Raw genomic sequence first — 62,591 nt, 5'->3', positions numbered from 1 at the left:
CCGTAGTTACTATTCAGAATCTATAATTAAAAGTCATAAATATTATATAGTAGAAAAAGAAGGAGATCATGTAATCATCCCCTTATTTAATTATCCAAATTCAGTGACTAGTGCAATACTAAATAGATGGTCTAATACTTTTTTGGGGCGGTGAAATGTTAAGTAAGGTGGTCGCATATACTTATTAAATGCATCACATAATGTGGTTTCAAGCCATGTTAGTTGGTGTGTAATCCAAATTTTACGTTCTTAGATTACATGAGATGACTTTCGCCAACAAAAACAATTATATTGGATGCTCCCGTAACAAGTATGGCTTCCCAAAGAGAATCATTTTCAAAATTTACTTCCTTTGTTGTTGATATTTTTTAATAATTCGTAATTCTTATATTTTTATTCTAAAATGACGATAGATGTAAAAATGTTGTATTTTAAATTCCGTTCGTTTGGATTCAGTTGCATATACATTTGGTCGGGACATCAGTATTCTATTAATTTTAAAAGACGGTTCTTAGTTTTTTTAATTAAAAGTTAAGAAACGATTCTTACATTACGTTAAAACTCCATTCTAAGAACCCTGCAATAAATATGTCCTAAGAACTTTCTCTTAACCGAAAATTATTTTTAAAAATGTCAAATCATGAGTTAAAAACCCCGGCTAAAAAACCGGTGTTAATCATGCTCTAACACAATTCCTAAGGTATTGAAAATCAAAAGAAAACATCTGGGGTGGTGGTGCAGTTGGCTAGCGCGTAGGTCTGATAGCTATTGAGTGATCCTGAGGTCGAGAGTTTGAGCCTCTCTCACCCCATTTTATGTCACAAATTAACATGTTTTGAAATATGTTAGTTTCTTTTAGAGATGTCCATGAGATTCTTATAAAATGGGCCCAGATTATATAGTCTTTAAAACCATATTTGGGCATTTGGTAAGCCTGTTAGGTTCGAATATTACTTTCCCCTAAATCATCTCTTGGAAACTCCATGATATGGTTTATGCTTTATAAGCTCACTAGTCATTATTTCTCGATATATTCAATTCTCTCACATGTTTCCTAAGTTCCATTTGTATAAGTCCCTACATATACACATTTATATGAATGCCATCACACCAACATCGTTTTAAAATTCAATCGCCGGTTTTTCTATACACAATCTGTGTATCCTTTTCTATTCAATTCTATCGTTTTAATATCTTTAATTTTAGTCACTCAAAATCTCATCTTGGAGTGCTGAACAATAATTAATGACTGGCTTGTGTAGATAGAAAAGGGTTTGATTTATTGAGTGATCCACATGGAAGGGCATGTGTGCACATGAGAAACTTAAGAACGAGTGAGACCGTGACAATGCCTTATGATATTTTTAACGTGAGAGAAGGAGAGGTATATAGAACCCCACCAATGTTATTGGAAGTCAAGTCACATCCAATCTCTTGTTAATTAAACCTTTTTACTATTGATTTCATAATTTTCATTGGAGAATTTCGCTAAAGCACATTTTTCTTTGATTAAATATTTAAATATTTGATGTACTCCATCGTGTCACCCTATAATCTATCAAGTTTTTTTTGTTTTTTGTTTTTTGTTTCTGTTTTTTTTGTTTGTTTTTTGCTTAAATTTAAAGTTTGTTTGTTTTCAGAGTTCAATGAGTTTAAATTAGCATTACATGACTGATAGCAGATCAATAGTTATAACAATTATTTTTTCTCACAACGATTCGTTCGATTATTTCGAAAAGCTCATTTTGTTTGAGATATATGGTCCATATTTTTTTGGTTTTTTATATGGTTCTCCGTCTCTTTCAGTTATGACAATTTTAATTTTATTTTTCCCCTTGACGGTTAAAAACATAAAACGTAAAGAAAATTATATGTAGTAGTGGATTTTGTAAATAAATTTGAATGCAATTTAATTTAATTTTCTTCGGTATAATATAAATTTCCGAAAGGAAAATGCTAAGCAATTTCAAGAGTAGGGGATAACCGGACAAGGTCAGATAGCCATCAACTTCTCGAAAACGGAAGGTGGAATTTGAGTTATATAACTTGGATTTGAGTCATAATCTTCGTACGTCATAGACAAGAACTGATTGCTAAATTCTCTTTCTGCAACTGCTAGATTCTAAGCTATCATTGTTTACTTAATTTGTTTGCTCTAAATTTCATTTTATTAACATATTTTATTTTTCTCTTACGAAAGAAAATTATGTATTTATGAGAAGTGGTGAATTTTGTGGCACTAAGGCCAAGTTAGTAGATGAAGTTAGGTGTAAGTTTCTGTCAATAAGTTTTGTAAATTGAAAGCCCTTTTCCAAAAAATAAAAGTTTTGTAAATGTCAAAAAATAATCAAACATCCATGAATTTAAGAAATGCCGATTGCCTTCATGCAATTGGGAAATATTTGTTGGCGTCCAATGAATATATGCTAATTATTAAAATAAATTTAACTACGGCTTCACGAATAATTAATCTAAAAAAGAACTTCACTCTCTTTTAGTTAACTTCTTCATATTTCACTTTACCTGTGTTGCCTAGTGTTGGACTATACGCGTCATGGAACTAGAAGTGAGTTGTCACTATGGTTTATAGATAGATAATTAACGTGTGTTTGTGTATAGAAACCGACTTTTGCTGATGTGAAAATTTAAAAGAAAAAACAACTTTTTAGTCTAACTATTTTGACACGGCTTCACTATCTTTTTACGAGAGTATCTTCACGCAATGATAAAACCTGGGACGTGCATGTAATAATCAATAGTGTGGACAATGCATGTAACGCTGGAAAGTGGTGCAAGCGAAGACAAAATGACCCATGTTATTGCTGTAGTGCCAACTAAACTTTCAGATCTGTCTCCACTAATAAGATTAGTGCTCTCCTGTTGACAAACTTGATCTACAACTTGTTGAAAATTAGGGGTTAATCACCATCTTGAATGATAATTATCTGAAAGTTTCCCCTTTCTTCCACTTTTTATGATTATTATCAAGCAATAATGGTCCGGGATCAGAGCCAATCCAAGGAAGTAGAGACATAGTACCCATCGGATACATTTCTAACTAATCACAATTTGCCACAGCCCTATTAGTTCTACTCATTAGAGTGTATTTTGTCATTTATTAAACCATGTAAACTTCCCCCTATGATCTTAATATCATGCATGCCCAAGACTGACAACATTTAGTAAATAAAGAGAAAGAAGCCACAGAGCTTATAACTCTCCCTTGCTTCTTATCTTGACGCTTGATATCATTAAAGTCTCCTATCATCATCTGTGGCTTATTCTGCAAAAAATCTGTGGAACCTCTTGTACTTGCGCACTAGCTGCTTGTCCTTGCTCATGTTTCCCTCTATGTTCTTCAACTGGTTCACTCCTATTAGTTTCCATGATAGTTGCTGATGTTGTACCAGATGCTTCACCCACTTCTCGAATTTTATTATATTCCTCGATAGCAGCATCTTGTTCTGTGGCAGAAAGATATGTATTCGTCACTATGTCCATAAGCTCATACTTTCTTTTGTTGCGTCTGTGTGTAGCTTAGCTTGTACACATTTCAAAGCCATGCTTAAGACTCCCACATAGCGAGCAAAACTTCTGGAGACTTTTGTACCTGAATTCTAGCTCAACCGGCTTCATTATATCAACGGTTCTTGTGAGCGTAATTATATCAACACATTGACCCATACTTTAGCTTCTCTATTATTAGTTGGCTCCACAATAGATACCTCATCCACATGTCCTAGCTTTGATCCAATACTCCTTATCAACTCTTGACATCTATATATATCAGGGAGCTTGAAGATCCTTATCTTGAAAGGGATTTTAAGGAAGGTTGGGTGACTTCTATTACTCAATCGATCCAAGGCTACAATCCATCCTCTATTATTGTAAGGCTGATTCTCCAAAACATGAGCAGATGGTGTTCGTTATCAAAGTAGAAGTTGACTATTCCATCATTGTTAATCTGACCTTCCACTTTGCCAACTAATTGTCAAATTCTTGGCAGAGTTACCTTTATTCCAGCTGGGTTTTGATAGTAGGGATCGATTCCCTTGGCTACCAGACATGGACGGTGGTCTCTTTCATATTCTTCATGTGCATCTTGATGAATTGCCCATCGATCCCTATCAGCCCCCAACTTGAGATTCTGCAGTGCTTTCCAAGTGGTCTTTAGTTTGTTTGTTGGATCCGCCTGTTAGTACTCCAATGAGTGTTTGTCTATTGCTTCATCTTCCATTTGCATGTCGAGAATTATAGATTTTTGTTGTAAAATCAATCTTCGTTTAGATTTCTCCAAAAAAAAAAGGTTTAAAATTTGCCTAGCAAAGTCTAATCGCGTATCTATATATTATCTTAGAGTATTAATATCTATGATAACTTCAGTTTTTCAAAAATATGTTTAATACAACTTAAATGTATGACTATTTGAAATGAAAATATAGAAGAGACAAGTGTTTATGTTTATTTGACTCAGTGTATATAGTTAAAGGGTGAGTTTTGGGGATAGGTTTCAAATTTCAAAAAATAAAGTAATTTTTTTTAAAAAAAAAGAGACTATTTTGGTCATTTTATTTTCTTAGGACTATTGTTGTGACAAAAATTTAAAATGACTATTTAAAAGAATTTTCATATTTATATAGTTCATAAATACTTTATTGCTAAAAAGATTGTATGACGCATTGTATATATTATATAAATAACATATTTAATTACCATGTTATGTGCAATATATTTAGGTGTTTGGATGCTGATAAAATTTGGTTCTAGACTGATTTTTTACTCATAAAATAAATAAAAATTAAAAATCTTTTAGCAAATCAAATTATAATAATTTTTCAAAAAAAACTTCTATATGATTGACACCTAATAAAAAATCACTTAAATGACTTCTAATTTAATTTAAAATTTCAAAATATATTTTATAAATAAATTTGTAAGCTTGTATAAATAACTTAAACCTCTAATAATAGTTTAAAGCATATGATAAGCCAATATAAATAATTTTATAAATGTATTTATATTTTTATAAACGATTTATAAAGCATGTATAAATTTTATTAGACATGAATCTATCTATTCAATTCACCGATTTGAGATGTCGTTCTTGAATCGAAGAACATGACATTCTGATACCAATTTGTGAAGATCATAGCCGTCTATCTTCTTCTTCTTCTTCATTTGACCGCGAACGAATTTAAAAGACGAATTAAGGAGCATGCACATGAGATGTTCACCCAATATTCACTGTATTCCTTTGAACTAGAAAGAGCTCCTTACTTTATCGGAACTAGAATTGAACCAGCAATTCGCTATATCAATGGTCGCTCACAAGCTCGAGCCACCGTCTTTACAACCCGACTTCATTCTTTGTCTTGTTGACTCTGATGACTGATCTAACAATCCTAATCAGCTTAACAAAACAATTTATTGTAACACTAATCGACCCTTATAAATTGAGTCAGTTAACCTACCACATGTGTACAAACTACACATGTGTTAACTGATAGAGAGAATTTGTCTAATTGATTCGATCCAAACTTAAACTTGACTAAATCAAGTTCTAATTTATACTAATCAGTTAACTTAAACTGAATGTAAAGTCTTGTCTATAACTTTTGATTCTTATTTTCTATCCAAATATTAATTTTCGTAAAAGAGAAAAGAATAATTATATTGTGGTGGTCTAGTGTTTTTCAGTAGAGGAGGAATTGTCATGTTGGTCGAGAGCAAAAAGTTTTTTTTTCTAATGTGAAATTATTAACCCTATATATGGCCATGCGGACATAGATCTATTACTTATGAAAGATGGTTTAGATATATCATAATAGATCCGGATTTAAATTTTTTCGTTTCAAAAAAAAAGTAAAAGGAAAAAATGTGATCCGACACGTATATGATGAGCCACCGACATGTAACCGCGTTTCCTATAGGACCCACCTTTCGCCGTTTTATCTATTGTTTTTTTCACACTTTAAAACGCTATTTTTATAGAGTTATTTTCACTCTAAGACAGTTTATGTCTTTTTATTACAGGATGAGGCAGTTACGATGGGTGGGGTAGTTTATGTGTGAAAAGACTCAAAATGCCCTTGACTAAATCCTAACTGGCGCAGCTTCTTTCTTTCGTTTAGTTTGGTTTTGTAACTGGTTTTCTTGGTTTTCAAATTTCGAAAAGTTTGTGGACCTGTAGACATAATTAATTCGATTTAATTTAGGAGACAGTTCAGCGACCTTTTAATTTTGCATTTTCACCGTTATTTTTTGAATTTGCGGAAACCAAGATTTTTAGAGGGAAATATCTCGGGAGATTAAGGTGGAGAGGTTTTCTGTTCTTCCTTCGGCGATTAAAAACAACGCCGTGGAGCGCATTTAACGATGGCTAGAACCCGAAGTAGTTGTGGCAAGGAGCGAGAACAAGGTTAGGTTTTTTGCCGATTTTAATTCTAGGAGGCGCGGCGGAGCCAAATTATGGATTGCTTAAATTTATTGTGTTTTGGTTGCAGATTAGGCGGACTCCAGTGTGGAGGATGTGAAGGTTTTGTTGCATGTGCGTCTCTTTGCAACCGACCGCTTTCCAAGCGAAAGGACCAACATATATTCAAAGGCTTTGTAGACAGCGTAGCCATGAAGCGCGTATACCCTGGGGGCGTTGAACATCAAAGTATGCAAGGACAATAGTTCTAGTGTACACATGTACACAGCGTGTGTACATCGTTTGTTCTAGTGTACACATGGACCCCACATGTGTGTACAGAAGCCATGAACCGTGATACATCAAGTACCATGTAGACAGCGTAACCATGAACCATGTATACGTTGGCGTCGTGGAAAAGCAAAGTATGCATGGACAATAGTTCTAGTGTACACATGTACACAACATGTGTGTACATTCCTCTTTATAGTGTATACATGTACACACCGTGTGTGTACAAAAGCGAAAAAGACATGGGATACGTATTGTATGTGAACTCGTGTATAGTCGTGTAAGATCATTGTATATATGTACATAATGTGCAGACACACGTGGAATGTGCATATGATGTACATATGTTGAATGCAGAATTTTACATCGTGAACGTGTGTACATCAAGTACACATGTAGACAGCGTAGCCATGAACCGTGTATAATCTGGCGTTGTTGAACAGCAAAGTATGCATAGACAATAGTTCTAGTGTACACATGTACACAGCGTGTGTGTACATCGTTTGTTCTAGCGTACACATGGACACACCGTGTGATACGTATTGTATGTGAACTAAGACATGGACAATAAAGAATGTATGGGTATGGTCCTTTATTGTACACACGTTCACGATGTAAGTCTGAACCGTGATTACTTGTGGCGCATGGACATTGTTGTATGCATGGACATTGCGTTTGACTAGACACATGTACGAGACGTCCTTGTACATTGAACGCTTTTTGTTTTTTAAGATATGTACATTCATCGGTGGCTTTTATTGTCCATAAAAACAAAACATGTATATTCAGTTGTGGTTGTACACATGTACACTAGCTAAAAAGGAAATGAGAAACGTATTGTATGCAAATCGTGACATCTATTAAAACATGGACATCAAACTTAATTGTACAAATGTACAATCAACGTAATGTACATTGTAAAAGCAGTTGGACTAAGAGACTAATGTATACACGTATGGATGTCCTTAATGTACATTACGCTGTGAGTACCCTGAACACATGTACACGAGATGTATGTTCATTGTACATGTTGGTAAACACGGGCGTAAACTGAATGCATGAACATCGAACCCGAGGAATAAAATGTCTTACTGAAGTTTTGATTTTTTTTCTTAGAATGAGGAAAATAAAGAAAGTAGAAAAGTAACTCTGAGATAATTAAAACCCAATTAATCTGAGTTGTCGGTTAGTGGGACAGATGATGTAATCGGATGGTTAGGAATTGGTAGATATGAGTCATGTCAAAAAATAGCAGAAACGATCTACACCGTCCAAAAGAAATTAAGATGAGTGGTGGAGAGCTGTTCCCGCTAAAACACTAGGTTTAGTTAGAAAATGGGTTAGCGCTCTAGGTTATATGATAACCAATTAGTTAGGACAAAAAGGAAGCTATTACAAAAAACTGCCTCAGTAGCAATAAGTGCTCTATCCTGTTATTAAAAACTTGAAACTGCTCCGTGACGTAAATATTTCATTTTTATATAGCAGATCCATCAAATTCTGTTCAGACAAGAAAGCAAAAAAACTACTAATAGTTACTCTCGCAGATTTAAATCAGAAACCAAAAGTTTTTAACATGTATTATGTAGGCATTGTAGTGTATGTTAAGTATGTACCTGCATTTGTTGCATATACAATACGTACATTGTAGTGTATGTTAGTATGTACCTGCATTTGTTGCATGTATAATACGTACACACTACACACCACGATGGCAAGGATGCAAGCCGACTGATAGTACAATTTATTAGTTTAGTTACACAAAATACACAAGTCTAGTTTTCACTTGAATCGCAAATAAATTGCACTTGATTTTCATCATATATATATATATATATATATATGATTTATTCGTCTTTTATTGTGTTATGACATGCATATTGAAAAGAAAAAAAATTCTTAGATGTACATCTCGCTTTACCCCAAAATATAATATAATTAATTAGTTTTGCTAATACTTCAAAATATTTATGATAACTGTGAATTGGATAATATATAGAAATTGGTCACATAATATAGTTAAAACATCATCACAAGAAGAAGGAGTTGTTAAGTTTGTCTAAAAATTTGGAAAAAGGATATTCGTTAAATTTTAGTAACTTTGGTTGTAAGAGCAAACTATATATGTTTTTTTTTTTTTTTTTTTGAATAATCAGGAGGTGATCCGGCGGCCGTGGCCAACCGACTAATCCCCCTGAGCCCGGAACCAGCCTGCGTCTGTACCCTCAAGGGGCCTAAGTCATTCCGTGGCCAGCGCGTATCGAACCCGGGTCCGTATTAGAGCCTTTGGCTTCCTCAAGACCACTAGGCCAACTTGTGCTGGTTAACTATATATGTTTTCCTCTTTTATTTATCACTTTTTAATATATAGTTTCTGTTTGTTTAGTCAATAGAAGTATACCTTTCCCCAAACACAATAAATTACAAAGATGGAAGGTTACATGTTGTTTCTTTGCACATTGGAATGTTTGTGGAGCAACGTGATCCCATTGTATTCACGGATTTTACATTCCTCCAATAAAATCCATAAACTTATGTGGCTTTATACTCGTAACTCGTGCGTTTTCATTTACCTGATAGTTATCTGAACCATGCGTAGTATCTTTCTCCACGGCGAGTACAAACATACACAAAAATGTAAACAAAGCTTTTGTTCGTATCCAAGAAGTTACAAAATGTAAATTAAACATTTCTCATTATGGCCTCTTCCACTTTATTTACATTTACGGTACATGCAGATTTGTAAATCCTTTTGATAAATATGCATGAGCAATCAAACAACTCCGACGTAATAGTGGCTAGGGCCGGGCATTTTATCCGTGAAATTTGATTTTATTAGTTATTCATTTCAATTTGATCCGAAAATTCCGAATATCCGTAAACTCTCGAAACAAATCAAATAGTAAAAATAAATATTCGCTAAAATTGAAACAAATCACAAATATTAAAATTTTAGGAAGCGGAGCAATATATAAATGCATGTATATTTTTATTATATTTAAAGTTTTAAATATATAAAATTATATAATTATTATTCTAAAAATGATGTTATAGATTCTATTCACATTCTTACTTATATAAAAGTATTACATAAAAAAAAAATTATGACAATTATAATTTTTATTAAGTTTTGTATTATTATGTAGATTCACAACTTTTTAATTTTTATCTTATATAAGTTTTGTATCGAATTTATTAGATTATTTGTATTAATTAAAACAAATGAGATATCCGTAATTATCCGTAAATATCCGTAAATATCTATTTATTTTCCGAATATTCGTATTTTTCCGAAGTAAAACAAATCGAAAATTTAAATATCCGTAATATACAAAGCAAATCAAAAATATCTAAAAAAAACTCGGATATCCGATCCATATCCATGCCTACTAGTGGTCTTTTGCTGCTCGGATTTGATCTGGTTGAAAAAGACTATTGAACAAATCCAAAAAGTTCTGGTTAAGAGCTGAAAACATCTTTTAATTTTTTTTTTTTATAATGAAGTAAATACGAAACCATTAAAGAAGAAATATACAGTTAGTAGGATTTAAAAAAAAAATACACGAACTTTGCCGCAATTACCTCCAAAGTTAACCTTATCGTGGTTGGCATATACAAGTCGGCAACTGGTTTCTTACCAATGCGTTTGATAATAAATGATACCTTTTTTATCAAAATAAATCAATACTATTAAAACACAAGAGGCTTTTTTGAGACCACCTTGAAGTTTTAAAATATTTACCATCATATGCCACTGATATATTTTTAATCTATGCTTTTTATTTAAATTATATTTAAATCTATTTAATCCTAACTAAATCTATTTAATCCAACAATAGAATCTCATTTGAACTAGCCCTTAATTTCAGGATGAATTTTTTTTTCTGTTGTATAATTGTTTTGTTCTATTTTTTAAAATTAAAAATATTTCAATATATTGTTATATACGAAATTAAATTATTATTAAAAATGTGAAATATTTTCAATTTCTTAAAATATTTATGTGTTGCAAGTATCATTTAAAATGACCACATAAATGTTAATTCTTAATTTTAAACAAAAAAAACTAAAAAGATGGCATTTTCTAAATAAATTTGTAAAATTTAAACAAACTATTTATTCATTTAAAAGACAAGTATTTTCAGTTAATAAAAGGTTGTGTCCAACTAATTATTTACATGTTTTACTCTTTCAAAAAAGAAAACTGACTTCTTAATTTATGTAGCATATAATACTATGATTTTAAAGTTAAAAACATAACTACTTTTTAATGTAAGAAAACGTATCTCCCTATTTCTTTGGGTAGTTTTGAAATTAACAGTAATCATTATTAAAACTGTTTTTAGCTTTTGATAGTTTCTATACGAGAATAATTATAATGATATATGTAATTTATATTAAACAATTTAAAGCTGATTTTTATCTTATGTGACTATGTTCAAATTCGTCCATGTATGATTTAAATCTTTTTATATTGATATAAAAACATTTAAATATAAGGTTTGTAATCATATTTAACATATATTTTTAGCAACATCTTTAGCAAAAAAAACAAAAAAAATTGAACACCATTTTTTCAAAAAATCATTATCACACTACAACAACATAATTTACATCTCAGCCTAAAAATCTGGGATTTATTCAACCAAACATTAACTTATTTAAATTTTAAATATTTTATATAGACATTAGTTTTATCTATTAACAACGCACATGATGTTTAAATATGGTTTAATGGGTGGTCTAAGTGGACTTTTAATAGAAATAAATTTTCTTATAAATTTATTTAGTTTAACGGGTTTTCAATAGATTATTCGATTAAAAACTATTTATTAAATGTTCTACGGGTGGGCGTTCGGGCCTCCATTGGGTTCGGTTGGTTCTATTCAGATTTTGAATTTTCGGATTCAAAGATTTCAGCCCCATTGAGTATTTCTAAATTTTGGTTTGGATTCGGTTCAGATCTTTGAGAGTTTGGTTTGGGTACAGATAACCCATTTAAATAATTTTTAAATTTTTTAAATTCCTGATATATTTAAATTTTCACAAAATCTATAAACAAAAATAGATATTACATATAAATTTGAATAGCATAGGTCAAAATACCTAAAATTTATATATAAATTGGTTTGATTTGAATATTTGGATTGAGAATCAATAGATATTTTAAGTATTTTTAGTGTCTTGAGTATACTTTAGCTATTTTAGACATATACGACTATTCGTATATATTTTCAAATATTTTGAACAACCAAAAAGTATCTTATATATTTTGAATGTTTTATTATACATTAAATCTAAAAATAATTAATATATATATATATATATATATATAAATATATATCAGATATATTCGGCAACCCGAAATACTTCGGTTCAGGTTGGGTTCGGTTTCGATTCTTTAAATACCAAAAACTTGAACTCATTCGGATATTTAATTAATTTCAGTTCTGTTTGGTATACTACTTCTTCGGATCGGGTTCTGTTCAGTTCTTCGGATCTAGGTTTTTTTCCCATACCTAAACTATCCAATTGATAAACGTTATATCTATTTTTTTTTATATTTGCATCAAACTATATAATAACGCTAACCACTTTAAACACAAAGATCATTACAGATAACACAATATAAAAAATAAAATTTTCTATATATATATATATATATACCTGTCCTTTTAAAAGATTCTACTAATATAGATTTAGTCCAATTATTTTTAATAAAATAAATTAAAGTCTTTTACTCATCATTTTAGAAAAAATATTTTACACAAATATGATTACAAAAAAAATTAATTAAAAATATAAATATGAAAACTAATTTTGTTAAATAAAATGCAAAGCAAAAGGTATACCCGTCCTCCAGAGAGGACGGGTCAAAATCTAGTGATACCTTATTTCTTCATTTTTTTGCCTTTTTTCTTTTAACTGCATGTTAGTAATCAGGTGGTAGCATGATGTTTCAATGTTGATAAACAAACTGAATTCGAATCCGACTACATTTAAATATCCAATTACCGGTAATTTTACATACCGGAAAACGGTTTACTGTTTTTTATCTTTAAATATCTTCTTCTTTTTCTTTTTTGTCGAATATTAATTTTTGGATAAGAGCCAAACCTATATAAGTTGAAAAATGAAAACCAAACCAAAGACATGCACACTTTGTTCTAAAATCATAATTCTGATCAGAGGGCAAATCCTAAACCGGCCAAATTTGTTTTCTCACAACATTATCTTTTTTTTTAACACTTCTTTTTGAAACACCCTCGTAACATATCATGTGTCTTTTGTTGTTATTTAGTTTAGCTATCAACTCAATTTTATATAATAAAAAACTCATCATTTCATTCATTCTTATATATATATGAAACGTGACATACTACTCCTTCCGTTTCATTTTATTTGTCGTTATGAGTTTATACACCCATATTAATAAAACATATAATTTTATATATTTCCAAAATAAAAACACAATTACCTATATATCTAACCACATTTCAACCAATAAAAAAAATAAATTGGAAAATCTTGTTAATAAATTTTGCATTAAAATCCTAAAACGACACTTATTTTGAAACGAAATTTTGTTCCAGAACGACAATTAAATCGAAACGGAGGGAGTATTATTTATCGGAACTAATAATTTTGACGATGATACTTATATTCAAAGATAATTAACAAAAAAAAAAAGGGAAAATCGCATAAAAAACCTTCAGAGTGGCATTCACTTACACTTTAAACCCTGAAGTTATTTAACTAGCATATCAAACATTCAAGTTGGCTTTTGTATCACTAAAAAACTTCAACGTGGCTTACTTGTTCATCAAGCAAAAATGATGACTTGTTGACCTGTTAAAATGGTGATGTATCAGTTTTTATTTTTTATTAATATTTACTTATATTTAATTATAACCCATCTAAATTATAAATATTTAGTTAATATAAATAACTAACAATAAATACAGAAAATGATTTTTTAAAAAAAGTTGAAATATTTTCTTAAAAATGGAAAAGATTTCTTTTCTAAAAAAATATTTTCAATTTTTTTTTTAAATTCAAAAAGGTTCTGAAATTTTCTAAAGAGTTAAGTGAAAGTCAATTTTTTTTAAAACATTGTTTGAAATTATTTATTAATTCTAATTTCAGAAAATTTATTTTGAAAATAAATATATCAAAATTGGGTTTTAAATAAATATATCAAAACTGTCATTTACATAAATTGATAAATAATTTTAAACAAAATATTTATACTTCCCATTTTGATATATTTATTTAAAACCATCATTGTCATTATTAGTTTGTCAAAAGTCTTACCGTAAACAATGATATCGATTTAAAAGAAAAATTTAGAAAATTTCGAGATTTTGTATGATTTTCAAAAATAACTCAATGTCTTACTAAAAATATCTTTATTTTATTTTGAAAATATTTAGTTTTATTTATTATTTATGTAATTAAAATATATTTTCTAAATAAAATTTTCTGAAATCAATAAATAATTTCAAACAAAATTTTAAATACATATATCAAATTTTGCATTCACTTAACTCTTTAGAAAATTTAGATTTTTTTACTTTAAAAAATAAAAATGTGAGAAGAAATTTATTTTTTTATAAAATAAAATCCTTTTCATTTGAAAGAAAAATATTTCGATTTTTTAATGATCTATGATTTTTCAATTTTTATTTATTGTTAATTGCTTTAGTAACTAAATATAAGTAAATATTAATAATAAAACAAAAAAAACTGACATGTCATCATGTTAACAGGTCAACAGGTCACATTTTCGGCTTGATGAACAAGTAAGCCACGTTGAAGGTTTTTAGTGATACAAAAACCAACTTGAATGTTTAATGTGCTAGTTAAATAACTTCAGGGTTTAAAGTGTAAGTGATTGCCATTTTGGAGGTTTTTTATGCAATTTTCCCAAAAAATAAATAAAAGGGTGACATTTTTTTTGTCTTCCGAAATTCACGATGTTCACGTAAATGTCATTAAGGGCTATGAAACAAATTATCGACATAACGTAAAATTTTTTTCACTAACTGGCGACAAAATAAGTAAATAACCTTTAATAAAAGCTTGTGAGACACCTAGCGCAAAGTAATTAAGTAACATAGGTAAAATTATATTACTATAATTAGTACTCCATTAGGCATCTCTAGGTTTTAATTTGTCAACTACTATTAAACAATTTCCTATTTTTTCAGTCGAATTACTCAAATTAAATTCCAAGAGTCAATAAATATAATTTGTTTTTATGCACCGCCAAGTTTTCATGGGAAGAAAGAGAGAGAAAGAGAAAGGTCAACAATTAAATTAAATTTAAATTAAAGTAAATTAAACACAGCGTGATTTAAATACATGATGTAGTAATTAGACATGTACCCATGTGAAGCTTCTCTTCTTTTTCCCTTAAATACGGTGTTAAGCCAAAAAATAAAATAAAATAAAATAAATACAGAGAAGAGTTTCCTTTTTTTTTTTATTAATTCAACGCGAGAGTAGAGATTATTCCACTAATTTATTCTTTCTCACGTTTATAAATAAACAAAAAAATGATAATCGAGAGAGCCTTGCCAACGGAATTATATTTCTTAAACTGAGATAATTATTTTTTCTTTATTTTCGTTAATAATTCCAGTTCTCAGAAGCTTTGTCCAGATTAGATCCATACACCACGCTGCTGCTGCTTCTGCTTCACTCTCTCCCACACTCTCTAGCTTCATCTCGTAGATATATACAGAGCTCTCTGAAGAAGAATCTGATTAAGATTCAAATCGTTTTGTAAATAACAGTGCGTATCTTCTGCTCCAAGAACACTACTGCAAGGTATCGCGTCTCCTTTTTTCTTCAGATTCTTACCTCTCTTGCTTTGTTTCGATTCAATCGTTGTTGGATTTCGATACACACGAGAGATCATATCGAAGTTTCTGCGATTATTCGAGCTGATTCGATCATCACTGCCCAGAGTCCCTGGATCTACATATGCTTAATTTGAAATTTCACTTCGATTTTTGTTTTTTTTTATGATCCGAATCTTATTAATATTTACACAAAAAAAAAAATTCAGACAGAACATTAGTTTCTAGGGTCATCAGATCGATTAGTCTTGTCCGAATCCCTTCTAATTTTTTTTTAATTTTTAATAACAGTGATCTTTCACCATGTCGTCGATGCCACTACAACGTGGCATCTCAGGAGGAGGAGTACGAGTTTCCGACAGCAGCGACGATCTAAGAGACTCTCAAATGAAAGACAAAACAGACTTGATCCGAGGCCGTTCTATTACAGACACCAGCTTAACCTTGAGGTTTCCTTTCGCTTTCCTCTTCAACAACCAACCTCCTTCCAAAACCGGCGACAACGGTGATCCGAGGGGCAAGCACAGATTGATCCTCCTCTTTCTCAAGATCAGTTTGTTTCTCATCGTCGTTCTCGCCTTAATCGGTTCCTTTTGGTGGACGCTTTCGATCTCGGCGTCGTCACCGAGAGGTGGTCACGTGTATCATAACTACAGGAGGTTGCAAGAGCAGCTTGTTTCTGATTTATTGGATATCGGGGAGATCTCTGTTGGTCCCAGCAGGTGGAAAGAGTTGGAGTATTGTGATGTAGAAGCTGAGAACTATGTTCCTTGCTTTAATGTCTCTGAGAATCTCGCGTTGGGTTACACCAACGGTGATGAGAACGATCGGTTTTGCGGGTCGGGTTCGAAACAGGACTGTTTGGTTTTGCCGCCTGTGGATTATAAGGTTCCTCTTAGGTGGCCGACGGGTAAAGATGTTATCTGGTTTCGTAATGTTAAGATTACTGCTGAAGAAGTGTTGACTTCTGGTAGTATCAACAAGAGGTGATGAATTGTTGAATATAGTTGATTTGATTGGTTGCATTTTCTGAGTTATTATTTTTTTTTTTAACAGGATGATGATGATGGATGATGATCAAATATCTTTTCGTTCTGCATCTCCTATGTTTGATGAGGTTGAAGACTATTCCCATCAGATTGCTCAAATGATTGGGATTAAGAATGATAACTTCATTGAAGCTGGTGTAAGTCAACAAACTCTCACTTCTGGGCATAGTCAGGATGAAACATTAGTCTTGGTCTCCAAAATTTTAAATAATTGTCGAATATTTTAATTAAGACTAACCTAAAAAAATGTTTATGGCTCTCTAACCTCAGCTTTTTATCCTTGATTTTGTATCAGGTGAGGACAATCTTGGATATTGGATGTGGGTATGGTAGTTTTGGAGCACATCTACTCTCAAAACAGCTATTAACCATGTGCATAGCAAATTACGAAGCCTCAGGTAGCCAAGTCCAGCTAACACTTGAGAGGGGTTTACCTGCGATGATTGCTTCTTTTATCTCAAAGCAATTGCCATACCCTTCTCTCTCCTTTGATATGTTGCATTGCTCAACATGTGGCATTGATTGGGACCAGAAAGGTAACAACACACTTTCAAGAATGATTTAATTCTCATTTTTTCCTTTAGGACGCGGGGCGTTGATGTAACTTTTGTATTCCTCTGTTTGTTTGTGTGGCAGACGGCCTTCTCCTTGTAGAAATTGACAGAGTTCTGAAGCCCGGAGGTTTCTTTGTTTGGACATCTCCCCTCACAAATGCTCGTAGCAAGGAGGATCTTAAAAGATGGAACTTTGTTCGTGATTTTACTCAAAGCATCTGTTGGACTCTTTTATCTCAGCAAGACAAGACGGTTGTCTGGAAAAAAACTATCAAAACCAAATGTTACAGTGCCCGGTCAGTAACACACACCCACACACCCCACTATTATGAATTACATATATCAAGTCTTCTTATATGGATGCTTAAACATCTTATTAAACAGGAAGCCTGGGGTTGGTCCTTCTGTGTGTTCCAAAGGGCACGACGTTGAGTCTCCTTATTACAGGCCGCTTCAGATGTGTCTTGGTGGAACACGTAGCCGGAGGTGGGTTCCCATTGAAGGCAGGACAAGATGGCCTAGCCGGTCTAACATGAACAAGACTGAACTTTCACTATATGGTTAGTCTCTCTTAATACTCTCTCTCTGTTATAGATTAAATTATACTCTTTCCGTTTCAAAATAATACATGTTTTAGAATTTTCACATTTTTTAATAAAACATATTAAAACATAATAATAAATAGAGATAAATACATAGTTTTATGTAATTTTATATTTCCTATATTTTTAAACCAATAAAACTTTACAAAATGCAATTAATGTTTTTGAACTTCACAATTTTTCATTATTGGTCGAGAAAAATTGCATTGAAAATATAAAAAAATATATCTGTTTGAAACAAATTTTTTCTCTAAAATATGCATCTTTTTGAAACGGAAAGAGTATGATATTTTGGTTAATGGCACAAAAATTAAGATATACATTTCCCCCAAAAAGTAGCATTGAAAATATAAATTTAAACTAATTCAACCATTTACTAAAAAGTTTTTAAAACACCATTGGTCACACAGTTTTCCATAAAACTAAAAACTAATACAAAATATTAAAAATATCTGAAACATCAAAAAACTCTTCAAATACAATTTGTAACGTAAAGAGTATTTAATTATTTTTGTTGAGAACCCCCTTCCTCATACTTGCAATGGAAGCTCAATTACAGTTCATATTTTATGTAGCTATGTGTGGTTCTTATTTTTTGATTCCTGGGGGTGGTTTGATTTTATAGGTCTTCACCCGGAGGAGGTTGGAGAAGATGCTGCAAACTGGAAAGTAAACGTAAGAGACTACTGGTCTCTCTTGTCTCCTCTGATATTCTCTGATCACCCCAAGAGACCCGGCGACGAAGACCCATCACCTCCTTATAACATGCTCAGAAACGTTTTGGACATGAATGCTCAATTCGGTGGCCTCAACTCCGCCTTGTTGGAAGCCAAGAAATCGGTTTGGGTCATGAATGTTGTCCCTACAGCTGGACCTAACCACCTCCCAATGATCCTTGACCGTGGCTTTGTCGGAGTTTTGCACGACTGGTGAGTGTCCTGTCCTCCACTATTAGATTCTCATTACACTACAGAATAAGTTTCTCAACCATTGTCTTTTGTAATAACTTTCAGGTGTGAAGCTTTCCCGTCTTATCCAAGAACGTACGATCTGGTCCACGCAGACAATCTTTTGACTCTTCAGACAAGTAAGCTCCGGAGCTCATGCTCGTTTATGCAAATATTCACAGAGATCGATAGATTACTTCGTCCAGAGGTACACACACTTCTCTACTCTGAGATAAAAACTACTATTACATTTTCTTGGGAGCTATACAATAAAACATAACTTTTGGTGCAGGGATGGGTGATAATCCGTGACACTGCACAGCTGGTGGAAACAGCTAGAGCTTTGACAACGCAGTTGAAATGGGAAGCTAGAGTCATAGAGGTTGAAAGCAGCAGTGAACAGAGACTTCTTATCTGCCAAAAACCATTCGCCAAGAGACAATCAATCTGAATGAACAAGAACAAGACATAGACACAGGTTTTCTCCACTTTTTTAAAATTTATTTTTGTTCCAAAGTCTTCACAGTTTTGGAACCAATCATTGAACTGTGGTGGCTATACGGGGAAGAAGAAGAAAGGGAGTAAGAAGATGATTATATATATCTCGCCGGGGGGACGTAAGACTGCCGGTGAAGTTTCTTTATCTGGTTTCACGAGTTCCCATTTTACAGAATCTAGATTTTTTTTTTTTTTTTTTACTTTTGAGGTTTCACTATTTTTAAAATACTTAATTATTTATACAGTGAAAAGAATATGATCCACATTTGTGAAGATGATGAATGTTTATGAAATAAGTTAAAAAAGCTGTTGACATTGTATTTTCATTTTCAATCTGTTTGCATTGGCCAATTCATTAGATTTATCGAGAAAATAGTTTACTTCACTGATGTTGGCTTCTGCCTTTAGAGCCACGTCCCTTTAGTTTCTGTTCATCATTCTCAATATGGCTTCAGTGATAGACACTAGGAGAAGCTGATCCCACAACTCTCTTGGAGACCGTTCTTTTGCGCCTGTGGTGATGGACACCAAAAGGAGCTTTTGGGACGCTGTCTTTGAGGACTTATTTGGCTCTCTGTGCCTTAAGGAACCGTGTATGGATCCAATCTATGACGCTTTGCCTTCCTCACCCGTTACTTGATCCTCGCAGAGTGAGTGAATCAGAGAGAGAGAGAGAGAATGGGTAGAAAAAATGAGGTTGATAGTGCACAACTTGTGGACTTGCAACATCAAGAGAGTAGTTATGGATGAATGCTCTTGAAATCATATATTTTTTTGGCAATTTCAAAGGACTAAAAATAGAACAAAACTTATCATTGCATTGTGTTTATGGATGAATGATCTTCTTGTCACTCTACTTTAAGCACTATCTTCATACACTCGTAGACAAAGTAACTTATTGCAGCAGAAGGCAACACCTGGAGACATTCAACAGAGGACTCAAATAACATATCAATCTTTAGAAAATGCAAGTTTGAGTTTGGTAATAATGTTATACATGGAAGAACTATTATGCAAACCTGAAGCAAGCTAGGCAAAAGCCCAGCGTATAAAGCTGGGACCCCTCCTCTTTCAATGATATTAAACCCCATAGCCAAAGCATTCAACTTGTCTCTACCAATCTGCATCTGAAGCTGCCGTCTCACTACTTCAAAAGGATACGTAGCCACTTCAGTACACGCACCCGCTACAGCACCGTACATGAGAGTCCTGATGGGTCCTAACTCAAGCTTGTCCAGAGCATTGAGTTCTTGCCCCTGCTGCTTCATGTCTTTGAGTCTCTTCCTGCCTTCCGGTGTGTGCAGATACGACGACTTAAGAATGTCGTAAACCCCGTAGAAAACCGCACCGGACAGAGCCATGCTTGCTATTGAAGGGACTAGACCCTTGTAGAGAGACAACAAACCTTCGTTCTGGATCATGTACTTGAACGCTCCTCCGATCCCTCCCAAGGCTTCTCCTCCCCTAGCCACTAGTTTGGTTCGTATCTAATGCCAACAGAAGAACCACATTTCAATCATAATGTTTCCCAAACAAACGTCTCATCTTTGATCAAAAAACGGTTAAAGAAGTAAGAACATACAGTGTCAATGGGCTTATAAACTCTTACTCCTATTAGATAACACATCTAGATAACTTCTTAGATATTATGATTCATATTTCCATATCTCGGTAGGATCATGTCTTTAACTTGTTTTTCAAATCCAACAATATCTACATCTACTAATGTCTCTTGAGCATCACTCTATCTGCACTTCTATGTGACCTCACTGATCAGAACTATTGAACTGGCCCGTGAACTTGCCGAGAGTGGAGCAGGATCATTTGAGCTTAGGGGAAGCCATCCAAGCCGTAAGTCTGCTTATGCCAGGATCAGTGACGTGACCGCTTTCTTCATACTCATAGTCATTCATACTTCTTTTTTTTCAAAATATGACATCATCACCATGATCTGCATCCGACAGTAACGTGACATTGTTTGGATTTAACTCAAATGAGTAATATCTTAACCTAGGTAATATTATAGAAAAAATAATTTATTTTCTTCAAAATTACAAAGGAAATTTAGCAAAAAAAAAATTACAAAGGGAAGACTCGCGCATATACCAAAATTGACGAAGTCTTTTTTTTCTTTCGTTTTTGTCTATTTCGTAATTTTGTTATTTATTTATATTATTTATTATTTGGTTAAATTGACGAAGACTCCTAGTTCATTGGATCTTCAATTCTATGCTCGTTCATTTATTACTACGCATTTGAAACTTGACTTTTTTGCTTCGAGAAACTTGAATGTAACTCCTAAATAAAGCCTATTTGTACATCTTCGTTATATTCTACATCCATATTCGTTTTACACATATCGCAAGACTCAAAAGTCAAAAGGCAAGACACACGAAATAAACAGACTCTTAATTAAAATAAATATATTTAAAATTTTGAAATCTATAAATACTAGCACTACCAAGCACAACTCTATACTTGAACCAAACACAACACACTATATTCTACCTTTTGTAATGGCAAGTTGCTTCACATTCTCTGGAGCAATAGAAAAGAAATACAACTCCGGTTTCAAAAAATCCGGGTTACAGTCCGTACCCATCGACGTGAATGACGGAACTAAGGTCCATTTCTGGGTATCCAAGACCCGAGTGGAATCCAAACCCAACCTCCTCCTCATCCACGGGCTTGGACCTTCAGCCATCTGGCAATGGTACAGAGTCGCTCGACGTCTCTCTCCTCACTTCAACCTCTTCATCCCGGACCTAGTGTTCTTCGGCGGATCCTACACGACCCGACCCGAAAGAACTGAAGTTTTTCAGGCTGAGACTCTTATGCGGGCCTTACAGAAACAATCCGTGAAACGTTTCAGCCTCGTCGGTCTTAGCTACGGCGGCTTTGTGGGTTACAGAATGGCTGCGATGTTCGGAGACGCTGTGGAGCGGGTGGTGATTTGTTGCGCCGCCGTGTGTATGGAGGAGAATGATATGGGAGAAGCAAGCGTTTTTAAAGTGTCGGATATCGATGAAGCTTCGAAGATTCTTGTCCCGGACTCAGTGGAAAAGCTCCGGGAACTTATGGGTTACATCTTCTACAAACCGTTCCTTGCGCTTGCGAAACTGGTTCCTACGTACGTGCTGCATGATTTCATCGAACATGTAAGCGAACTTTCTTCTTTTAGTTATTTCCAAAGATATTGCGACACGTGTCTGACTCTCTTAAGGCATTTCAGCTTCATATAATAAAAGATGAGAAAAAGGTTTCTTTTTAAAACAAAAAACAATGAAACTCTTACAAAGTGAGAAAGATAGTTTTGAAAACATGGAAAATAAAAGATTTGAAAATTTTAAGATAATCATTACAAAATTAGATTTAGTCTGTTTATGTTTTTACACACAAATTAAAGAGATAAATATGTTATTTTATCTTGTTTGATTAATAAAATTATATAGTGTTTATTATTTTTTATAATATAATTAATAGTAAAAGGTAAATAACAAAAAATTATTAAATCATCAAATGAAAATTATTTTGTAACACATAACGACATTAATCTGAAAAAGAGAAATTCTACTGCTTTTTTTTGAAAAATATTGCGCTTCAGCTTTAATTTTTGTTCACTAGAATTATAATGCCATTTTCAGATATTTTATATTAGTTAATATCTTTTACATAGTTACTTGTTGTGCCTGAAATGTGAATGAAACAAAACAGGTTTTGACCAGAGAAAATATGGAAGAAAAGAGAGAAATGATCAAAAACATACCAAAAGACAGAATCATCTCAGAGATTCCAAAGCTCACACAGGTTCTTCTCTCTTTTCCCATTAATCACTCACCCATACATAATTAAATCATGTTAATTTTGATTATGAATGCAGGAAACATTGATAATATGGGGGGAGCATGATAACGTTTTTCCAGTGGAGATGGGGAAGAGGCTTCAGCATCATTTAGGGAAGAATGGAAAATTTGTTGTCATCAAAAGAACTGGCCATGTCTTTAATTTTGAGAGACCTGGAAAATATGCAAAACTTCTCAAAAAGTTTCTTCTGAAGACTTAACACTAAGGGGGAAAAAAACCTTGTATTGTATCACATAAATAGTAAAGTGATACTGGTTTGAATTGTTTATTTATAAATGATACAAAATGTGTGTTTCAACATCAGTTATAATAAATGATGTTTTTGTTAATTTATTAGCATCATTTCCATGGAATTGATTCACTTTTATTATTCACTAGAGCGCCGAATGAGTGATTTTTTAAAAATATGACTTTTAATTTATAGATATTAGAAATTCAAAATACATAAAGTAATATATAATACAATATATATGTATAACGCTGCGATTAATATAATATAAATTAATTAAAAATTGAATGTAAAAGTTTATTTAAATAGAGGATGAGACCAACGCTTCATAAACAATACAAATTTATCATTAATTTAAGAAAGACAAAACATATAAAATAGAACTATTATTTTCATAACAGAATTATTATGATAATGATTAAAGGAACATAGATAATAGGAAAAAACATCAAATCTAGTGAAAATTGTTTTCAAAACTCTTCGTTTGCAATCCTATAGAAAAAATAACCATGAATAAGTTTATCAAAAAAATTATAATAATTTACTTTTTTCTACAAATTGAAATGATATACCTCTTTCTGAGAGCATCGATTTCTTGAACATCAGTGATGAAATTCAAACCTTGCATTTTGAGTGATATTTTTGAGCTGTTAAGATTGTGATGGAGGTGATCATGTAGTGTAGGCAATATATATATAGTACGCCGAATTTACTTAATGTGCGGAAATCTTGATATGTAATTACAATGTTAACGAATCATCATTAATGTAGACAGTATCGAATTGATTAATAATTTTGGAAAAAGAATTTTTTCACACCATGAGATGACAATATCGCATAAATGGTAACCTCCCAATCAAATTTAAGAATAATGCATGATTTGTTTTTTAAAATAGAATCAATTTTTAGTCTTAGAAACATTATTTGAATATATTAGACATAAACACTTTCCGTAAAAAACTTGAATCAATCACATTTTTAAAGCAGTAAACTGCTGAAATAAATCTATGGCTACAATTTATAACATTGCATATCTACTTACCTTTTATTCGCCCATTGACATAGCAAAATAATACATTACCATGCTCTAATCATGCAAAGTCAAAAAGCGAATAAGTTTTTTTCGTAATTGATTTAGCTTCTTGGTTTTACAAATATACGTCTCGGGTTATAGTAAAGTAAAAAAAACAAATATGTTTTTTTTAAATTGATTTAGCTTCTTCGTCTTGAAATTAGTGGTCACACGAATATTGATTTAGTTTCTTGGTCTTGAAATTAGTGGTCACACGATTTAGCTTCTTGGTCTTGAAATTAGTGGTCACCTAGATTTATCACACGAATATTCTAACATATAATGTGAAAAAATTAGTCTAATTAGTTAAAACCCACAGTATGGACTCATTAAGTGTCACTATCAATAACACTTTAATCGTTTGTAGTTGGCTAACTATGGATTATTTGACAGTCACATATACTCTAATAATATGGCTCATATCATTTTGTTAAGGTTATTTTCCAAGTTAGAGTATATGTCATAGTTAAATTTTTTTTATAATAGTGAAGGATCACAAACTATGTTATTAGTGTTTTGTTTATGTGTAAATTGTGATTTGAGCTTGAAATATTTCTCTTTATAGACAATCCGAGAACTAAATACGCTGAGACATTTTCCTATAATAACGACTGATGATATAAATATTAGTTTATTATTTGGTCCATATTAGTTTTTTATATATTGTTAAAAAATATTTCTCTTTTGAAATCACAGGAACTTTATTATTTGGTACATATTAGTTTTTTATACATTGTTAAAAATAGATATGGTTTATGAGCATTATTCATTGTTTCAGTATTTGATAATGAGGTACGGAATGTTGAGTATCAGAACTTTATATATATATAATATCAGTAAATTTTCTTATATAATTGCGCTTTAGAAATGAAAAGCGCAAGTACTATAAAACAAACCTACTAATAAATTTATCTGTTTTGAATAAGAAATGAAAAGCGCAATTATATATGAAAAATTGGCCAACCTGAATTCTCACAACATTCTACGAAATGGTTTAATATGGAAACTACGTGACTTTGTTATATATGAAAAAACAAAGTCAACACATAAATGATTGATTGAAAAATTAATCATTTTTTATTATTTTTAATGATCATAACAATGATTCATGTGTTATAACAAAATTTAGACTGATTTGACAATTGTAAAATAATGTAATTATTCTAGTAATGAAAGGGTTTTATCAAAATAAGGGTGTTTGAGTGAATGTGAGGATGCCACCTAGAAAATGGCATTGTGTAAATAACACATCAAGTTAAGGTTGTTTTCTTTTAGTGCTCCTAAAATAATATATAGGGGATTTATATCATTTTTAAAGAACTGATGCAAAATATGAGTTTACATCATTTAAATAACTGATACATATACTAGTTTATGTTAGATAGGATTACTTAAAGAAATGATTTAACACATTTAAATAAAAGAAGCAAATCTTTCATCAATTATAAAACTGCACTAATATAATTCAGTTAAAAAACAAATGATGTAAATTCATTTGTATCATTTATAACTAATGCAAATATTTAAATAAATGATGTATTACACCTCTTTTTTGTAGTGACACTGGCCAATTCATTAGATTTATAGAAAAGGGAGATTTCACTGTGACGTTCTCTCGGTAACCAAAGCTTTTCTTAGCTGATGTTGGCTTTTGCCTTTGGAGCAACATTCATTTCCTTTCTGTTTATCATTCTCAATGTGGCCCTGGTGATAGACACTAGGAGAAACTGATCCCACAACTTTCGTACGTTAACAAAAGTTGCATCCAAAATTTTAAATTAACAATTAAATTAGTGTCTCTGAGCACTTATTTGGGACGCTGTCTTTGAGGACTTATTTGGCTCTCTGTGCCTTAAGGAACCGTGTATGGATCCAATCTATGACGCTTTGCCTTCCTCACCCGTTACTTGATCCTCGCAGAGTGAGTGAATCAGAGAGAGAGAGAGAGAATGGGTAGAAAAAATGAGGTTGATAGTGCACAACTTGTGGACTTGCAACATCAAGAGAGTAGTTATGGATGAATGCTCTTGAAATCATATATTTTTTTGGCAATTTCAAAGGACTAAAAATAGAACAAAACTTATCATTGCATTGTGTTTATGGATGAATGATCTTCTTGTCACTCTACTTTAAGCACTATCTTCATACACTCGTAGACAAAGTAACTTATTGCAGCAGAAGGCAACACCTGGAGACATTCAACAGAGGACTCAAATAACATATCAATCTTTAGAAAATGCAAGTTTGAGTTTGGTAATAATGTTATACATGGAAGAACTATTATGCAAACCTGAAGCAAGCTAGGCAAAAGCCCAGCGTATAAAGCTGGGACCCCTCCTCTTTCAATGATATTAAACCCCATAGCCAAAGCATTCAACTTGTCTCTACCAATCTGCATCTGAAGCTGCCGTCTCACTACTTCAAAAGGATACGTAGCCACTTCAGTACACGCACCCGCTACAGCACCGTACATGAGAGTCCTGATGGGTCCTAACTCAAGCTTGTCCAGAGCATTGAGTTCTTGCCCCTGCTGCTTCATGTCTTTGAGTCTCTTTCTGCCTTCCGGTGTGTGCAGATACGACGACTTAAGAATGTCGTAAACCCCGTAGAAAACCGCACCGGACAGAGCCATGCTTGCTATTGAAGGGACTAGACCCTTGTAGAGAGACAACAAACCTTCGTTCTGGATCATGTACTTGAACGCTCCTCCGATCCCTCCCAAGGCTTCTCCTCCCCTAGCCACTAGTTTGGTTCGTATCTAATGCAACAGAAGAACCACATTTCAATCATAATGTTTCCCAAACAAACGTCTCATCTTTGATCAAAAAACGGTTAAAGAAGTAAGAACATACAGTGTCAATGGGCTTATAAACTCTTACTCCTATTAGATAACACATCTAGATAACTTCTTAGATATTATGATTCATATTTCCATATCTCGGTAGGATCATGTCTTTAACTTGTTTTTCAAATCCAACAATATCTACATCTACTAATGTCTCTTGAGCATCACTCTATCTGCACTTCTATGTGACCTCACTGATCAGAACTATTGAACTGGCCCGTGAACTTGCCGAGAGTGGAGCAGGATCATTTGAGCTTAGGGGAAGCCATCCAAGCCGTAAGTCTGCTTATGCCAGGATCAGTGACGTGACCGCTTTCTTCATACTCATAGTCATTCATACTTCTTTTTTTTCAAAATATGACATCATCACCATGATCTGCATCCGACAGTAACGTGACATTGTTTGGATTTAACTCAAATGAGTAATATCTTAACCTAGGTAATATTATAGAAAAAATAATTTATTTTCTTCAAAATTACAAAGGAAATTTAGCAAAAAAAAAATTACAAAGGGAAGACTCGCGCATATACCAAAATTGACGAAGTCTTTTTTTTCTTTCGTTTTTGTCTATTTCGTAATTTTGTTATTTATTTATATTATTTATTATTTGGTTAAATTGACGAAGACTCCTAGTTCATTGGATCTTCAATTCTATGCTCGTTCATTTATTACTACGCATTTGAAACTTGACTTTTTTGCTTCGAGAAACTTGAATGTAACTCCTAAATAAAGCCTATCTGTACATCTTCGTTATATTCTACATCCATATTCGTTTTACACATATCGCAAGACTCAAAAGTCAAAAGGCAAGACACACGAAATAAACAGACTCTTAATTAAAATAAATATATTTAAAATTTTGAAATCTATAAATACTAGCACTACCAAGCACAACTCTATACTTGAACCAAACACAACACACTATATTCTACCTTTTGTAATGGCAAGTTGCTTCACATTCTCTGGAGCAATAGAAAAGAAATACAACTCCGGTTTCAAAAAATCCGGGTTACAGTCCGTACCCATCGACGTGAATGACGGAACTAAGGTCCATTTCTGGGTATCCAAGACCCGAGTGGAATCCAAACCCAACCTCCTCCTCATCCACGGGCTTGGACCTTCAGCCATCTGGCAATGGTACAGAGTCGCTCGACGTCTCTCTCCTCACTTCAACCTCTTCATCCCGGACCTAGTGTTCTTCGGCGGATCCTACACGACCCGACCCGAAAGAACTGAAGTTTTTCAGGCTGAGACTCTTATGCGGGCCTTACAGAAACAATCCGTGAAACGTTTCAGCCTCGTCGGTCTTAGCTACGGCGGCTTTGTGGGTTACAGAATGGCTGCGATGTTCGGAGACGCTGTGGAGCGGGTGGTGATTTGTTGCGCCGCCGTGTGTATGGAGGAGAATGATATGGGAGAAGCAAGCGTTTTTAAAGTGTCGGATATCGATGAAGCTTCGAAGATTCTTGTCCCGGACTCAGTGGAAAAGCTCCGGGAACTTATGGGTTACATCTTCTACAAACCGTTCCTTGCGCTTGCGAAACTGGTTCCTACGTACGTGCTGCATGATTTCATCGAACATGTAAGCGAACTTTCTTCTTTTAGTTATTTCCAAAGATATTGCGACACGTGTCTGACTCTCTTAAGGCATTTCAGCTTCATATAATAAAAGATGAGAAAAAGGTTTCTTTTTAAAACAAAAAACAATGAAACTCTTACAAAGTGAGAAAGATAGTTTTGAAAACATGGAAAATAAAAGATTTGAAAATTTTAAGATAATCATTACAAAATTAGATTTAGTCTGTTTATGTTTTTACACACAAATTAAAGAGATAAATATGTTATTTTATCTTGTTTGATTAATAAAATTATATAGTGTTTATTATTTTTTATAATATAATTAATAGTAAAAGGTAAATAACAAAAAATTATTAAATCATCAAATGAAAATTATTTTGTAACACATAACGACATTAATCTGAAAAAGAGAAATTCTACTGCTTTTTTTTGAAAAATATTGCGCTTCAGCTTTAATTTTTGTTCACTAGAATTATAATGCCATTTTCAGATATTTTATATTAGTTAATATCTTTTACATAGTTACTTGTTGTGCCTGAAATGTGAATGAAACAAAACAGGTTTTGACCAGAGAAAATATGGAAGAAAAGAGAGAAATGATCAAAAACATACCAAAAGACAGAATCATCTCAGAGATTCCAAAGCTCACACAGGTTCTTCTCTCTTTTCCCATTAATCACTCACCCATACATAATTAAATCATGTTAATTTTGATTATGAATGCAGGAAACATTGATAATATGGGGGGAGCATGATAACGTTTTTCCAGTGGAGATGGGGAAGAGGCTTCAGCATCATTTAGGGAAGAATGGAAAATTTGTTGTCATCAAAAGAACTGGCCATGTCTTTAATTTTGAGAGACCTGGAAAATATGCAAAACTTCTCAAAAAGTTTCTTCTGAAGACTTAACACTAAGGGGGAAAAAAACCTTGTATTGTATCACATAAATAGTAAAGTGATACTGGTTTGAATTGTTTATTTATAAATGATACAAAATGTGTGTTTCAACATCAGTTATAATAAATGATGTTTTTGTTAATTTATTAGCATCATTTCCATGGAATTGATTCACTTTTATTATTCACTAGAGCGCCGAATGAGTGATTTTAAAAAAATATGACTTTTAATTTATAGATATTAGAAATTCAAAATACATAAAGTAATATATAATACAATATATATGTATAACGCTGCGATTAATATAATATAAATTAATTAAAAATTGAATGTAAAAGTTTATTTAAATAGAGGATGAGACCAACGCTTCATAAACAATACAAATTTATCATTAATTTAAGAAAGACAAAACATATAAAATAGAACTATTATTTTCATAACAGAATTATTATGATAATGATTAAAGGAACATAGATAATAGGAAAAAACATCAAATCTAGTGAAAATTGTTTTCAAAACTCTTCGTTTGCAATCCTATAGAAAAAATAACAATGAATAAGTTTATCAAAAAAATTATAATAATTTACTTTTTTCTACAAATTGAAATGATATACCTCTTTCTGAGAGCATCGATTTCTTGAACATCAGTGATGAAATTCAAACCTTGCATTTTGAGTGATATTTTTGAGTTGTTAAGATTGTGATGGAGGTGATCATGTAGTGTAGGCAATATATATATAGTACGCCGAATTTACTTAATGTGCGGAAATCTTGATATGTAATTACAATGTTAATGACATCATCACCATGATCTGCATCCGACAGTAACGTGACATTGTTTGGATTTAACTCAAATGAGTAATATCTTAACCTAGGTAATATTATAGAAAAAATAATTTATTTTCTTCAAAATTACAAAGGAAATTTAGCAAAAAAAAAATTACAAAGGGAAGACTCGCGCATATACCAAAATTGACGAAGTCTTTTTTTTCTTTCGTTTTTGTCTATTTCGTAATTTTGTTATTTATTTATATTATTTATTATTTGGTTAAATTGACGAAGACTCCTAGTTCATTGGATCTTCAATTCTATGCTCGTTCATTTATTACTACGCATTTGAAACTTGACTTTTTTGCTTCGAGAAACTTGAATGTAACTCCTAAATAAAGCCTATCTGTACATCTTCGTTATATTCTACATCCATATTCGTTTTACACATATCGCAAGACTCAAAAGTCAAAAGGCAAGACACACGAAATAAACAGACTCTTAATTAAAATAAATATATTTAAAATTTTGAAATCTATAAATACTAGCACTACCAAGCACAACTCTATACTTGAACCAAACACAACACACTATATTCTACCTTTTGTAATGGCAAGTTGCTTCACATTCTCTGGAGCAATAGAAAAGAAATACAACTCCGGTTTCAAAAAATCCGGGTTACAGTCCGTACCCATCGACGTGAATGACGGAACTAAGGTCCATTTCTGGGTATCCAAGACCCGAGTGGAATCCAAACCCAACCTCCTCCTCATCCACGGGCTTGGACCTTCAGCCATCTGGCAATGGTACAGAGTCGCTCGACGTCTCTCTCCTCACTTCAACCTCTTCATCCCGGACCTAGTGTTCTTCGGCGGATCCTACACGACCCGACCCGAAAGAACTGAAGTTTTTCAGGCTGAGACTCTTATGCGGGCCTTACAGAAACAATCCGTGAAACGTTTCAGCCTCGTCGGTCTTAGCTACGGCGGCTTTGTGGGTTACAGAATGGCTGCGATGTTCGGAGACGCTGTGGAGCGGGTGGTGATTTGTTGCGCCGCCGTGTGTATGGAGGAGAATGATATGGGAGAAGCAAGCGTTTTTAAAGTGTCGGATATCGATGAAGCTTCGAAGATTCTTGTCCCGGACTCAGTGGAAAAGCTCCGGGAACTTATGGGTTACATCTTCTACAAACCGTTCCTTGCGCTTGCGAAACTGGTTCCTACGTACGTGCTGCATGATTTCATCGAACATGTAAGCGAACTTTCTTCTTTTAGTTATTTCCAAAGATATTGCGACACGTGTCTGACTCTCTTAAGGCATTTCAGCTTCATATAATAAAAGATGAGAAAAAGGTTTCTTTTTAAAACAAAAAACAATGAAACTCTTACAAAGTGAGAAAGATAGTTTTGAAAACATGGAAAATAAAAGATTTGAAAATTTTAAGATAATCATTACAAAATTAGATTTAGTCTGTTTATGTTTTTACACACAAATTAAAGAGATAAATATGTTAGTTTATCTTGTTTGATTAATAAAATTATATAGTGTTTATTATTTTTATAATATAATTAATAGTAAAAGGTAAATAACAAAAAATTATTAAATCATCAAATGAAAATTATTTTGTAACACATAACGACATTAATCTGAAAAAGAGAAATTCTACTGCTTTTTTTTGAAAAATATTGCGCTTCAGCTTTAATTTTTGTTCACTAGAATTATAATGCCATTTTCAGATATTTTATATTAGTTAATATCTTTTACATAGTTACTTGTTGTGCCTGAAATGTGAATGAAACAAAACAGGTTTTGACCAGAGAAAATATGGAAGAAAAGAGAGAAATGATCAAAAACATACCAAAAGACAGAATCATCTCAGAGATTCCAAAGCTCACACAGGTTCTTCTCTCTTTTCCCATTAATCACTCACCCATACATAATTAAATCATGTTAATTTTGATTATGAATGCAGGAAACATTGATAATATGGGGGGAGCATGATAACGTTTTTCCAGTGGAGATGGGGAAGAGGCTTCAGCATCATTTAGGGAAGAATGGAAAATTTGTTGTCATCAAAAGAACTGGCCATGTCTTTAATTTTGAGAGACCTGGAAAATATGCAAAACTTCTCAAAAAGTTTCTTCTGAAGACTTAACACTAAGGGGGAAAAAAACCTTGTATTGTATCACATAAATAGTAAAGTGATACTGGTTTGAATTGTTTATTTATAAATGATACAAAATGTGTGTTTCAACATCAGTTATAATAAATGATGTTTTTGTTAATTTATTAGCATCATTTCCATGGAATTGATTCACTTTTATTATTCACTAGAGCGCCGAATGAGTGATTTTAAAAAAATATGACTTTTAATTTATAGATATTAGAAATTCAAAATACATAAAGTAATATATAATACAATATATATGTATAACGCTGCGATTAATATAATATAAATTAATTAAAAATTGAATGTAAAAGTTTATTTAAATAGAGGATGAGACCAACGCTTCATAAACAATACAAATTTATCATTAATTTAAGAAAGACAAAACATATAAAATAGAACTATTATTTTCATAACAGAATTATTATGATAATGATTAAAGGAACATAGATAATAGGAAAAAACATCAAATCTAGTGAAAATTGTTTTCAAAACTCTTCGTTTGCAATCCTATAGAAAAAAATAACAATGAATAAGTTTATCAAAAAAATTATAATAATTTACTTTTTTCTACAAATTGAAATGATATACCTCTTTCTGAGAGCATCGATTTCTTGAACATCAGTGATGAAATTCAAACCTTGCATTTTGAGTGATATTTTTGAGCTGTTAAGATTGTGATGGAGGTGATCATGTAGTGTAGGCAATATATATATAGTACGCCGAATTTACTTAATGTGCGGAAATCTTGATATGTAATTACAATGTTAACGAATCATCATTAATGTAGACAGTATCGAATTGATTAATAATTTTGGAAAAAGAATTTTTTCACACCATGAGATGACAATATCGCATAAATGGTAACCTCCCAATCAAATTTAAGAATAATGCATGATTTGTTTTCTAAAATAGAATCAATTTTTAGTCTTAGAAACATTATTTGAATATATTAGACATAAACACTTTCCGTAAAAAACTTGAATCAATCACATTTTTAAAGCAGTAAACTGCTGAAATAAATCTATGGTTACAATTTATAACATTGCATATCTACTTACCTTTTATTCGCCCATTGACATAGCAAAATAATACATTACCATGCTCTAATCATGCAAAGTCAAAAAGCGAATAAGTTTTTTTCGTAATTGATTTAGCTTCTTGGTTTTACAAATATACGTCTCGGGTTATAGTAAAGTAAAAAAAACAAATATGTTTTTTTTAAATTGATTTAGCTTCTTCGTCTTGAAATTAGTGGTCACACGAATATTGATTTAGTTTCTTGGTCTTGAAATTAGTGGTCACACGATTTAGCTTCTTGGTCTTGAAATTAGTGGTCACCTAGATTTATCACACGAATATTCTAACATATAATGTGAAAAAATTAGTTTACTTCACTGATGTTGGCTTCTGCCTTTAGAGCCACGTCCCTTTAGTTTCTGTTCATCATTCTCAATATGGCTTCAGTGATAGACACTAGGAGAAGCTGATCCCACAACTCTCTTGGAGACCGTTCTTTTGCGCCTGTGGTGATGGACACCAAAAGGAGCTTTTGGGACGCTGTCTTTGAGGACTTATTTGGCTCTCTGTGCCTTAAGGAACCGTGTATGGATCCAATCTATGACGCTTTGCCTTCCTCACCCGTTACTTGATCCTCGCAGAGTGAGTGAATCAGAGAGAGAGAGAGAGAATGGGTAGAAAAAATGAGGTTGATAGTGCACAACTTGTGGACTTGCAACATCAAGAGAGTAGTTATGGATGAATGCTCTTGAAATCATATATTTTTTTGGCAATTTCAAAGGACTAAAAATAGAACAAAACTTATCATTGCATTGTGTTTATGGATGAATGATCTTCTTGTCACTCTACTTTAAGCACTATCTTCATACACTCGTAGACAAAGTAACTTATTGCAGCAGAAGGCAACACCTGGAGACATTCAACAGAGGACTCAAATAACATATCAATCTTTAGAAAATGCAAGTTTGAGTTTGGTAATAATGTTATACATGGAAGAACTATTATGCAAACCTGAAGCAAGCTAGGCAAAAGCCCAGCGTATAAAGCTGGGACCCCTCCTCTTTCAATGATATTAAACCCCATAGCCAAAGCATTCAACTTGTCTCTACCAATCTGCATCTGAAGCTGCCGTCTCACTACTTCAAAAGGATACGTAGCCACTTCAGTACACGCACCCGCTACAGCACCGTACATGAGAGTCCTGATGGGTCCTAACTCAAGCTTGTCCAGAGCATTGAGTTCTTGCCCCTGCTGCTTCATGTCTTTGAGTCTCTTCCTGCCTTCCGGTGTGTGCAGATACGACGACTTAAGAATGTCGTAAACCCCGTAGAAAACCGCACCGGACAGAGCCATGCTTGCTATTGAAGGGACTAGACCCTTGTAGAGAGACAACAAACCTTCGTTCTGGATCATGTACTTGAACGCTCCTCCGATCCCTCCCAAGGCTTCTCCTCCCCTAGCCACTAGTTTGGTTCGTATCTAATGCCAACAGAAGAACCACATTTCAATCATAATCTTTGATCTAAAAAACGGTTAAAGAAGTAAAGAACGTACGGTGTCAAGTGGCAAGCAGAGAACAGTAGCAGTGATCCCAGCAGCAGCACCAGCGACGAACCTCTCGAAGTTAGTAGCTTCATCACTCCCAGCGAGCCTAAGCAACTGCTTTCTGTACATATCGTAGGCGCAAAAGTTGACGGCTTTGAAAGGAGCGGTCCGGAGAACGTTGAGCAAGTTGCCTTTCCAGAACCCTCTGAAGCCTTGCGTGGTGGCAATGGTCTTAGCCACGACCAGCAAGCTCCTCTGTTCGCCACGGACTGTGTACTCAAGCTTCAGTCTCTCTAGTGGAGCTAAGAAAGTTCTTGACAATAACAACAACGCATTAGTGAGAGTTAAAGTCTTTAACTTGTATTATGGGTTACTAAATCGAAAGATGTATACTTTGAAACCATGGCAGCTACAGCACCAGCCCAGAGATGCTTCCTTGTGTTCATGGTCCCGCTTATCCTCCTCCTCGCTCCGTTGGAAACTGTTTTTTCGTCTTTACTCAAGCTTAGGGACAGGAACAGCAAGTTCTTGTCGGAGCGGAGACGGGTTTGGTTTCGGGTGAAATGCAGAGGATTGGTGGAGTCTGAGTAGAGGCATTTGGAGGAGATGGAGTGGAAGAAGGAAGAGGAGAGGTCTGGTGGTTCGAGAAACAAACCTCCTCCTGTGATGAAGAAAGATTCATTGGATAGGTCGCTGGAGGAGCTGCTGGAAGGAGAGGAAGGATCGTGAGGTAAGATGTTGAGTCCTGACATTTGGATAATTGGAAAAGAATATTCTTTAGAATTTGTAGTCAAGAGATGGTTTGCGAACCGGTTGATTGAGTGTGTTTTGGACCGGTCGGACCGTTCTTGGGCCTACGTGGTTGTTTTAATTTGCTGTGGCACCAAATGGAAAAAAAATGTAAAGATAGCAATCAATACGATTTTATAAAACAATTTAATATAGCAGAAGTAGAACTATCAGACATTTTTTTCATAAATTAAGTAAATTTTATTTGTAGATTAGTGTGATAATTTTTCATGATTAAAATAGATTAATAATTTTTGTTAAACTAAATATTTAAAGTGTTTTTTATGAAGTTGATTATTCATTTTATTTGTAACTATAGTACTAAAGTATAGTTTTATGTAACTTCATATCAATTGTGTAATTGTAGGTAGCATTTGTATTAATCATATAACTAGATCATGACCCGCTCTACCGAGCGGGAGTCAATTTTTCTTTTATCTTTGTTTCTATTAAATTTACTAAATGTTATACATGATTGCAATGTGTATTAATATAAAATTTTGATAAATAACAATGTGTACTAATGTGTTTAAATAAGTAATGTGTTTAATTACTAAATTTGATTTTTAAATTTTATGATAACGTGAAGTAGATTTTTATATATATTATTTAAAATATATAGTGCTATATATTTTGTATTTTCAACATTTATCATATAAAACTTACACTGGGGTATTATTTATATGAAAATATGTGTAACATAATATATAAATATATTATATAAACATATCTACGATTTTCGCAAAGGCCATGCGCACCCGCACGGGTTTTATAAAATGTATTCTATATTGTTTAGTTTTATGTAGTATCGAGTTTGTATAATTCAATTTTGTGTTTAAAGAACAATATCAAATATGTCTTTATGTAAAAATAACACTTTGCAAGCGCGAGTTGTGTCTTTTTATTGTAACACAAAATTTTATATAAAACTTATGTTTTTTTGTACATTACGAAATTTTTTTTTAAAATAACTATTACATAATTTCAAAGTGAATTTTATCTCTGAGGTCTAATATATTTTGTGTGTAATGGTTCAAAGCATTTTCGATATATATTATATTTCAGTTTGGTTTGTTTTTAGTATTATTGTATAAGTATACTACTATACAATATTACTATATTCTATACAATATATAAAGCTATGTGTTATTTGTTTTAGAAAGTACATCAGGCCCAACGTAGTTAAAGAATAATCATATCTTTATGTATGTGTCTGTGATTTATCTATTTAATGTTATTCGTACTAATAAAATCAATATGACCAATGAAAGTATACTGATCAATTTAAAATGAATTGTATAAGGTAATTCTAAAACGATTAATATTTTTAGTATTTTTAGTATATATCTTATTTAAATCGATATGTAATAAATGTGAAAATCATATATGGAATATGGACAAAAGAAGAATTGTATTTAAGGAAATACATCAATGCAAAATTAGACTATAGTACATATTATATATAAAGAATGAGACATTTAATTTAAATATATGAGGTCCACCTTTAAAATCCACATAGAAGAAGTTGTAATGTTTCTGATTTAATAAGATAGATAATTACAAACTTTGGCTCCTCTTTAATCATGCGATGACGTCATCATAGATCATTTAGTTGTTGTGTGCATGCCGGCCTAACTCGGCGGTTCTGATGATATAAATATCGGACGGGTCTACCGCCAAATTCATTGTGCATTCTTAAGTTTGATCGATGCGCTTAAGAGGTATCTATGGTGTTGCTGCTAGCCTAGGATTGTGCTTCTTTGAATCAGATCTATACAAGCCTAAGTTTGATCCATGTAGGTTAAGAGGTATGTATGGTTGGTGTTGCTTGGATTGTGTTTCAACTTGCCATTCTATCGGATCTCTCTGCTAGTTTAGCGAGTGTTTGATTATCGGTTGGGAACATCTTGTTCGAGTTGTTGTGAAGTTCTTCTCATGATATATAGCGAGAAATGCAGTTGATCATCTGTTTCCATTATGCAGAACTCTAAGCTGAAAAAAAAAATCAAAGGATCATACACTTACTTTAGAGGAGAAACTGCAGAACGCTTTCAACGAGAATTCGAAGCTCAGGGTGATGCAAAAGGAGGATGAAAAGCTTTGGAGAGGGTTGGAGTCCAAGTTTTCTTCAACCAAGACTCTCTGTGATCAACTTACTGACTCTCTGCAGCACTTGGCTTCTCAGGTTCAAGAAGGTATATAGTAGATGCGCACATTGGTCGTTTAATTACTTATGGTGTACTGTTGATTTATCAGTTTCCTTAATTCTCTATACACTGCCCCACAGATAATCAAAGTCTGTAATAGCGGACGAATGAGCTTTTTGAGTCCAAGTTCTCTACTAGTGCGGAAGTAATTGACTCTTGAAAACAGCAAATGCAAGATCTATCTTTAATACTGGATGCTGCTAAGGAAAACATCAGAAGCTGCAAGTTGTTGGTTTGTCTCGGGCATGTTTTGTTGATTCTTTCATAGGAAAGCCTTTGGTTGGAAAGTAATTGATATAGTTTATCAATTATTTCTCTGTCGTTCTTTTGTTGGATATTGTTAGACACTTTAGTTACATTTAATAAGTCAATCATGCAGGAGAGAAGGAACTAGAGGAGCTATGACTCGAGAAAGAAGAGAAAGAAAACGCTTATCTTAGTGAACAGTGTAAAACTGTCGGTCTCTTAAAAGAGAAAGGTGAATTTCTTGTTCTTATAGATTCAATATTGTTATTCCTCACATGCAGTTGGCCACATGTTTATCTGATTTAATAGTTTAAGCATGTACCACCACGCACCAAATAAGTTGAAAATTCAGTGTTTCTGAAGGGTGTTCACTTTTTAGATGGAAACAGGATAGCGAGTTCTTAGCTTGTAAACAGGTTATTATTCAAAGGAATGCACATTTGTTCTATACAAATTTTCTTATGTATGGGGTCTTAACTAGTATATCAACTTATAGCAAAAATACTCCATTTTGGTAGTGTTGGTATTTGACTGAAATCTTTTAGTTTCCCGTCTTAATGGCAGATGCTATGATAACAAATTCTGAAGCAGCTATAACTGAAGCAAAAGCCAACATTGAGAATTTAAACTTCCAAATTGGGAAGGTGTGGCTTGAATTAACATCAAAAATAAGATGAGGCCAAATGCCTTGTTGGCGTCAAGGAGAAGTTATAACAAGATAAGAAGGATATCCAGACGAGTGCTGATTATTTATATGAGAAACTAATTAGCTCAGACCAGGAGGTCAAGAAGCTCGAGGGCTTTGTCCACTCTTTGGCAACTGAGTTGGCTGAATTGGACAAAAGGAACTTGGCGTTCATGGAAAACTTCGATAAGCTCAATGCTTTTTATGGCACTCACCTTATGTTGTTACAAAAGGATATAGATCTTGCCTCTGATTGTGCTCAAAGAATTATTCAATCAATTCCAAGGAGAGTTCTTGACTGTAACCTTCCAGAAAGAAGCTCTGCAATCATCAAGTAATTATATGAACAAAGAGCGGAACAAAAAGATAATGTGTTTTGATGACGGCTTTAAAAGTATTTGAAAATTTCTCCTCTTTAAGTAATTAAAACTATTTTTATTTATTTTTATCTGAGGATCTAGAGTAGCCATAGACATTTGGGGTCCCAATCGGGTTTCGGTTTTATTCATTCGGGTTTCGGTTTTTCGGGTTTATCAAAACCAGCCACATTCGGATTATTTGAAAGTTCGGTTCGGGACCGGTTCGGGTTTTATCGGGTTTGGATCGGGGTTAGTAAATCTGCAAAGAACTGGTACAATCCAATGTACTTTCGGGGGTTCAGGTCTCAATCGGTTATTCAGTTTAAAAATATCTGATTTGTACCTACTTTGTAACTAAAACATAAGTAAAATCAATTTTTTGGGTTTCAAATGCCTAATTTGAACCTTTTTGTAACCAAAAACATAAGTATAATCGATTTAAAAATAAGAAATGAACATCAACGATGATCATTTAAAATCAAATGAAAAAGAAATATAGTTATTGATAAAAAGAAAAGCAAATAAATGAAAATGAAAACCACGTTCTCATGAAATGTAAAACATTATTTAATGAAAACAAAATCTAAATCTAAATATTTAAAAATTCAACAGCCATATTTAACCATCAATTTTCATGTAATAGAACCACCAACCTTCATGTAATAGATAAGTATTTTATATGTTCAGTATATCTTAATTTATTTTGAATATATATTAGGAATTGAGATCATGTTTGATACAAGATATTTCTAGGATTTTGAATATTTCGGATTCTATCGGATATCCATTTAGATTCAGGTTCAGTTCGGATAATGCCCATAACCCGAAATACCATGAAACAAAATCCATTCGGTATTTATGTCGGGTTCGGATCGATTCGGATTCATTTTTATCGAATCGAGTTCGGTTCGAATTTTTGGGTTCGGTTTATTTGCCCAGCCCTAATCTAAAGATTAAGATTAAGAATTTAATATTTTTAAGATTTAGTTTTAGAGTTTAGCATTTTGCTGTTGACATATATCTAGGGTTAAGTAATATTAAGATTTATTTTTATCTTTTTATTTCAAAAACATAATATTACTCGACAATATTTTGTTTTTTTTTTTAATATGAAATATGAAATAAAAAAATTATATTGATTATTGAACTTATAAGTTCATCTTAAAGGTGAATCCAAATCCAAGAATAACTCCAAAAAAGTATACTTGCAAAACTCAGGCCCATCAAACCTTCAACATAACTATAGTCAGTACCCATAAATGTTTAGTTTGGAATTCTAATATACATGTATCATTCTGTGTACGTGTTTTCTCAGGTACAATTTAATGCAAATACTAATAGGTTTGAGAGATCTAAACTATGAACAAAGAGATTTAATATCCTTCATACGAAGCATGATAGTAAAAATGTTTGGTACTTGTTGTGTATATACATAACTTTGTCCTTATCTAGTCTCTACCTTATATTATTCCTTCAAAAAAAAAAATAATAATATCTTTGATCCATTAACCCACTGAAGAGCCTAGCACAGAAGCCTCAGCAAATTTGATGGTTTAAACAGTTTTGTAGAGCTGTGATCATGTGGGTGCATGAATTTGCAGTTAGGACAAACAGGAGTTGATGTGCATAGCATAACCAGCATGTGGCATTTCATGCATACTTTTGTTACCATCTCTTGTTCCTTGTGATCATCATCACCGCCTTCAAAAGCAAGCCAAGACAGTGATCGGTTTAACCTTGTCCCACTTGTTGTTGTCTTCATGCTCGGGCTTGTCAATTTTTTACCCTTTGGTGGTGACGCGGTCTCTTGGTGATCTGAGGATTCATCTATCTCCGTTGTGGTTATTGAAGGTGAGTAAGAAGGTGAAAGGTTCAACTCAAGGTCTAAGCTCATCTTAGGACGTCCGACCATCACCGGATCTTTGGGGTATGTACTATGATCCTCAGATGCTCTCGAATATCCCTGAAAATATAAGCATTCATGTTTTAGATGCATGTTTATGTGCATACCATAACACATAAGGAATCAAATATCAAAAAAAAAAAACTAATGCATACCTCAGCCTCCATAGGTTTCTGCCGATCTGAAGGTAGAGAGGTGTTGAGATGAAGTTCAAAATCTAAGGTAATTGATCTCATACTCTCTGATTTTGGTCCTTCATTGAACTTAGTGCTCTGAAGTTTGCCCTGTGGTGGATCTTCTTGTTTGCTCTTCTTGAATAAATTGTGAAACTCTTCCTCATAGATTGTAAAATCCCTCTTTCTGGAGTAGAGGGTTCCTTTTTGTCGAGAAACCATTAACCTCAGTCTCTATTTCCACTGAGTAATTTATGATTATAAGGTAAGTTTAAACTCTCTCTTTGTTCTTGTGAGGAAATGAGCAGATAGATGTTTAAAGATGTGAAGATCGTCTCTATTTATACACATGTAGGAACATCTTCAGGGGAGTTATTGTCTCCACCGGTTCATTTGGAGTAAATGAATTAGATAGATATATAAGAATTTTAAAATGGTTGATAAAGTAGATGTATAATTTAAAATATTAAGTTACTATTGCATTTTAAAATTGGATATTTTTTATTTTTGGAGAAGTTTTTTTTTAAAAAGAGGGGGAAGTAATGTGAAGCATGATACGTGAGTTCCAAGTTGGGTGTGTTTAATAACTCCAAACAGTCTCATTTAAAGGCTTAGATGTGAAGTTCTAACCAATTTTTTGTGTCTGTTGTGGCCTTTCTCCTCTACCATACCACCATCATCAATGTCATATTGTCATCACTATCATTCATCATCATTACCTGGCTTATGTTCTTACATAGAACCAAAATACAGATTGTTGTGAAGTCATCTGGGTGGATGGATCATGTATGTATGTATGTATGTATGTATGTATGTATGCATCACATATGATGATGATAAGAACAGAGTATGTGAAGGAAGAAGAGTTGAGGTCAATAAATGGACAGGCAATAAAGAGAATTAAAGATGGGAGAAGCGAAGGTTGATGAATGCCACTTTAATACTCACATTAACTCCTACTCCCACTTTTGGATATACTAACACACATTACTAACTAACTTCCTCCGCACAACTTTATTACTCTCTCCGTTTCATATTAAGTGTTGTTTTAGAGAAAACTTTTCTGCAATGATAAGTGTCGTTTTAAGATTTCATTACAAAATTTATTAATTTTATTATCCTGTTTATTTTTCTATTGGTTAAAATGAGTAGGTATATGAGTAATGATGTTTTTATATTGAAAATATAAAAAAATAAATTATTTCTTAATCCGTGTGCAGAAGTCTAAACAACACTTAATATAAAACAAAGGGAATATGTTTTTCATTAGATATATTAATTCATTAATTAATAGTAGTAGTACAAATTGAAAACAAAAACAATTACAAGATTTGCAATGGCCTCTTATCCCATGTCATGAGCTTAGCTTTCTCGTTTATATTTCCGGCTCTTTTGGCTAGCTTCTTCATAAATTCTCAACTTCTATTTTCTCTCATCTTAGTGATCTGAATCCATCTAGACCGAATATATAGAATTGTTTTGGTGATGATGAAGAACAAATCCATGTAACTGAGAGAAGGATCCATGAAGGGTTGTTTTCAGAATATGCATGATGATCAGAACGGTTACATTCGATATATGTAGCTCCACCTCGATTCGCCCTAGGCATTCGGTTCTCGATTCAGTTACAATTTGATTCTTTTGGTTCTTCGGTTCTAGAGGTTTAGGATCCGTTGTGGTATTTAAAAAAAAATATTTTGGTTTTCGGTTTGGGTAACAAAGTTGGAAATCGACTAATTTCGAAAACAATTTAGGATCCCACTCAGATCCAGTTCGGTTTTGATATTCAGATAAAATTAAGATAATTCAAATAGTTTTAAATATTTTGGAAAAAGTATTATGATAATTCAGTTTTTTGGAGCGTATTTTGATTTATAAATAATATTTTAAAATTATTTGATCATTTTAAAACTAAATATAGTTAATATTTATAAGTATATAAACTATATTATAGAAATTAAGATTTTTTTTTTTTTTTTTTTGGTAATCCAGGGTTCCCCACTTCGCGGGTCAGTCTCTGGGCCCGGTCAGGCAGCGGTCCACTTCACCCGGGAGGGTATTAACCTGGGCCGAAGCCCAGTACCACTAATGGTGACATGGAAGAGGCAGTTCACCTCCGGCTGGCGTTGAACCCGGAAGCATAACAATTGGCCCCCAAGGCTCTAACCAGTAGAGCTACCTCATCCCGTCCGAAAGAAATTAAGATATTGATTTGGTTCTAGCTTTGGATTCTAGAAATATATGATCTGTTCATGAAATTGATCATCGGATCCTAATCCAAACTGAACCTTGTTTTTAGGATATGATTCAATTATTCTGTTCCGAATAAATATGTCTACACCTAAACCTCAATCAGTATGAATTAAAGATAACTCACTTGTATATTTAACTTTTTATTTTTTCTAAAGGAGATCATATGTTAGTATGCACCTAAACCTCAATTAGTATGAATTAAAGATAACTCACTTGTATATTTAACTTGTTATTTTTCTAAAGGAGATCATATGATAGTATGCATGTCAAATTAGAAACCCGAACGTGTAAAACCATATATTTTTCTTTTAGCTAGGGTTTCATAGATTGTGCTTACTTTTAAAACAACCAAAATGTTTAGTGTGTTTAGTAGACAATATATGGTTTTACCTAATATAAAACTCTGTTTCATATTAAGTGTCGTTTTAGACATTTGTACATATATAAATAAATCATTTAATTTTTCATATATTCTATATAAAAATATCATTTATACACCTACTCATATTTCAACCAATAAAAAAATACACTGAAAAATCAAGTTAATAAATTCTACATAAAAAAATACTAAATCGACACTTATTTTGCAACGAATTTTTTTTTTTACAATACAACAGACATTTGGTATGAAACAGATGGAGTAATTGACATTTTTATTTTGCGTTAGTGCATATAATTTGATGACACTTCAACTAGTAATAGACTAACAGTATGTAACACATTAATTTATGGTTGAAAATATCGGTTATTCGGTTATTAGTCTTTGAAGTTTAAACTCATGCATAAATAGAACCTAAATGTCACTGAAATATCAATACTACGTACGTCCATAACAAATGAGAAAAATAGCAACTTGCTATAAACTAACAAAGGATTGGAGAAAAAGCTTTTAAAGCTCCCAACGTATCCCCTCCTCCTCCATGCATGCAACCAAAGTTAAGATTTATGTCTCTTCCTTTATAATTTATTATTATTTCTTTTTGAAACTTCTCCTTTCAATTTATTTCGTACTATAAACTTTAACTTCAAAAACTGAAGCATATAAAATAAAGAAACATGTGTTTGAAAGCTACAAGGAAATGTCAATAACATGATTAAACTATAGGGGTTAGATGGAATCATAATTCTAACTCCATCAGTTAATATAATTATATTCCCACATAAATTAGCTGTTATTTCCTGGTGGTAGATTTAAATATTCAGTACATGTCTACCCGCTCTCATTAAATAATTTGAAGCGATTATAAATGCAAAATTTAAGTATATGCAATTGAAGAATTTTATACGTGAAGTTTATACGAGTAAATTATTTGTTTGAATACAAAATGCATGTGACGATGAACAATAAATATGATATATGCTCTTATTGATTACAGTTGATTTGCCCAAAGGATTAGGTTTGAGAAGATATGTTGATAATGTCAAATAAATGCATCACGCAATAACTATGTCAATTTGATGCAATAGAAATACACTAGAGTTCTTAATAGTCTGCCGGAAAACATAGATATGCTATATAAATAATCATTTTAGACTATTTGTGCGTATTCTTATCAGGGCCGGCCTAGAAGGGAAGCCACCCAAACCATCGATTGCGGCATCCAATTTAAAAAGGCATATTTCAAATTTGTTTTCTTAATGTTTATAGATTAACAAAATTGATAAAGTTTTTTACTTAATATAATACTAACATTTTTAGTTATAATAATTTGAAATCATAGTGTTTAGACTTGAAAAGTTCAAAATGATATGCATTAAGAAATAGTCGATGATAGTATGTTTACATGACTAAATTATTTTATGATAATTAACATAAAAAAAATTACAAAGTCTAGTAAATTATTTTTTTTGTTGAATAATGTAAGATTGTTATCAAATACATAAATTGCTTAATGTATTGCTAACTATTCTAATATCGATTATCGTAGCTAAAAAATTTTCTGATATTAAAATTGATATATATTTATTTGTGGTTTACTATGTTACACATGAGATTAAATGGATTAACTAAGACTGATATGATTAAGGATTTATTTAGTAGTAAATGATTTTGCAGGAAAATGTAATTATATTTTTAGTTTGTTTACTGTTTTTCTATAAAAATTTGATGTGATATGCTTGGTTTATGAAAGCTTTAGTTATTTTTATATTAATATCTGTAATTTTGGAAAAAAACATTGAAGGGCATAATTTAAAAATTGGATTAGGACAGTGTAAAATGTTACACCGGCACTGATTCTTATCATTGGTTTATATAAAGACTATACTATATAAAATAACATATTTAAACCAGGGACGGACGTACGTACACGGGTACGGGGTCACGTGCCCCCTACTATTTTTAATTTTTTTTCGAATAAGCTTGACTGATTTGATGAAAATGTATGCAGTTTAATGAAAAAACATAAAATGTGCCCCCAACTCAAAATTGTTTTTGTTATTTTTTGTAGTTTGCCCCCAATTAAAAATGTGTCTAGATCCGCCACTGATTTAAACTCGTGTACTTATTTTATATATAGGGCAGGAAAATCTATCTTATTAAAACAGAAACATTCTATTGGACCTAACATTTATTTTGTAAGTTTTTAAATTAAATACACTTTTATACTTTATAGTTAAACCTACATTAAATCACTATTGTTATTTTTTTTATACTACTATCCATGTTTCCAAACAATATACTTATTTCTTTATACTACTATCAATGTTTCCAAACAATATACTTTTTATACTACTATCAATGTTTCCAAACAATACAATAATTTATCTTAGTTATTTTATACTGCAAAATAATGAACTTTAAAATTTGGATTATAAGATTACAAATTATGAAACAATTACAATTTAAATCAAATTAGATTACATATCGGTCATCCATCAGTTCAATCGGTTAGTCTCGGGTTTTAGTAATTTTTTTTAATATGGATAATTTAAAAACCAAAATTGAATTGTCAGATCTCCGGATTAACCGTATAATCACAATCGGGTTGAATTTAAAAAAACTGCTTTAAATGCAAAAATATTTTAAATATACACTCTTTTAAAAATACCAAAATATTTATTAAGTTATTAGTGAAATTTTTCATCGTAAAATATTCCGCGCTTCTAAAGCGCGGGTCAAGATCTAGTTTTTTGTAAAGCAGGAAAAAAATTGGACGTAGATATATATAGGGCAGGAATTGTTTTGTAAAGCAGGAAAAAAATTGGACTAAGAACTGATCTACGTCTTGAGTTAAATAAACTGGAAATTAGGTACAGTGAAATATATAATAACGCAAATATATACAAGCTTCCGATACCCTGTCTGTAAATTTGATTTTACATTATTTTAAAATTCTAGTGAAATTGAAGAATTTTTGGTGGGTTGATGTCTTTTCATTTTTGATAGCAAATTAAAAAAGGTTTATCATACACACCTGATCATGCATCTTTTGGTGCTTTACCATATAGTAATAGTATTTGTTTTCTGAATATAATGTTAAATTTATTCAAAAAATGCTTTTGTATATCATTTAAAAAAAATTAAGAACTTTATCCTAAAACAGAATAAAACTCAAACACTATGGTAGAATGTTAGGCTTGTGAAACAAGCCAAAGCTGCAGTAAAGCTCCATATTTGTGGTTCAATTGCTGAGATGGATAAACACTTGTTCTTCACTTGACGATCAATGAATCCTACAGATACAGTAGCCACAGGAACAGAGCCATGATGTCTCTCATTGTGCTCCCGCCAGAGCAAGTGCATAGATGTTTGGAAAACATATATTACTATATTATCGCCAATGATATTATTGGTTAGTTTGTTTTTCGTTTGGAGTATAAGACACTTAAAATGGGCTAAACCTATTTCGACGGCTTTGTTAATTTATCCCGAATAAATCTCTAAAAAATATTAAGAAAACTATGTATTCATAAATATTGCATACATATAATAGAAACCGTGATTATAATCAGGTGTAGAAAACTACAAGTAAATTTGGTATAACAATACAAAACAAACATCGTTAAATTATTAAATTCAGTAGTCCACTGGCACTCTTAGTAAATAGTTTAGTTATGAAAAAGTTAAAATCAAACCGACTGAAAAAAAACTCTCATCATCACACATATACAAAATAACATACAAGTAAATAATTTACCTTTATAAGATTATTCTTTTATTTTGATTCTCCTTTAATAATAAAGGGATTTGAGTGAGGGAAGAGGTATGACATCTATGCGCTTGTATACAACCAAGGGCCATGCGTATTATATATTGCCATGCCTACCAAATTGGTAGAATATCGTTAGTCGTCAATCAGACTATTAATTAACTTACCAAAGTCCAGTAATGTATTCGTTGGGAAAAAATCAATGATATAATCATAGAACTCGACGCGTTTATAATTATCTAAAAACGTCGCACATATGATTTATACATAAACCTTAAGTTCTTAATTTCACAAATTTAGCCTGCGGTACTAGAAAATTTGACCACCTTTTAGTTATTTGTGAAACTATCAACAATGTATTACAAATTGGGAAAATTGATTTTTTTATGCAAGAAAAATAATAAATATGTTCTAATAGACTAATAGATCATATATTATATGTACTATTAATTTTTTTTTTCAAAATGCCAATACTGCCCCAAATTTCAATTAAAATTTCAAAATTACAATTAAAAAGTATTGTTAAATATTAAAATATAATTTTTAACCAAAGTAATTAAAAAATATCGAAAATCCAAAAAATCCTAAACTTCGATTTTTTTTAATTTAAAATTGATTTTATAAATCACGATTCTCTATTTTTTAAAAGAAAATCGATTTTCTATTTTTTATAAATCGATTTTTCTACTTTTTATAAATCACATTTTGTTTAAAAAATGATTTTCTATTTTTGTTTTAAAAATATCGATTTCTATTTTTCATATATCGAGTTTCTATTAAAAAAGATTTTTTTATTTAAAAAAAAGATTTAATTAGTAAATTTAAAGAAACTGAATATTTCCAAATATTCACTTTCCATATTTTTGGAATTGATTATCCTTATCCATAGAATACATCAAACATGTTTGAAATCGATTTATACTAATTTTAAATTTACAGTAATGTGTAGATTCTGAATTTTACAACTTTAGATTTATAGTAATGTGTAAATTCTAATTTTTACAGACTTTAGAACGATAGATTAAGCGCAGAATGTGTTTTTCCAAATATTTTTAGATTACTATTATTTACGTAGAACACATATTCTAAACATAATATATTCAATGAAAAGTGGACTATGTTTTCTACTATGTAGAATATCAATTCTATTTTTAGAATAAAATATGAAATTATGATTTAAATATTTTAGAACTGAAAAAAATATCAATACATAAATATATGAATTTCATCTATATTTACTATTTTGAATTTCTTTTGTTTGTTAAACTACTTAATTTAAAAAATACTAAAGAGTATTAGAAGAAAAAATAGTACAAAAAAAAAGATTAGACTAATAGGACATATTTATCACTTTTTTTGTCTAAAGACAATTTTCCCTTACAAATTTACATCCGTATTTTCAAAGCAAAATTTAGACTAGTCTTATGGCTATATACCGCCACATAGTGATGCATAGTATGTCCTCATACCACTCTAGAGCTCTATGAGTCTTTTTAAAAAAACTTTTTGGGGCTTTAAACACTTTTTTTGCTCTGTAGCAGACTCTGATCCAAGTAAAACTCGTACCATCCTTCACTACTTGTTAATGAAATTAACCTTCTTATCAAAAAGAAAAAAAGAATCGAGTATATCGATTTTATGAGATTATAAGCCGACAGAATACTTTTTTGGTATATTATGTTGAAATGTTTTGAAACGAGAGATTTAAGAGAATATTTAATCACGTTACGTGGCTGTTCACAGCTTTATCCTTCTACTTTTCTTTTTTTTATTCGAAGTAGATTTCTACTTATATAGCACGAGTTTTCTAAGGTGTCGGCAGCCAAAAATACATTCCTTCCAATTTCCATCCACTTTTACTTTTATTTTTTTTGTTGAAACCATGCACTAAAGAAACAAGAAGACCTAATACCTATCTATTTAAAGAACTAAGAAACAAAAATACGTTCAACATACTAATTTGCTGACAATACACATGACACATCAACTCATTTTGAAAGAATCTATGTCACTGATTTTTGATACAAGCCTCAATTTCTGCTTTAGCTTATGAATATTAGCCAAATAATTTGGAACTATACGTGTTGGTGCAGGGGAGTACAGAAATAAGGAGCGGTTAAAGCCAAATAAAACACACAACAAAGTAAGCTGCCTTGTGAGTAAAAGATCTCCGACAAAGCCGGGACAGACTCACACGAACGTACACAGCGGCACGCGAACACAACAAAATTTAGGGAAACCGTTATTGTCCTACCTTTATATCAGCTAGAGACTATATGTAATATGAAAATGTTGAAAGCCCTTAGTCACAAAAATATATATATGAAAATGAATGTGCACTCCTAACTTAACCACGTACAAGTCGCAATTAAGAAAAAAAAACTCACATTTATTATATTTAAATATTTTAGCGGATTTTCAACAAATTTTTGTGTGCCAATCAGCTTGAGTGGATTTGGTTGTTATTAAAACAAACAAAAATGAGGTAAAATAGTATAGTTATAACAATAAATGAAAGAGCAAATAGTTTATTAGTGTTATCAATTTATTTATCAGTCACTCACTTTTTTAAGAGGCTTCAGAGGATAAACTTAATTATTCCATCAATTACTTTTTGTAAAGCACCATTAAACATTGGCCTTTTGTTTTTTAACTTTTCACTATTTGTTAGTGTAATATAGGCCCATTACGATAAGTTGATAGACAGAGACAAATTACCACAATTTCATAACTATAACATTATAAATGCCGTTTGGGATTTTTATCAGAATGTAACTAGTAGTATGAAAAAAAAACTAGTAGTATGATGACAAAATAAAATCTAGTGGTATCATATCTTGCAGAGCATTATTGATAACTATAGGATTTAATTAACAAATAGTTGCACGATACTTTTTTTTTTTTTGCCATCTGAAAAAGATATTATTAAAAGAGTGATATATTACAAAGGCCTAAACCCGGCCCAAACTAAAAAAAACAAAACACACACACACACCGAAAGCCCACAAACAACAAAATTCGAAGCCCAAAGGAAAAACGTGATCCAACAGCTGCACCGCTTCCCCGCAGCACGCACCTCCACGTGTTGAAACCACAACCGTCTAAGAGACGCGTGTCGGACGCAGGTGCTTCGTCTTCTCACACGGCTCGAGCTCGCCGCCGGGGCCAAAACTGCACCTTCACCGGAGCAACAAGACACCAACTCCATCCCATACAGAGGTCGGCGCTGAACTGAACCAAACCACATCAGAACTACCGGAATCACCGGGAATAGACCAAAGGACGCCGAAATCACCTCCAACGACAATATTAGAGGTATAGGGCTCGGCGTCAATCTTCAAGGGCCTGAACTTCAGAGAGCTTCCATCGGCGTCGCCGAGATCGCCTCCGAATTCAGCCACCCATCACCATAACGAATCACCCTACTTTCAGCCCAAACACCTCTGTGGGAATCAGAAGCCGGCGACCAATACCGAAGATGGGAGCGGTACGGTCGCAGTCTCCGGCCGGCGGTTCCGGCTCTTTTCGCCGCCGCCGGTCCGGTCATCGTCTTAGGCTTTCTTTGTCTCTGTTGTTTCTTTTTCTTTTTAGTTTACGGCCATGCATTTTAATCTACGGTGGAGGTCCATTTTCACTTTTCCGGGAAACGGTGGCGTTTGCAGAAACAGTGGAAAACTAGAGAGAGAGCCGAAGTAGTTGCACGATACTTTATAATCGGAGTCCATTTAGAAAATTCAAAACAGTTTAGATATTTATCCAAAAATTGTTGTTCTTAATACTAATAAACAACTATGAATATGAGATAGATTAATCTAAACAGAACAATCACAAAAATCCCCTTGTTATTAAAAGAGAAGGAAAATAGAAAAATAACCTTTAATTAGTATTTTATTTATATATATATGTCATTTTGTATATGTGTCACCATTACAGCTCACCTCAACTATCATTTAAATTTACCCTTTTGTATCTAGAATAATTATAAAAGCATGCCATTGGACTTACTTTGATTAGTATTGTTTAGGCAACATATTTCTTCTGTGTGTCAATAATTCTTGACGAGAATAAACGTAAATCATGTGATCCACGAAAATAATTAAGGCAAGTTAGACTCAGTCAGACTATTGTGTGGAAACTAGAATAAATTCTGGTATTAGAGGTTTTACCTTTAATGTTGTATATACATTATATATATATATATATATATATATATATATATATATTAATTGAAAAACATTACAACATTGTTTTATAGCCATATGAGAATGAAATTTAGAATTTTTAGAAAAATAAGTTTATACATCTTAATTTATATTATATTTTTTTTATTAAACTAACTATCAAATTAATAAATAGTATACAAAAAATATTCTCGTATTTTCTTAAATAAAACTACGGATTACCTATTATGATTAACGTATAAATGACAACTAACGATTATGAATAATATATATTTGATAACATTTTTTTGTATTTTAACTCTTTTTGTTTGAGTTTTTATTATTTAAAGATATTAAACAATCACATTAACCGTATAATAAAAAATTAGATTTTTTTCTTATATGTTATATTTTGATTTTTTTAAATGACTATAAATTAATATTAGATATAATATCGAATTTAAAATTCTATATATGACTGTGGAAATTTAGGTATATATTTTGAAATAAATTATGATGTCTTAAACCCTTTTTACATATTTTTTACAATGTCTTATATATATATATATATATATATATACTTCATACGAAATAAATGCATTTTATATGTAAATACATATATGTATGTAGGGCTGAAAAAAATCTTAATCCAAAAAATCGAACCGAACACAATCCCAAAATAATAAATCCGAACCGTAATTGATTAAATATTCCAACAAGTTAAAATTTTAGTTATTTAGAAAACCGAAACCGAAATCGATCCGAACTGAAATATTTTGGATAACCGAGTATATTTGAAATATATTTATATACCTAAATATATTAGTTATTTTTAGATTTAATGTAAATTAAAGACATCCAAAATATATAAGATACTTTTAAGTTGTCAAACATACTTAAAAATATATATTAATGGTCAAAAATAAATGTGCAAAATAGCTAAATATAAGTACAATCAAAAGTTCAAAACACCAAAAATAATTACAATAAATCTATCCAACTATTCAACCAAACCAAACCAATATATATAATAAGTTTAGGTATTACGACATATATTATTCAAGTTTAAATGTAATATTACTTTGTTTATAGATTTTGAGAAATTTAATGCATAAAATGAATTTTAAAATTTTTAAAATAATTTAAATGAGGTATTCGAATGCGAATTGAACTATCAAAGATCTGAACTAAACCTAAATCGAAATTTATAAATATTGAATATGGATGAAATTTCTGATCCCGAAAACTCGAAAACTAAATAGATCCGAATCAAACCCGAATGGAACTTAAACAACCATTCCTATACGTATTTAACATATATTTTATAAAATATTTTACTCCGCGTAAGGCGTGGATATAGTATTTAATTATGTGGCACGAACAACTACTAACAGAATTGTTGACTTTTGTATATAAATCATGTTATTGCACTTACCCATTTGTCCACCACTCCAACTAAAGGTTTTAAGTCTTGTGCTCTATCCTTCTATGTTAATCCGTTTATATTAAAAGTTTGATTGTCCATGTATTAATCATTACCGTCAATGTTGAGAACAAATGGCAAGAAAGCTATTTTAATCTTCCATTAGTCTCAAAACATATTTGAATAATCTATTGCAACTTTCGTCTTTATCAATTAATACAATAAACATTCAACGTGGGGTCGGACCAATAGTATTCCTATCATTATAAATGTCCTAAAGAATCGACCCCATAAAATCAAATTAAAATCTAATATTCGAATTTTATAAAACAAAAGCAAAAGGTAGACAAAAAAGTTGGTTTCTCGTAAAGAACGCAACAGTAACTCTCTGGTTAGACTTACAGAGTATATAAATACATTAAACAGCTTTCACCTTCAACTCATAAACCTTCTCACTCAACATCTTCACACAGCTTTATCTTTCTTGAAAGATTTCAAATTCATTTGTTCTTAAAATGGCGAAATCAAAAAACATGTCTACTAGTCAAAGATTGGGTTGTGAGAGCCTCCTTGGCTGTATTTTCGAAAGTTGGAGCCCTCGCAGGCGGAAACCCTCTTTGCCAGAGAAAGAGCGCAAGACCAAAGATTACTTGCCTCCCAAGTCAACCACCGCTACAAACCCTAAAACCCTTCCAAGAAAATCAACAGACTCTTCTTCACAAAGTAAACCAAGAAAGTCATCAGATTCGGCCAGAAAATCTTTGTCGTCGTCGGCTTCACCAAGACCAGAGAGCAAGACGTTTTCACCCAACGGCGTGATGGGAAACATCATCGTGAAACAACAGCCCGCCGTTAACTCTACCGACGTGGCACAGACGAGTAGTCGGTGGGAGGGCAAAATGGTAAACTACAGAAATTCTCCGGAGGCTCTGAAGAGAATGGGAAACGAAGAGTATTGTCGTGGACGGTTTGGAGAAGCTCTTGTGTTTTACGAGAGAGCTATATTAGCTGACCCTAAAACGCCGACGTATTGGTCTAACAAATCCGCAGCTTTGATCAGTCTTGGTCGTCTCTTGGAAGCCTACGATGCTTGCGAAGAAGCTTTAAGGTTAAACCCTAATTACGAGAGAGCTCATCAAAGACTCGCTTCTCTCCAACTCAGGTAGACTCTTTTTTCACTCTGTTTTCTTTTATTTATTCCTTACTTGGTTCCTGGAAGTATTGGTATGCCTTGAATCTAGCGTGATCCAAACTGTACAGACTATACAGATTCTCTCGTATGTAGACCGTAATATTTTGCTTAGTCACTTTAATTGGTTCTTAAACCCGCGAATTCCTTAGAATAGAGTTTTAGACGTGACATATTCATATTCTGAAATGATCTCTAATAATAAGATTTATATATGCACGTGGACGTATCCAATTTGGGTTAAATCGGTGTAGTTTTCTTTCCTGCATTTTTATTCATCTATTGTGCGTTGTTCTTTTCACATTTCTAATAACTATAATTGGTTAGAATTACAAATGTCAAATTGAACCATGAGTTTTGTTTGTTTTTTATCCAGATTGGGTGAGGCTGAAAAAGCTTTGTGCCACTATAACCAAGCTGGAAAATACACAGAGACAAAACATATAGAACAAGTTGAAGATGTTATAAAATGCTTAAGGAGGTGTGATGAAGCTCGGAGATCAAAGCAATGGAATGTTGTGTTGAATGAGACTTGTTTTATGATATCATGTGGAGCAGATTCTTCTCCAAGGGTTAGCTTTTCTTTCTTTTTCAAATCATAACTAATGTTTTTATGTACTAACGACTAGACAATATCAAGGTCTATGCGCTCCAAACCGAGGCACTATTGCATCTTCAGCGACAAGAAGAAGCATATGATGTGTACCAGAAAGGAATAAAACGTTTTGATATCGATTGTTACATAAAGATCTTTGGTCTTTCCATTACTTCTTACCTCTTAATGGTCGGAGCTCAGGTCTACATTGCAGCGGGAAGGTCAGTGCTACTAACACATCTCATGCCTTGCCGTTTTTTCATTTCCCTTGCAAACAACTCGACGTTTCATTACTTCTAAGCCGTGGCGGAGACTCATGTTGTTTTTTTTTTATGGACAGGTTTGAAGATGCAGTAACAGCGTCAAGGCAAGCGGCTCGACTGGATCCGAGCAATGAAGATGTTAACGTAGTGGATAGAAAAGCTAGAGCGGTTGCTGAGGCGAGACTCAGCGGAAATTTACTATTCAATGCGTCCAAATTTGAAGCGGCTAGCGTGGTTTACACGGAAGGGCTTGACCAAGACCCCTACAATGCCCTCTTGCTATGTAACAGAGCTGCATCAAGATTCAAGATTGGTCTGTACGAGAAAGCTGTAGAAGATAGCACTGTGGCCATCAATCTCCAACCATCGTACCGGAAGGCGAGGCGGCGCAGGGCGGATTCTTATGCGAAGGTATTTTAAATGTCAATTCAAGAACCGGTTTATATAAACCGGCCGTACTTGTACTGAAATTAAGAATTGGTGTGATTGTAATGAATGTTAATCTGGTTTACTCTCAGTTGGGGAAATGGCAACAAGCCATTCAAGATTATGAGTTTTTGATGATGGAGACACCTGGAGATGAGGACACGAGAAGAGCCTTGGCTGTGGCAAACGTCCGGTTTAGGAAACAGATTGGTGGAAATGTCCGGTTTAAAGGATCGGGTTTAGTTGTTGTGAATGAGATGGGAGTTTTGGGTTAGAGTATGTTTGAATTGTATAGTTTTATGAGATTCATAAACTTACAGATTGTGTCTACTTGTTTGCTTTGTTTTATTAAGAAGTTACGTCATTTTATAATTTTTATTTGATCGATTTCTAATCTTAGGGGATTTTTGTGTGTTTGCTATCAAAATTTTGAATGAAAATAAAAATAAAACCTCGTCACATAAGGGAAATAATCTGATAATTTCTCCTTTTCTTTTTTTTTTGTAAAATAATTTCTCCTTTTCGCAAACTCAATATAATAATTTTGATAAATGAAAAATAGTATAAGTAAACATAATATAAAATTCAACTTAAAACATAAGAAAAACAAACATTTTGACTTGTCTGCGCGGCTGTTTTTATTTTTATTTTATAATCAAAATTTAAAATTGATTATAGTTTTAAATGTTTCTGCGTAGTATTAGTTTTTCATATATCTTTGCCAGAAAAGATAATGTTAACATGTCTTTTAGATATTCAAGTAAGCAAAATGATATTTTTAAAATACACAGATTTCACAAAAAGTAACATACTATATTATTCCCTTTTATATGGACCACAATTTTTTATATATACCAAATAATTTTAACATTTGCAATATTTACACAAAACATAATTAATTTAAAATCTTAAAATAAAGGAAACTTATGAGTAGTAAAAAATAAATGATAAAATATGAAGATTGCGTTTATTTTATATGAATCATTTATTTATATTTTAAATTAAATAAACAAAAATTCTATATTATATTTTTTTTGAAAATTTATTATTAAGATATATTTTTAATATTTTATTCACTTATATATTGGATATGCCAATTTGATGGAATGATATATACATTAAACGTTGATCAAGATCAGTGATTATTTCTAGCCAAATTTTCCACTAATTCTAGTGTGAATTTGATATTTTTTGTATTGCAATTGAAAATATTTAGTTAGTGCATCATAAATGAATTTTTAGTGTTTTTTACACTAAAATAATTGACAGTATATACCAGTGTTCTAAAAAGCGGTTTAGGCGGCCGCCTAGGCGACGTTTAGGCGCTAGGCGTTATAGGACCGTGGCGATTACTCTTTAAACCGCCTAGATAATTACAATATTATAATAATAAATAATATATAATTTTTTATTCATAAATTATAATAATTAATATATTTTAATATATATTCTTATGAAAATAATTTTTATCATATATACATAATAGTTTTTACTATTATTAAGTATAAAACATTACATATATTTAATATATTGTTATAATTTATAAACGCCTAAACCGCTTAACTAATAATCTAGGCGTCCGCTTAGTCGTTCTAGGCGCTAGGCGTTAGGTCGCCGCCCGATTAGCGCCTAGCGCTTTCTTGAACACTGGTATATACATGTCCATTTGCAATAAGATAATATATTTTTTGTATAAACAATAGTATATAAATATCAATCTTGACACTTGTATGATGTATAAAGACTGGTACATGTATGATATATAAAAGGCTTATTTGCGAAATGTCTAAGTTTGATAAGTTAATTAGGTACAAGACATTGATTTTGACAGTATTAAATAACTAATAATTATGTTTCATTTCATCTGGTTCTAACCCTATGCCGTACAGGTAGAAGGGAAAAAAGAAAGGCCACGTCAAAAGAAAGAAAAAAAGACACGTAGAAGGAAGAAAGAAGCCACATCACTTTGATTAAAAATCGACGGTAATTACCGCGAACAGTAAAAAATACTGGTGCAAAAATCAGTCAAATATAAATTTTAAATCCAATTATCACAATCTGAAAATAGTATATAATATTATTGTGATATTAAACTAATTTATACCTAATTTTAAATAGTATATGATTCTAATCTAATACACAACTCTTAACTTTTAAATGCTAAACCCAAACCTAAATTTTGAATACTAAACTCAAAACTATTATCACTAAACCTAAACTTCAACCTCCAATTTCCATATTTAATCCTAAACCCATATATACTCTAAACCCAAATAGGATAGAAAAAAATACATAATATAGTATAAATTGGTGAACAAAATTGAACGCTCTTTATTAATCGTCAAATGGAACGACACATGATTATGTCACTAAACCCAAACCTCAACTCCCACCTTCCAAATACTAAACAATAAATCATAAACCTAAGTATAGACCTTAAACCCTAATCACTAAACCATAAACTCAAATATAGAACCTAAACCCAAACCTCAACTCTCACCTTCTAAATACTAAACTCTAAATCCTAGTCACTAATTAAATCCTAAACCCAAATATAGATCCTAAACCCAAGTATAGACCGTAATCAATAAACCCAAAACCCATGTATAGACCCTAAACCAAATAGAATAGAACAAAATAGATAGTATAGTACATTTTGGTAAACAAAATATAATATTTTTTATTAATCGTCAAATGAAACAATGCATGTTCACTACACCGAAATCCTAACCCACCCTTCTAAATACTACAACCTAAATCTTAATCAAACCCTAAACCCAAATATAGACTCTAACCCAAATCTCAACTCCCACCTTCCAGATACTAAACTCTTAATCCTAATCACTAAACCCTAAACCTAGTTATAGACCCTAGACCTTAATCACTAAATCCAAAATCCAAGTATAGACCCTAAACTCAAATATAATGGAACAAAATAAATAGTATAGTACATATTGGTGAACAAAAAATATAACATTTTTATTAATCGTCAAAGGAAACGATGCATGTTCACTAAACCCAAATCCAAACCCTTTCCTTCTAAATACTAAATCCTAAATCTTAATAACTAAACCTTAAATCTAAGTATAAACCCTAAACTCAAATATAAACTATATATCCTAAACTCTAAACCCAAATCTCAAAATCTAATACTGGCCTCAAATTCACCCTTATTACTCTAAATACTAAACCATAATCACTAATTAGTAAACCTAAACTCAAATAAAAACTCTAAATCAAAATATCAAAATCTAAAATAATACATAATATTATGTAATATTAATTTATACTATATAAATATTATTTATAGTGTAGAAATGTAGTATAGTACACTAATATAAGAGTTTATTTGCTATCTATCCAAAATAATTTTAATCATTACACATAAACCAATATAGTATGAATTTCAGATTACAATCAATTACACAAAATGGGATAGAAGAAAACTATCAAATTTATAAATACAGTACAATTATTACATTTTCAAGGAATAGTGTCACCATATATCCCAAATAGTATAGTAACTTTACATAAATAATTACACTAAAGAATATCTACTATACTATCTCTTTCTCGATTATAGTATAGACGACAAGTTCATCTTCTTCAGTTCTTCTGTCAAACATGCTGATTCACATTCACTTTGTTCACCGTTATTATTTTTCACTACCATATAGAAATCATTTTCATCTCTTCTCTTTTTTTCCGACACGGCGACGTTTTACCGATCCGCCGTCGTTATTCTTCACCATTATATTACTAAAACAAAAAAATGAAAACAAAGTAGCCCAAACAAAAGCATGATGTGAGAATCACTGAGCTAAGAGAAAGAGGAAAAAAATGAAAGAGTTGTTATGTCTGCTCACCGTATACGCTTTCATCTTTGTTCTTCTCATGAGAAGAAATTCAATTCAAGAAAATGTCTGCATAATGAAAGACCACGTTCAACGTTCATTTTCATCTTCTTGAAAGCTATCTAATTATATTGAGAGGTGACAGAGAATAAAACGTGGCCACATATTTTACTTTTTACATTATTAATTATTTATATAATTGTTTTTGGTTGTAGATTTGACCGGTTGAAAGTGGGAGTAATATGGCAATAATGTATATTATGTACAGGGTATATTGATAAATAAGAGTTTTTAGATAGTGGGTGAATTATAATTTGTTTGATGGATGTAGGATGCGATTTCCCATATATAAACCAAGAAATAACAGTGGTTGATAACTACATAATCGTATATACATGTATTTTAACTAAAAAAAACAGATGGTTTGATGATCCATTTCCAATGACCTCCAACTTATGCACGGATTAGTTAACTATATGAATAATAATAGATGTATGATGTATAAATTTATAAATAAAAATAAGATATAACTAAAGAATATCAGTACATAAGCTAAGTTTTATATTAAAAAAATTTATGCTAAGTTGAAAAGATGGCTAAATGTTGGTAAACATGTTTCAAATGATCTCAAATTCTCAACTGAACAATAATATATATTTACGTTTTGGTTAAATTATTCGCTTGACCACATGGACAAATGAAATCCAAAGAATATAATATGGCTAAATGTTTGACACCATTAAATTTTTTTGAAAACGATTGCTATTTTTTTTTACGAAATGAAATATTAACGGTAGCATAATATTAGGAAATTTGGTGTAAAGAATACATTTTTAAGGAAACTGACATTTGTTATGTTTTTGTAAGTTCTTTTGAACATGTCATCCATCACAGTTACTGCCACTATTTGCAAGATATCCATTGTAGATAAGGTCTGCAAGTTGTTGTACAAGTCAAAGTCAAATCCTTGATTCTCAATACAGTGGCTGAGTTTGAAACTGGGCCCGAGATATGATTCTCCAGTTTTGTGACCATTCAATAGATCTTCCTAGCAGCCTCGTAAAGTCGTGTGTATGTGTTCCGATTTCTACGATCTTGAATTCAAACTCTGACACAAAATCGCATTGGTTCGTGCTGTATCTACACATGTTAGAGTCTTACGAAAGGAACTTCACGAGATGTGCAAGCCCTCGTTGCAGAAATTGTTCCTTTCCCTTCATCACAAGATCATCAGCTGACATACAGTTCACAAGAAAAGTGCCAAGAATTTTCCGTGCGGATGTTCTAAACGGAGACATACAGTTCACAAAGACAAGACAAAACCTCAGATCAAATAAAGGTTTTGTTTCTTCAAAGGTTAATGAATGTCGTTTCGTGGAGAAGAAAATATTTCTCTTCTCATCAAATAGTCGTGAGTGAAATAGAGTAAAATAAACATAGAACTGGATTAATCGTAATTATTATAAATATGTAGCATAGTGATGCTTAAGAAAAGTCTGAGAAGATAGTAATTGTTCTTCTCCAGGATCAGATCAACAATGGATACAAGCAGATTTTTTTTTGTCGGCGTTGAAGTTCACTTTTATAAAACTACTCATTATTTTCAAATACCATCTCTTGAGATGGTATTTCTATCTATTGATTTTCAACTACAAATCTTTAACAAATAAACTATAATAATTCTGGATATATTCTGTTAAATGAAATCCTTATTTTCCAATAAGGAGAGATTTGAAAGGATTTGTAAAACTCATTGATCCAATAAGATAGGATTAAAAAAGTTTTTCTAAATTCTAGATCCAATAAGGTGAGATTTGAAGAAAAAATGAAATCCCTCCAAATCATCAATCCAATAAGCCCCACTAAGTTTTTGTAAGTTTATTTATTAAATTAATTATGATTAAAATAAAAAATGAGAATGACATTAAGTGTAACTAAAAGACTGTTTAAAGATTAGTTCATATTTGTACTTCAGTTTTAATTGATTAGATTTCAACTTGGTACAAATCATTAAATTAAGTCATGTTTTGGTACAAATTTAGGTCAGTTTTGATCAATTTCTTATATAAGGGGTTTTTGTGTGTGTTTACCAACAAGATTTTATGTCAAATGGATAAATAAAACCTCATCACATAAAGAAAATGACCTAATAATATCTCTTTTTCACAAACTCAATAATATAATTTTGATACTTGCGACCTGACTATAAACTAGAAACGTGCGATCTTAGTGTTCGTGAGCACAAACTAAACATGGCGTTTACTCAATAAATTTTGTGTGATCTAGCTAGATGTGTTAAAACCAATCATGTCCTGACCTGAATATGACAAGGCCTCTAAACAAATAACTTCACTAGGGTATAATAATCAAATAAATCACTAGAGTAATCTATAATATTATTTGAAAAATTAGTTTCTTACGTGTCGCACTCACGTTAATTTTATGGTGGTTGATTACCATGACACCCTTAATAAATTGAAAATATTATATATAATCACTATATTAAAATTGATTTCCATTTTTTAACATAATATCTGTTAATTAGAGATTTCCTTTTTAGTTAACAATGATTAAATACATTTATAAATTAAAAAACGAATTTAAATAAAATAATTTATTTATATATAATATGATTTAATAAAAATGGAAAGTTAACAAAAATAAAATTTGATATCTATAATATTATTTGAGAAGTCAGTTTCTTACAAATCA

The 62,591-nt window shown here is 32.0% G+C and overlaps 9 protein-coding genes across 9 annotated transcripts; 5 read left to right on the top strand and 4 right to left on the bottom strand.

The window, feature by feature from the left end:
- Positions 1 to 15,258: 15,258 nt before the first annotated feature.
- LOC108817935 (probable pectin methyltransferase QUA2) lies at positions 15,259 to 19,537 on the top strand. Its single transcript, XM_018590761.2, has 9 exons — positions 15,259 to 15,535; positions 15,859 to 16,553; positions 16,624 to 16,753; positions 16,912 to 17,152; positions 17,253 to 17,466; positions 17,555 to 17,730; positions 18,398 to 18,701; positions 18,786 to 18,927; positions 19,012 to 19,537. Exons 2-9 carry the CDS (start codon positions 15,871 to 15,873, stop codon positions 19,168 to 19,170), a joined length of 2,049 nt encoding a protein of 682 aa, XP_018446263.2. The 5' UTR covers positions 15,259 to 15,535; positions 15,859 to 15,870; the 3' UTR covers positions 19,171 to 19,537.
- Positions 19,538 to 19,954: 417 nt separating this feature from the next.
- LOC108817311 (probable mitochondrial adenine nucleotide transporter BTL2) lies at positions 19,955 to 20,717 on the bottom strand. The gene is made up of 2 exons (XM_056990760.1): positions 20,237 to 20,717; positions 19,955 to 20,134 (listed from the first exon to the last, which is right to left on the bottom strand). The coding sequence occupies exons 1-2, from the start codon at positions 20,636 to 20,638 to the stop codon at positions 20,066 to 20,068; spliced, it is 471 nt and encodes a 156-aa protein (XP_056846740.1). The 5' UTR covers positions 20,639 to 20,717; the 3' UTR covers positions 19,955 to 20,065.
- A 991-nt stretch (positions 20,718 to 21,708) lies between these two features.
- LOC108817312 (uncharacterized) lies at positions 21,709 to 23,424 on the top strand. The gene is made up of 3 exons (XM_018589968.2): positions 21,709 to 22,375; positions 22,932 to 23,024; positions 23,098 to 23,424. The coding sequence occupies exons 1-3, from the start codon at positions 21,734 to 21,736 to the stop codon at positions 23,278 to 23,280; spliced, it is 918 nt and encodes a 305-aa protein (XP_018445470.1). The 5' UTR covers positions 21,709 to 21,733; the 3' UTR covers positions 23,281 to 23,424.
- Positions 23,425 to 26,390: 2,966 nt separating this feature from the next.
- On the bottom strand, positions 26,391 to 27,152 carry LOC108817314 (probable mitochondrial adenine nucleotide transporter BTL2). The gene is made up of 2 exons (XM_018589970.2): positions 26,673 to 27,152; positions 26,391 to 26,570 (listed from the first exon to the last, which is right to left on the bottom strand). Exons 1-2 carry the CDS (start codon positions 27,072 to 27,074, stop codon positions 26,502 to 26,504), a joined length of 471 nt encoding a protein of 156 aa, XP_018445472.1. The 5' UTR covers positions 27,075 to 27,152; the 3' UTR covers positions 26,391 to 26,501.
- Positions 27,153 to 28,143: 991 nt separating this feature from the next.
- Positions 28,144 to 29,859, top strand: LOC130497535 (uncharacterized). Its single transcript, XM_056990413.1, has 3 exons — positions 28,144 to 28,810; positions 29,367 to 29,459; positions 29,533 to 29,859. Exons 1-3 carry the CDS (start codon positions 28,169 to 28,171, stop codon positions 29,713 to 29,715), a joined length of 918 nt encoding a protein of 305 aa, XP_056846393.1. The 5' UTR covers positions 28,144 to 28,168; the 3' UTR covers positions 29,716 to 29,859.
- A 1,196-nt stretch (positions 29,860 to 31,055) lies between these two features.
- Positions 31,056 to 32,770, top strand: LOC130497536 (uncharacterized). Its single transcript, XM_056990414.1, has 3 exons — positions 31,056 to 31,722; positions 32,278 to 32,370; positions 32,444 to 32,770. Exons 1-3 carry the CDS (start codon positions 31,081 to 31,083, stop codon positions 32,624 to 32,626), a joined length of 918 nt encoding a protein of 305 aa, XP_056846394.1. The 5' UTR covers positions 31,056 to 31,080; the 3' UTR covers positions 32,627 to 32,770.
- A 1,617-nt stretch (positions 32,771 to 34,387) lies between these two features.
- On the bottom strand, positions 34,388 to 36,075 carry LOC108817936 (probable mitochondrial adenine nucleotide transporter BTL2). The gene is made up of 4 exons (XM_056990423.1): positions 35,597 to 36,075; positions 35,213 to 35,516; positions 34,670 to 35,137; positions 34,388 to 34,567 (listed from the first exon to the last, which is right to left on the bottom strand). The coding sequence occupies exons 1-4, from the start codon at positions 35,953 to 35,955 to the stop codon at positions 34,499 to 34,501; spliced, it is 1,200 nt and encodes a 399-aa protein (XP_056846403.1). The 5' UTR covers positions 35,956 to 36,075; the 3' UTR covers positions 34,388 to 34,498.
- A 4,772-nt stretch (positions 36,076 to 40,847) lies between these two features.
- LOC108816162 (uncharacterized) lies at positions 40,848 to 41,923 on the bottom strand. Its single transcript, XM_018588733.2, has 2 exons — positions 41,548 to 41,923; positions 40,848 to 41,452 (listed from the first exon to the last, which is right to left on the bottom strand). Exons 1-2 carry the CDS (start codon positions 41,785 to 41,787, stop codon positions 41,012 to 41,014), a joined length of 681 nt encoding a protein of 226 aa, XP_018444235.1. The 5' UTR covers positions 41,788 to 41,923; the 3' UTR covers positions 40,848 to 41,011.
- Positions 41,924 to 53,984: 12,061 nt separating this feature from the next.
- On the top strand, positions 53,985 to 56,403 carry LOC108814908 (inactive TPR repeat-containing thioredoxin TTL3-like). Its single transcript, XM_018587555.2, has 5 exons — positions 53,985 to 54,714; positions 55,118 to 55,313; positions 55,382 to 55,557; positions 55,677 to 56,010; positions 56,118 to 56,403. The coding sequence occupies exons 1-5, from the start codon at positions 54,068 to 54,070 to the stop codon at positions 56,298 to 56,300; spliced, it is 1,536 nt and encodes a 511-aa protein (XP_018443057.1). The 5' UTR covers positions 53,985 to 54,067; the 3' UTR covers positions 56,301 to 56,403.
- The last annotated feature ends 6,188 nt before the right edge of the window (positions 56,404 to 62,591 follow it).

Source organism: Raphanus sativus, chromosome 7 (assembly GCF_000801105.2).
Source record: "Raphanus sativus cultivar WK10039 chromosome 7, ASM80110v3, whole genome shotgun sequence".
NCBI lineage: Eukaryota > Viridiplantae > Streptophyta > Magnoliopsida > Brassicales > Brassicaceae > Raphanus > Raphanus sativus.
Note: the sequence above shows the minus strand (reverse complement) of the source record. Positions and strands in the feature narration are given on the sequence as shown.

Excerpts from the sequence above, each read along its gene's own strand:
- LOC108817935 (XM_018590761.2), top strand. The coding sequence starts at position 15,871 with ATGTCGTCGATGCCACTACAACGTGGCATCTCAGGAGGAGGAGTACGA. Across the intron at positions 16,554-16,623 it reads TCTGGTAGTATCAACAAGAG|GATGATGATGATGGATGATG; the intron begins GTGATGAATTGT and ends TTTTTTTAACAG. Across the intron at positions 17,731-18,397 it reads GACTGAACTTTCACTATATG|GTCTTCACCCGGAGGAGGTT; the intron begins GTTAGTCTCTCT and ends TTGATTTTATAG.
- LOC108817311 (XM_056990760.1), bottom strand. The coding sequence starts at position 20,638 with ATGATCCAGAACGAAGGTTTGTTGTCTCTCTACAAGGGTCTAGTCCCT. Across the intron at positions 20,135-20,236 it reads TTTTGCCTAGCTTGCTTCAG|GTGTTGCCTTCTGCTGCAAT; the intron begins GTTTGCATAATA and ends GAATGTCTCCAG.
- LOC108817312 (XM_018589968.2), top strand. The coding sequence starts at position 21,734 with ATGGCAAGTTGCTTCACATTCTCTGGAGCAATAGAAAAGAAATACAAC. Across the intron at positions 22,376-22,931 it reads TGCATGATTTCATCGAACAT|GTTTTGACCAGAGAAAATAT; the intron begins GTAAGCGAACTT and ends GAAACAAAACAG. Across the intron at positions 23,025-23,097 it reads AGATTCCAAAGCTCACACAG|GAAACATTGATAATATGGGG; the intron begins GTTCTTCTCTCT and ends TTATGAATGCAG.
- LOC108817314 (XM_018589970.2), bottom strand. The coding sequence starts at position 27,074 with ATGATCCAGAACGAAGGTTTGTTGTCTCTCTACAAGGGTCTAGTCCCT. Across the intron at positions 26,571-26,672 it reads TTTTGCCTAGCTTGCTTCAG|GTGTTGCCTTCTGCTGCAAT; the intron begins GTTTGCATAATA and ends GAATGTCTCCAG.
- LOC130497535 (XM_056990413.1), top strand. The coding sequence starts at position 28,169 with ATGGCAAGTTGCTTCACATTCTCTGGAGCAATAGAAAAGAAATACAAC. Across the intron at positions 28,811-29,366 it reads TGCATGATTTCATCGAACAT|GTTTTGACCAGAGAAAATAT; the intron begins GTAAGCGAACTT and ends GAAACAAAACAG. Across the intron at positions 29,460-29,532 it reads AGATTCCAAAGCTCACACAG|GAAACATTGATAATATGGGG; the intron begins GTTCTTCTCTCT and ends TTATGAATGCAG.
- LOC130497536 (XM_056990414.1), top strand. The coding sequence starts at position 31,081 with ATGGCAAGTTGCTTCACATTCTCTGGAGCAATAGAAAAGAAATACAAC. Across the intron at positions 31,723-32,277 it reads TGCATGATTTCATCGAACAT|GTTTTGACCAGAGAAAATAT; the intron begins GTAAGCGAACTT and ends GAAACAAAACAG. Across the intron at positions 32,371-32,443 it reads AGATTCCAAAGCTCACACAG|GAAACATTGATAATATGGGG; the intron begins GTTCTTCTCTCT and ends TTATGAATGCAG.
- LOC108817936 (XM_056990423.1), bottom strand. The coding sequence starts at position 35,955 with ATGTCAGGACTCAACATCTTACCTCACGATCCTTCCTCTCCTTCCAGC. Across the intron at positions 35,517-35,596 it reads GTAGCTGCCATGGTTTCAAA|AACTTTCTTAGCTCCACTAG; the intron begins GTATACATCTTT and ends GTTATTGTCAAG. Across the intron at positions 34,568-34,669 it reads TTTTGCCTAGCTTGCTTCAG|GTGTTGCCTTCTGCTGCAAT; the intron begins GTTTGCATAATA and ends GAATGTCTCCAG.
- LOC108816162 (XM_018588733.2), bottom strand. The coding sequence starts at position 41,787 with ATGGTTTCTCGACAAAAAGGAACCCTCTACTCCAGAAAGAGGGATTTT. Across the intron at positions 41,453-41,547 it reads AGAAACCTATGGAGGCTGAG|GGATATTCGAGAGCATCTGA; the intron begins GTATGCATTAGT and ends TTATATTTTCAG.
- LOC108814908 (XM_018587555.2), top strand. The coding sequence starts at position 54,068 with ATGGCGAAATCAAAAAACATGTCTACTAGTCAAAGATTGGGTTGTGAG. Across the intron at positions 54,715-55,117 it reads CTCGCTTCTCTCCAACTCAG|ATTGGGTGAGGCTGAAAAAG; the intron begins GTAGACTCTTTT and ends TTTTTTATCCAG. Across the intron at positions 55,558-55,676 it reads GTCTACATTGCAGCGGGAAG|GTTTGAAGATGCAGTAACAG; the intron begins GTCAGTGCTACT and ends TTTTATGGACAG.